Source organism: Budorcas taxicolor, chromosome 7 (genome assembly GCF_023091745.1).
Source record: "Budorcas taxicolor isolate Tak-1 chromosome 7, Takin1.1, whole genome shotgun sequence".
Classification (NCBI taxonomy): domain Eukaryota; kingdom Metazoa; phylum Chordata; class Mammalia; order Artiodactyla; family Bovidae; genus Budorcas; species Budorcas taxicolor.
The window spans coordinates 13,759,056-13,831,144 of record NC_068916.1 but is presented as its reverse complement, the minus strand read 5'-3'; the positions used below and the strand labels follow the sequence as shown (position 1 = coordinate 13,831,144).

The 72,089-nt window shown below is 40.5% G+C and overlaps 4 protein-coding genes and 1 pseudogene across 4 annotated transcripts; 4 read left to right on the top strand and 1 right to left on the bottom strand.

Moving 5' to 3' along the window:
- Positions 1-27,692: 27,692 nt before the first annotated feature.
- LOC128051561 (olfactory receptor 7G1-like) lies at positions 27,693-28,631 on the top strand. The gene has a single exon (XM_052644189.1). It carries the CDS (start codon positions 27,693-27,695, stop codon positions 28,629-28,631), a length of 939 nt encoding a protein of 312 aa, XP_052500149.1.
- Positions 28,632-37,702: 9,071 nt separating this feature from the next.
- On the top strand, positions 37,703-38,629 carry LOC128050495 (olfactory receptor 7G2-like; annotated as a pseudogene).
- A 5,492-nt stretch (positions 38,630-44,121) lies between these two features.
- Positions 44,122-50,843, top strand: LOC128050494 (olfactory receptor 7G1-like). The gene is made up of 2 exons (XM_052642751.1): positions 44,122-44,513; positions 50,297-50,843. The coding sequence occupies exons 1-2, from the start codon at positions 44,122-44,124 to the stop codon at positions 50,841-50,843; spliced, it is 939 nt and encodes a 312-aa protein (XP_052498711.1).
- Positions 50,844-57,801: 6,958 nt separating this feature from the next.
- On the top strand, positions 57,802-58,751 carry LOC128051567 (olfactory receptor 7G1-like). Its single transcript, XM_052644194.1, is given in 2 exon segments — positions 57,802-58,585; positions 58,588-58,751. Coding segments are annotated over 2 exon segments (939 nt in total). The 5' UTR covers positions 57,802-57,810.
- Positions 58,752-67,002: 8,251 nt separating this feature from the next.
- Positions 67,003-67,920, bottom strand: LOC128051563 (olfactory receptor 7G2-like). The gene has a single exon (XM_052644191.1). The coding sequence runs from the start codon at positions 67,918-67,920 to the stop codon at positions 67,003-67,005; it is 918 nt and encodes a 305-aa protein (XP_052500151.1).
- Positions 67,921-72,089: the final 4,169 nt, after the last annotated feature.

Here is a 72,089-nt window from a genome sequence, read left to right as displayed (position 1 = left end):
GACTCATGCTGATCAGCTCCATAACCAAGATAAGACTAATACAGTGGTTGATGATACAGTCCCTTTAACTGAACCACGGTGGACATATCAAACAGGCGATGCTGACATCCGGTACCTACATCATATGATAACTTGTTTATTAGAAAAAAATACTAAAAAGCTCTCACATTCGTATTAACTACGATAATATCAGAGAAATGACTCAAGAAAAAGATTAAAATCCTGCCCTTTTACTTTCACGGCTTACTGAGGCAGTCCAAAAACACACTAATCTAGATATTTCCACCCCTGCTGGACTTCTGTACCTACATGTCCAGTTCATAAGCCAGTCAGCCCCTGATATTCACTGAAAACTACGCCAGCTAGAAAAGGGCCCTGAGACCCCCCAAAGAGACCTTCTAGAAATAGCCTTCAAGATGGTCAGTTATAGAGAGAAAGAGGTTAAGAGAAAAAAAAAGACCGTGAGAGAAAAGCTAAATATGCCTTTTTGGCAGCAACAATCAAGATCAGCCCGGCCGAAGTCATCCCAGACTGGAACTTAAGACTCCCTCCCAGACCCTGCTTCTGATGCAACCAGTCAGGACACTGGACAAAAACATGCCCGAACCCGCAGCTCCCCAAAAAACATGCCTAACCTGTAGTCAGTGGGGACACTGAGAGGTAGACTGAGAGGTCCACACCTCCCAGACCTGGAGAGTGAAATGTCCACAGGGACGCCCTGGCACCCCTGGAGACATCCCCACTTCTCCCCAAAACCCCAGCCCAACCCTGCGAGAGTTGTTCCAATGACAGGGCCCGGGTTCCAGCCCCCCAGTCTGTGTCCCAGACATGAGCTTGGAACTTAGGGTAGACAGGGTAGTGGCCAAAAAAAGACTTACTTTATAGTAGACACTGGAGCCGCTTTCTCTCTCTTAACTTCCTACTCTGGCCCAACTCAAGACTCAGAACTCACAATCAAGGGGGTCTCTGGAGTTCCCTTAAGGCCAAAAATCAGCCCTCCATTACTGTCAATTTAAAAAATCGACCCTTATACACTCATTCCTCATAATGCCTCAGTGCCCGATGACACTCCTAGGGAGAGATTTGTTATCCTAATTGGAAGTCTTTATTAACCTTCCCCCCACCCCCCCACCTCGATACAGTCTCTACATTCTGCATGCAGATGACATCTAGACCATTCCTATCCCTCACTCCTGACCTTCCCTTGGATCTACCAGCCTTAGACCCCCAAGTCTGGGACACTGATCACCCATCCATAGCCAAACATCATCTCCCAGTCCACATTACCCTAAAAGACCCCTCAGCTATAATCACCCAACAACAGTACTCTCTCAACCCGGAGGCCCACAAGAGACTTAAGCCTATCAGAAACTGCCTTCTTCAAGCCTCTATCTTAATTCCTACCCATTCACCACACAACATGCCTATTCTGGCAGTAAAGAAGAGACGAAACTCTTGGAGACTGGTCCAGGATCTGCAAAAAATCAATGATGCCATCACGCCAACATTCCCAGTAGTCCCTAACCCTTACACCCTTCTGTTTGCCACACCCCCTGACTGCAACCCGCTTCATGGTATTGGATCTCAAAGACGCCTTTTCCACCATCCCCCTCCACCCCATCTCCCAACCCCTTTTCGCTTTCACCTGGCAAGACCCCAAGACTCTTGTTTCCCAACAATTAACATAAACAGTTCTCCCCCAAGGGTTCAGAGACAGCCCCCGCTTTTTTGGACAGGCTTTACAAAAGGACTTGCAGACACTTGACCTAGCCCCAAGTCATCTCCTCCAATATGTAGATGACTTCCTCCTTGGTAGCCCAACCCAAAAACTCTGTCTCCAACATACTGCCAAACTCCCCGGGGCCCTGGGATCCTGCGGTTATCCGGTGTCCCAATCCAAGGCCCAAGTAGTACAGACAAACATCACCTACCTGGGGCTCTCCATATCCCACCAACAAAGAACTATTCCGCCAGATAGAATCCAGGCCTTAATTAACTGTCCACTTCCAAAAACAAAAAGGGAGCGCCTGTCTATCCTCGGCCTCCTAAACTTTTTCCATATCTGGATCCCTAACTTCCCCCTCATTACAAAGCTGCTCTATGAGGCAACTAAAGGATGTCCGGATGAGCCCCTCTTTAACCCTTCCTCGCTGGCCAATCCTATTCGCCAGCTCACCCAGAGCCTCCTCCGAGTGCCAACTCCACCTGCCAGATCACACCAGACCATTCTTTCTCTTTGCCCATTCCAACCAAGGACAGGCCCCGGGACTTCTGTGTCAGCGGGCTGGAGACACCTGGGCTCCCATAGCCTCTCTATCAAAAGAGCTTGACACGGTGACCAAGGGGTGGCCTCCTTGTATACAGGCCATGGCTGCTATTGCAGCCCTCGTACCCGAAGCAAATAAACTCTCCAGACATGCCCCTTTAACAGTCTGTTCTCCACACACCTTCTGAGACTTACTATCACATCGGGCTTTCCTCTCCTTTTCCCCTTCCAGGGTACAGATCCTATCGCCTTTCTCCTCGACCCTTGGCTCTCTTTCTTCCCCTGCTCTCCCCTTAAGCCCACCAGCTTATTACCCACATCTACTACAACAGACCCTCTCCTACATAGCTGCAACCACCTCTTAATACCTGAAGCCCAAAAACTAACCCAAAACGCTCCTCTAAATATATACTCACCTCATTCCTTCGAAGATTTACTCTCTCATTGGGCTTTCCTTTCTCTGCCCCCTGCTTGACTACAAATCCTCCACACACACCTCCTCAGCCCATCCCTTTCTTTTATGCCTTGTAAACCTCTTAATCCTGCTAGCTTACTCCCTACACCAGATCCAGAAACAAAACACCTATTTCATGACTGTGTTCAGACCTTAGTTATGACACTTAATCCCTTTAAACATATAACTGGTCAACCCCTTATTGACCCCAAAGTCCCATCCTGGTTCACAGATGACACTGCCCAAAAACTAGCCCCATTTGGGGCTCGATACGCTATAGTTCAGGGACAGCCCAACAAAGTCATCCCCCCTCACCTCATCAAGTCGGCCACACTCCCAACTCACTCATCCTCACAAAAGGCTGAACTGATAACTCTTACACAAACTTTGACCCTAGCCAAAGACCAAAAGATAAACATTTACACTGACTCCAAATATGTCTATAACATAGTACATTCTAACATTATAATCTGGAGGGAGACAAAATTCCTCACTTAAGCAAACACATGTATTCTCAATGCTTCTTTTATTTCTAAACTCCTCCATGCAGCTCAGCTCCCAAAACAAGCTGCTGTAATACTTTGCCAGAGACATCAGCAACATAGTCCTATCTCCTTTTATAACAATATAACAAGTCACAAAACAGAACAACAAGCCACCTCTAGTCCTGTCTTTACTAGATCCCAAATTGATGAGCCTGACATCCACACGTTACTTTCATATTTACATTCGCTTTTCCACCCCTCTGCAAAAGTACTTAAGGCTTTCTTTCAGAACTTTATTAAACTAAGGACGATGTGACTTATTTAAATAATCAGACCCAAACTTGTACCATTTGTCAGCAGACAAATCCTAACATTCACCCCTCTCCTTCCCCCACCCACCACATTCACAGACATCTTCCCACACAAGACTCACAGATAGATTTCACCCACATGCCGCCTGTAAAAAGGGTTAAATTTTGCCTAGTCTTTGTAGATACGTTTTCTAGACAGATTGAAACTTTCCTGACTACTAACAAACGAGCCCCTACTGTGGCTCAGCTTATTCTCTCTGAAATCCTCTTAAGGTTTGGAATGCATTCGTCCCTCCAGTCTGACAATGGGCCCGAGTTCACATCCCAAATCACCCAAAATATTGCACGAGCCCTTCTAGATCCTTGCAGGTTTCACATTCCTTATCATCCCCGGTCTTCCAAAAAGATTGAGAGAGCCAACCAAATCCTAAAAGAAACCCTGACCAAATTAATGATCGAACTTTATCAAGACTGAAATAAACTCCTCCCTTTAGCCCTCTTAAAGGTCCGGGCCTTACCAAAAAAAAAAAAAAAAACCACCTTAAATATCAGTCCATTTGAGGTCATGTATGGGAGACCCATAGTACCTTTAAATCTTACCCCTTCCAAGACAGTCCCAAACTGCTTTTCCACCTTCCTTTTCCTTTACTTGCCCAGATACAAGATGCCCTTTGACAACATATAGATAACTTACTGCCTCGACTGTTATGCCCAGAGTCCGAGTCCCCAAAACTGAGAGAAGAAGACATCCACAGCATAACTTACTCCCTCGACCACACCCCAATCGTCCATACCCATCCCTTAAAATGGGAGACAAAGTCTGTATGAAAGTTCAGTCCCACTCAGATCTAACCCCAAAATGGCAAAGACCCTACACGGTAATTCTCCTGACCCCTACCACTGCAACATTAAAAGAAATCACCCCTTGGATACACATCACCCAGTTAAAAAAGGTTATACAGCCCAATGATAAAAATGCTTATCAAGTTTCTCACATAGGCCCTACAACTCTAAAGTTCTCACTGTTTCCACTGGCCCCAACTGGCGATGGATGAGCCTGTCGGTTTCATGGCTACAATTATTCCTGGAACAACTTCTGACAGATATCTGGTTCTCAAGTCCTCAAAGATCCACACTCAAACACATTGAAGATTACATCTCCACCCTGTGACTACAAAAACCCTTTTATAACGTTTACCCCTTCTCAGACCATTCATTTCTATCATCCTCCTACTCACCTTTGGACCTTGTTTGTTTAATCTTTTCCAGAGATTCCTCCAAGACCGAATCCGAGCCATTTCCCGAAACCAAGTCAAGACTATTCTTTTGCTTGAGACCCTAACGGCTAAAATAAAAAATCAACACTACGAGCCTTAGACTTCCTTCCTCCCAGACCACAAATCCCTGACCCTCATTTATCGGCACAAAGAAGCCCTAAACATTAAGGGCACTCACCTCTCTTTTTTTTTTTTCCTCTATATTTCTTAGGGTCTGGAAAGAAGGAAAGCTATGTGGCTTAAAATAGCCTGGAGTTAAAACTCCCCTCCAGGTCCTCCCCACCATTCTATGCAAAACAAAGAACTCTCTCACCCAAAAAAATGGACATTTAAGGTTGATTACGCTCAGCTCCCAGCTGGTTCAGCCTCTGGCAGATTTCCAAAATTCCATGCCCCAGCCACTTAAGAGATAACTACTCCGAAAAACCTTGGGAAAGAACAGGCCCCCTTAGACAGTAACTTTCCACATACGTGCCTATATGTACTTCAGTTCAGTTCAGTCGCTCAGTTGTGTCCAACTCTTTGCGACGCCATGAATCGCAGCACACCAGGCCTCCCTGTCCATCACCAACTCCCGGAGTTCACTCAGACTCACATCCATCGAGTCAGTGATGCCATCCAGCCATCTCATCCTCTGTCGTCCCCTTCTCCTCCTGCCCCCAATCCCTCCCAGCATCAGTCTTTCCCAATGAGTCAACTCTTCGCATGAGGTGGCCAAAGTACTGAAGCTTCAGCTTCAGTATCATTCCCTCCAAAGAAATCCCAGGGATGATCCCCTTCAGAATGGACTGGTTGGATCTCCTTGCAGTCCAAGGGACTCTCAAGAGTCTTCTCCAACACCACAGATCAAAAGCATCAATTCTTCGGTGCTCAGCCTTCTTCACAGTCCAACTCTCACATCCATACATGACTTACTCTTTTCTCAGATAAGTGCAGCAGCTAACTAATCTGACTGTGTCCCCTTCTCACCTCATTAAAGGTGATCTGTTCCGGTAAAGTGCCAGTCTCATTCTTTTTCTGAACCTCGCCTTCTCTAACTCCCTTACCTTACACCTGTTATATCCTAAGAAATTCATTTGCAGAATGAATGGAAATCCAAAAGTTTGTCTTAGTCCACATGATAAGATTGGCTTCTTTCCTTTCTTTCTTTTTAAATGTTTATTTTTGGCTGTGCTAGGTCTTGGTTGCTGTGGACAGGCTTTCTTCAGCTGCAATAGGCAGGGGCTACCATCTAGTTGCAGAAGACAATTTCTCATTGTGGTGGCTTCTCTTGTTCCAGAGCACAGGCTCGAGGATATGCAGGCTTCAGTGGCTGCTGCACATGGGCTCAGTAGTTGTGTCACGGGCACATGGGATCCTCCCAGACCAGGGATCAAACCTGTGTCCCCTGCATTGGCAAGCAGACTCTTGTCCACTACATCCCCAGGAAAGTCTTCCTTCTTTCTTTCATTCTCTCTCTCTTTCTCTTCCTCTCTCTCTTTTTAATTTTTGTGAGTGACCTTTTTTTTTTAAATAATTGAATGTTGTAGATTCTATTAAATGGGAACTGATGAGTCCCTTAGAAAGTGACACAGAGGCATACAAGCACTGTTTCATCTTTTGTCTAGTCCAGCAAGACATTGCTGGAAGGAATGAAAAAACAATCAGGAAAATGCCCAGTGCGTGGAAGTTTTATTGCCCCCACTCTGCTTCTGAGAACTAAGGAAGGGTCTGTCAGTATCCAACTGAGATTTTTGTTCTTGTAGCCTATGCTGTGTAAGGAAGGAAAGGCTCTGAGGAACCTAAAATAGGCAAGTCTCAGTTGTTTCCCTATAGGCAGTCAGAATCCACTAACATTAAAAAAAAAAAAAAAAAGTAAAATGTTGTCTCTGGCTTCCCTGGTGGCTCACTGGTAAAGAATCTGCCTGCAACACTGGAGACATTTGATCCCTGAGTCGGGAAGATCCCCTGGAGGATGAAATGGCAACCCATTCCAGTATTCTTGCCTGGAGAATCCCATGGACAGTGGAGCCTGGTGGCTACAGTCCATAGGGTTGGAAAAGTCAGACAAGACTGAGCAACTAAACAACACCAAAATGTTCTCTCAGGATCTAGGGAAAGCTAAACCTCAGATCACCGGTTATTTTAGTTAAGTAACTGGTACTTAGCCTTAAGGATAATATTAATAATAAAACTACCTAAAATTTACTTTGCTTTAACTGTAATGCCTCCATCACACATCCAGGCATGTGTCAGAATACATTTTCTTTCATTGTTTGTCAACACAGTTGTATCAACTGGATATCAATTTAGATGGCAACACTGAGGATCAGAGATGTTAAAGACTTGCTCAGTGTTGTTCAGATAATAAATAGACAAGATTCAAACTTAGATTGTGGGTCTCTGAGGTCCATGCTCTAAGCTTATTTACTGTTCCCCACACTTCAGAGAGTTTAGCACAGGATCAGAAGTCTCTTCCAAGCTTTCTAAAGTACACATTTCTTGTTTCCTGTCTCAGAATACAAACCAACACCCTGATGCCATACTCTCTTAGAGAGCAAGAAAGTATAAATTACAAGAATAAAAGAGCAAGTGGACAGGGAAGCAAAACCCAAGAACAGGGACAAGAGAGAGAACTGCCTTGAATTGCATGAGCTCATCCTTCCTGGAATCCCCACTTCCACCTTCCTTCCAGTAGTTGTTAAGCAGGTACCACCACTGTGCTTTCCACTGTGTCTACCATGAACCCCTAAAGCCTAGTGAGCAGGACATCTCTGCCTGGGATGAAAAGGAAGAGAGTTTGCTTTTTATTCTTTTTGTTTATAGTGGCTAAGAAAAGCATCTTAAAGATGTCTCAAATCCTAAAACGTTTCAAAAAGTTGATTTCTCATCAAATCCAACCCTCTTAAGAACAACTGATAAATTTAGGACAAATGTCAGGTATCAAACTCTAAGCTGGCCTTCTTATGCCAGCTTAGGAGTTTTTCAAGTCCGTATTTCTTTATAGAGAGTTTGCATTTCTCCTATGTTCAGTCCTGAATGCAGGCTGTATTAGCAGAGGAGGATATTTTCTAGGTGCCTTACGTAATTCAAATCTGACTTTACCCCCATTTCCACTCCAAGGCCTGATAAAAATTTCATACAAATATTGTGTTCCTATCCTCAACTGTAAAGTGATGCTCATGCACGTTGTGGGAGAGGAAATGCAGATAAAAAGGAAACAAGCAATAGAAAAGTTTAGCTTGGCTCCTGGCAGTTGGAATCCAAAGTAAAGGTTTGTGATACTATGGTTCTTGATATCATTTTCATCACTATCATCTCCATGATCATCTGGAGTGCTTAAGCACAGTTTAGAGGGACCTATTTCTTTGTCAGGTAGAAAAGATGAGAATGGAAGGACAGTAAGTGTGGGATGAAATAGAATTTTAAATAAACAATATAGTAGAGCAATTGTCCTTCAATTAAAAAAATAGAAATTAAAAAAAAAAGAATTTAAAATAAGAGTTCCATGGTCCCTAACACTCACAACAAATCAGCTTCATAAGCCTTTGACCTTATCTATGTATTCTGGTTCCCTCCCACTGGCTATCTCAACCGTCCCACTGCCTTGACGGTGATCAAACATGGCTCCTCCATCCTTCCCGCATTCAGTGTCTCCCACTGCGCTTGGCACTCTCTGGGCTGTGCTATGTCTCTGCTGGACCGGGACTGAAGATTACAGATTGGCTGCCCCTCTCCTACCTGCTGTTGGATGGGGGCTGAGGCTGTGTCCTCAGGACTGGCAGCAAGGCAGGCTCAGGAATGGAACTCCTGGGGCAGACCACAACTCTGGGAAGCTGAGATACACAGGTATGGGACTCACTGGAATAGAGCTGGCTATTTGAAGGGCTGGGAAGCACAGGCTAATTATTTACAGTGGTGCAGCCTCGAGGTCTCCATGCACATAGCAGATAATTAGACAAATTGGTCCATGGTCTCTCAAACTCTAAGGATTTGCTAATTTAATGGAGGATGAAAATTTCAAAAGTAAGTATTAGTAAGGATCTAGATCCTTCCTCTTTTCACAAGGAGACTGACCTCTCTCCTTATCTCTGATGTCCAAGTTGTTTATCAAAAATTTCAAAATTTCCCTTTTAAATATATATAATTTTCAGATTCTTTTTCATTACAGATTTTTATAAGACATTGAATATAGCTCCTATGCTATACAATAGGCTCTTGTTTATTTCACATACAATTGTGTGTATATGTTAATCCCAAACTTCCAATGTATCTCTCCCCTTCCTTACCCATTTAGTAACCATCACTTTGTTTTCTGTGTCTGTGAGTGTGTTTCGGTTTAGTAAGTAAATTCATTTGCATCATTTTTTTAGATCTTGCACATAAGTGATGTCATATGATACTTGTCTTTCTCTAACTAGCATACTTTATTTAGCATGATAATCTCTAGGTTCATCCGTGTTACTGTGAATGACATTATCGCATCCTTTTCTTTGACTGAGTAATATTCCATTGTACATATGTACACGTGTTCTTTTCCATTCATCTATTGATCAGTATTTAGGTTGTTTCCATGTTTTGACTAATGTAAATAGTGCTGCAATGAATATTGGAGTGGATGTATCTTTGGAACAATGATTTTCTCTGAATACAGGCCCAGAAGTAGAATAGTTGAATCACACATTAGCTCTATTTTTAGATTTTCTAAAAGAAAATTTTGGAGTATAATTGATTTATAATACTGTGTTCATTTCTGCTGTACAGCAAAGTGAATCAGTTATGCATATGCATATATCCACTTTTGGAAAGATTTTTATCTATTTCCAAAGCAGGAATAGAGAAGCAAGTGGACACAGGGCGGGGGAGGAGGGAGGGACAAACTGGGAGGTTGGAACTGACATATATACACTATCATGTGTAAAATAGATAGTAAGTGGGAACCTGCTATAAAGTGCAGGAAGCTCAGCTTGGTGTGATGACCTATATGGGTGGGATGGGGGTGGATGGCAGGGAGATCCAAGAGGGAGGTGATATATGTGTATATATATGGCTGATTTACTTCATTGCACAGCAGAAACACAACATTGTAAAGCAATTATACCTCAATAAAAATAAAATTGATTCCAAAATGTTATTGTTATTTTCTTATACCATGTTAAAAACAGCTTTTAAAAATATTTATTTTTGACTGTGTTGGGTCTTCTTTGCTGTGTGGGCTTTCCTCCTGCTGCAGCAAGCAGGAGCTACTCTCTGGTTGTGGTGCACAGGCTTCCATTTCTGTGGCTTCTCTCATTGCAGAGCACGGGCTCAGCGTGCCTGGACTTCAGTAGTAGTTGCAGCACGCAGGCTCAGTAGTTGCAGTATGTGAGCTCTCGAGTCTGCTAGCTTCAATAATTGTGGCACACAGGCTCAATACCTGTGGTTCATGGCCCCTAGAGCACGCAGGCTTCAGTAGCTGCAGTTCACAGGCTCTAGCTTATGGGCTCAGTAGTTGTGGCTCATGGGCTTAATTGTTCTGCAGCACATGGAATCTTCCCAGAACAGGGATCGAACCTGTGTCCCTTGCACTGGCACGCGGATCTCATCCACTGTGCTACTAGGGAAGTCCTCTACTTCTGTTTTGTAAATAAGTTCACTTGTACCCATTTTTTTTTTTTTAGATTCCACATATAAGAGTTATCACATAATATGTGTTTTTCTGTGTCTGATTTACTGCACTCAATATGACAAACTCTAGATCCATCCATGTTATTTCAAATGGCTTTATATTGTTCTTTTTTATGGCTGAGTAACATTCCAATGTATATTTGTTCCACGTCTTTATCCATTCCTCTGTTGATGGACAGTTAGGTTACTTCCATGTCCTGGAAGCTGTGCTTCCCTTGTAGCTCAGTCAGTAAAGAATCTGCCTGCAGTGCAGGAGACCTGGGTTTGATCCCTGGGTTGGGAAGGTCCCCTGGAGAAGGAAATGGCAATCCACTCCAGTAATCTGGAAAATTCTATGGACAGAGGAGCCTGGTGGGCTATAGCCCGTGAGGTCGCAAGAGTCAGACACAACTTAGTAACAAAACCACCACCACCATATCCTATCATAAATAGTTCTGCAATGGATATTGGGGTGCTTATATCTTTTTGAATTATGATTTATCAGGGAATATGCCCAGAAGTAAGATTGCTGAGTCATACGGTAGTTCGTGTTTAAAAGACCCTTTATACTCTTCTCCATAGTGGCTGTATCAATTTACATTCCCACAAATAGTGCATGAGGCTTCCTTTATCTCCACACCCTCTCTGTCATTTATTGTTCATAGATTTTGTTGATGATGGCCATTCTGGCCTGTGTGAAGAGATAACTCATTGTAGTTTTGACTTGCTTCCTCTAATAATTAGTGATGATAATCATCTTTTCATGTGCATTTCGATCATTGAGCTGTTGTTATATTTGGGAAATTAATCCCTTGTCTGTTGCTTCATTTGCAAATATTTTCTCCCATTCTGTCTTATTGTTTTGTTTATGATTTCCTTTGATATGAAAAATCCTTTGAATTTAATTAGATCCCACTTATTTACTTTTTTTATTTGCATTACTCTAGGAGGCAGATGGCGAAGGCAATGGCACCCCACTCCAGTACTCTTGCCTGGAAAATCCCATGGATGGAGAAGCCTGGTGGACTGCAGTCCATGGGGTCGCGAAGAGTTGGACACGACTGAGCGACTTCACTTTCACTTTTCACTTTCATGCATCGGAGAAGGCAATGGCAACCCACTCCAGTGTTCTTGCCTAGAGAATCCCAGGAACAGGGGAGCCTGGTGGGTTGCCATCTATGGGGTCGCACAGAGTCGGACACGACGGAAACGACTTAGCAGCAGCAGCAGCAGCAGCAGGAGGCAGATGAAAAAAGATCTTGCTGCAATTTCTGTCAAAGGATGTTCTGCCTATATTTTCCCCTAAAGAATTTTATTCCTGCCTTACATTTAGGTCTTTAATCTGTTTTAGTGTATTCCTGTGTATGATGTTAGGAAGTGTCTTAATTTCATTCTTTTACATGTAGCTGTCCAGTTTTCCCAGAACCACTCATTGAAGAGACTTTCCTTCATTGTATATTCTTGCCTCCTTTGTCATAGATTAGGTGACCACAGAGGGTGCGGGTTTATCTCTGGGTTTTCTATCTTGTTCCCTTGATTTATAGTTCTATTTTTGTGCCAGTAACATACTGTCTTAATTACTGTAGCTTTATAGTATAGTATAGTCTGAAGTCAGAGATCCCAATTCTTCCAGCTCCATTTTTCTTGCAAATTGCTTTAGCTATTCAGGGTCATTTGTGTTTCCATAAAAATTGCAAAATTATTTGTTCTATTTCTATGAAAAGTACCATTGATAATTTGATAAGAATTGCATTGAAACTATAGATTGCTTTGAGTAGTATAGTCATTTTCACAATATTGACTCAAGCCACACAACACAGCCAAAAAGAGCAAAAAAAGATGTGGGGAGGGGACACAAACAGACAAAACCTAAGATAAATAGCAGACGAAAACAAATAAGCAGCAGCAAAAGAGTTTAAAAAAAGAAAAAGAAAACAAATGGGCGAGCAAAGCCCAAGACAAATGGTAAAAGCAAAACTAAATAAACAAAAACAAAACCATATGACCCAGCAATGCCACAACTATGCGTATACCCTGCTGCTGCTGCTAAGTCACTTCAGTCATGTCCGACTCTGTGCAACCCCATGGACTGCAGCCTGCCAGGCTCCTCTGCCCATGGGATTCTCCTGGCAAGAGTACTGGAGTGGGTTGCTATTTCCTTCTCCAGCATATACCCTGAGGAAACCAGAATTGGAAAAGACACATATACCCCAGTGTTCACTGCAACACTATTTACAACAGCTAGGACATGGAAGTAACCTAGAAGTCCATCAGCAGATGAATGAATAAGGAAGTTGTGGTACATATACACAATTGAATATTACTAAGCTATAAAAAAGAATGCATTTGAGTCAGTTCTAATGAGGTGGATGAACCTAGGGCCTATTTTACAGAGTGAAGTAAATCATAAAGAGAAAGACAAATATTGTATATTAACACATATTATGGAATCTAGAAGGATGGTACCAATGATCTTACATGCAAGGCAGCAAAGGAGATACAGACAGAAAAAACAAACTTTTGGACTCAGTGGGAGAAAGAGAGAGTAGGGTGATTTAAGAGAATAGCATTGAAACATATAAATTGCCATATGTAAAATGGTCAGTGGGAGTTTCGTGTATGATGCAGGGCATCCTAAGCTGGTGCTCTGTGACAACCTGGAGGGATGGGGTGGGGAGGGAGGTGGGAGAGAGCTTCAGGATGGAAGGGGCACATGTGTGCTTATGGCCAATTCATATTGATATACGGCAAAAACCATCTTTAATATTGTAAAGTAATTATTCTTCAGTTAAAATAAATAAATCTATTTTAAAAACAAAGAAGCAAAGACTATATTGATTAACATAATTAATTAATAACATTAATTAATAAAAACAATGAAAATGGAAAAAAACAAGAGAACAACCAAAGAACCCCAAAACAAAAAAGGGAAAAAACAACAAAGAAAAGGAAAATAGACAAAATTAAAAATATTTTTTAATTTTTTTAATTAAATAAGTAAAAATAAAACAATAGGAAAAACATAGAACAACGCAAAATAATAATATTTTCCTGGCATCTCAGCTGTCAGTGTCTTTGCCTGTACCAGGAATCACAGCCAACCTCTGCCTCCCCTGGAGGCACCTCTAAGCAGGTCTCTAACACCTCTAAGTAGGTCTCTGGACCCGCTGTGTGCACTGTGGGGGCAGCTCAGACTCTGACCTGGGCCAGCTCCCACATGTACTTGCCCCCAGATCCACAGCTGCTACCACTACACAGGCCTCAGTTGCAAGAACACTCATAGTCTATTCAGACTTTTCATCGATGATCATAGGAATCTAATCTGCAAAGGCAAGGAAAGATTTTTGTTCCTCTTTCTTAGCTGCCACACCCCTGGGGCTCAGCTGTGGTTTTAGCCCCACTTCTGTGTGTTTTCTCCTGAGGCTGCCCTGGAGCTTGAATCTGCCTATGAGGACAGGGCATGGTGGTGGCAGCACAGCTGCCAGGCTTGTGGGAACCCCAGCTACAAGTGCATGGGGAAGCCGGCAGCCACAGGCAGGAAAGATTCAGCCCTAGTGGGAGCCTTTACTAGCACCTGGTGGCCGGCATGATAGAGTCCCCCAGCCCTGGTCAGAAAACATGCCTTTTAACTCAATTTTTAAAAGATTAAGCCTCAGGAAAATTAATCTATAATTTTTTTCAAATTTAGACAGAGTAGAGAAATTACCAAGAAAAATCCATGAAATTCTGTTTTAAAAACCAGAATACGAAGTTTTTCTTAGAGGAGCAGCAAATCACTATTAAAATAGAATATGGCAGACACTATTAGAATATTATTGCAGAATAATATTATCCTTATTAAGTAGTAAGGATAATATTATTCTTATTAAAATAGACTAATGTGTTGATATTATGATCTTTTCCCAACTAAATTGAGATACAATTGACCAATAATGGGCTTCCCTGGTGGCTCAGATGGTAAAGAATCTTCCTGCAATGCAGGAGACCTGGGTTCAATTCCTGGGTTGGAAAGATGCCCTGGAGAAGGAAATTGCAACCAACCCCACTATTCTTGATTCTTGTCTGGAGAATCCCATGGACAGAGGAGCCTGGTGGGCTATAGTCCTTGGGGTCGCAAAAAGTCGTACACCACTAACACTTTCGCCTACACTTTGACCAGTGATACTGTATAAGTTTAAGGTTCAGAATGTGATGATTTGATACAGTAAGAAACTTTCAGTTATAAAATACAGTACGGTTAACTAAAGTCATAATGCCGTACATTAGATCCCTGGAACTTATCATCTTATAACTGAAAGTTTGTATGCTTTGACCAGCAACTCTCTATTTCTCCAACCCTATAGCCTCTGGTAGCCACCATTCTACTCTCTGTTTCTGTGAACTGAGTTTTTTAGATTCCACATGTAAATGAGATCATGCAATACTTGTCTTTCTTTGACTTATGGAAAATATGCATACTACTGCCTTTCACTGACATTGTATTTTATCAAAACAATTAAAATGAAGAACCATAATTTAATTCAAAGTCTGCCTAAAGTGAAGCAAAAGGTACATGTAATCTATTGTGGAGAAATTGGAAAAGATGGTTATGAGTCTAAAAAAAGGAGTATGAACTCTCTCTCACTGAGAATAGTCAAAACTGATTCTAGAAAATACAACAGTCTACTGTGCAAAACATATAAAACAGAAATTAAGGTAAACATTCAATGACTCTTAAGGTGAAATACCCTCAAGTGCTTGAATTTTACATTTAACCATAAATACATTATTTGTACCCAATAGATAAACTATGTTTCACACCTAAAATTGGAATCAAGTTTTCTAATATCAGCTAGAGCTATTTCTGCTTGTAACTTTAAAAAAGTCTGGAATTAATTAGAAAAGAAGTGTGTATATATGTGTGCAAGATATATGGAAAGGAGTTGAGATCGAACAGGTGGAGAGAGCTGGCAGATAACACCTGGTCTAACAGCGTCAGGGAATAGTCATCATTCATTCTTCTCCTCTATAATCTTGGTCTTTAAGGGTTTGCACAGCCCAGGGATAAGAATGACACTAAAAATATTTGTCTAATGAGAAGTGCTGGATATTGCTTCCCCAGGGACATAGCTCTTGTAAGCAGTCAGCCTGTGAAACCTCATTCAACAACCGTTGATGACTCAGGAAAGGCACACCTGAGCCTTCTCCTAGAGATGATCCTTCTTGACCAAAAGTCCATTGTTTCACTTGTTCTCCCTGCCCTTCTTGACGACAGAACTGTCTCCAATATCCAGGTGTCCTGTCAAGCATCATTCTACAATGATGCCAGCCAGGTAACTCAAAGTTCCTTCTCTAATCTTTTTGTAATGAGATCAGGTATTCTATGAAAAATTCATCTACAGGAAGCAACGAGCAGAGCACATGCATGAAATGACCAGAACCAAATCCTATGAGACTCCAGCCGGTCTCCTTGTTGACAAGTTCTCATGTGTATATCAATGCCCACGCAGTTCTCAGTCTTCTGGGTTATTTTCTCTAAAAAAGTTTCACTATCTTCCTGAGCAGAAATCTGCCCCTTCTGAAACAAGGTAGTTCAGTTCAGTTCAGTCGCTCAGTTGTGTCAACTCCTTGCGACCCCATGAACTGCTGCATACCAGGCCTCCCTCCCATCACCAACTCCCGGAGTTCACCCAAACCCATGTCCATCAAGTCGGTGATACCATCCAACCATCTTATCCTCTGTCATCCCCTTCTCCTCCTGCCCTCAATCAGGGTCTTTTCAAATGAGTCAGCTCTCCACATCAGGTGGCCAAAGTATTGGAGTTTCAGCTTCAACATCAGTCCCTCCAATGAACACCCAGGACTGATCTCCTTTAGGATGGACTGGTTGGATCTCCTTGCAGTCCAAGGGACTCTCAAGAGTCTTCTCCAACACCACAGTTCAAAAGCATCAATTCTTCAGCACTCAGCTTTCTTTATAGTCCAACTCTCACATCCATACATGGCCACTGGAAAAACCATAGCCTCGACTAGACAGACTTTTGTTGGCAAAGTAATGTCTCTGCTTTTTAATATGCTGTCTAGGTTGGTCATAACTTTTCTTCCAAGGAGTAAGGGTCTTTCAGTTCATGGCCGCAATCACCATCTGCAGTGATTTTGGAGCCCAGAAAAATAAAGTTTGTCATTGTTTCCACTGTTTCCCCATTTATTTGCCATGAAGTAATGGGACCAGATGCCATGATCTTCATTTTCTGAATGTTGAGCTTTAAGTCAACTTTTTCACTCTCCTCTTTCACTTTCATCACTGGAATAATAAATGTGACCTTTCAGTCAATGACTTCATAATGAATTAGATTCAGTTCAGTTCAGTTCAGTTCAGTTGCTCAGTCGTGTCCGACTTTTTGCAACCCCATGAATCACAGCACGCCAGGCCTCCCTGTCCATCACCATCTCCTGGAGTTCACTCAAACTCTTGTCCATTGAGTCGGTGATGCCATCGAGCCATCTCATCCTCTGTCATCCCCTTTTCCACCTGCCCCCAATCCCTCCCAGCATCAGAGTCTTTTCCAATGAGTCAACTCTTTGCATGAGGTGGCCAAAGTACTGGAGTTTCAGCTTCAGCATCATTCCTTCCAAAGAACACCCAGGGCTGATCACCTTTAGAATGGACTGGTTGGATCTCCTTGCAGTCCAAGGGACTCTCAAGAGTCTTCTCCAACACCACAGTTCAAAAGCATCAATTCTTCAGCACTCAGCTTTCTTCACAGTCCAACTCTCGCATCCATACATGACCTCTGGAAAAACCATAGCCTTGACTAGACGGACCTTAGTCGGCAAAGTAATGTCTGCTTTTCAATATGCTATCTAGGTTGGCCATAACTTTTCTTCCAAGGAGTAAGTGTCTTTTCATTTCATGGCTGCAATCACCATCTGCAGTGATTTTGGAGCCCAAAAAGATAAAGCCTGACACTGTATCCACATCTATTTGCCATGAAGTGATGGGACCAGATGCCATGATCTTCATTTTCTGAATGTTGAGCTTTAAGCCAACTTTTTCACTCTCCACTTTCACTTTCATCAAGAGGCTTTTTAGCTCCTCTTCACTTTCTGCCATAAGGGTGGTGTCATCTGCATATCTGAGGTGATTGATATTTCTCCCGGCAATCTTGATTCCAGCCTGTGCTTCTTCCAGCCCAGCATTTCTCACTGGTAAACCATAACTTTCTGCAGACATTAGGTACCTACCACACTCAATTTCATTACCTATGAAATTAGCAAAATTAGAGGATATCAGTAGTTTGGGATGATGGGGAGATATTTGAACTTCATTAGTGAGGAAATCTTCAGTTCCAATAACGAAAAGAATCTCTAACTCTAATATACTCAAACAATAAAGAGAGTTATCTTTCACTTCAAGGACTTCAGAGGAAAGAGATATATAAAAAGAGGGAGCAGGGATTCATTCAACCATTCACGTTTTGTCTTGTCCTGGGACTAGTTCTCCTCAGTGGTGGCACCAGATGGAGATGTCATATATGGACATGATTTTCAAAAACAGAACCATAACTATCCTTCTTTGAAGCAGATGATTAGAGACCTGGGTTCTATTCCTGGGTTGGGAAGATCCCCTGGAGGAGGGCATGGCAACCTACTCCAGTATTCTTGCCTGGAGAATCCCCATGGACAGAGGAGCCCGGTGGGCTACAGTCCCTGGGGAGGCAAAGAGTCGGACACAACTGAGCAGTTAAGCACAGCACAGCACGATGTGCTTCTTTGATGTGCCTTCTTGATGATCCGTACCCTGGCTTGCAGAATTTTCAGCATTCCTTTACTAGCGTGTGAAATGAGTGCCATTGTGCAGTAGTTTGAGCATTCTTTGGCATTGCCTTTCTTTGGGATTGGAATGAAAACGGACCTTTTCCAGTCCTGTGGCCACTGCAGTTTTCCAAATTTGCTGGCATATTGAGTGCAGCACTTTCACAGCATCATCTCTCAGGATTTGAAATAGCTCAACTAGAATTCCATCACCTCCACTAGCTTTGTTCAGAGTGATGCTTCCTAAGGCCCACCTGACTTCGCATTCCAGGATGTCTGGCTCTAGTCCAGTGATGACACCATCATGCTTATCTGGGTCATGAAGATCTTCTTTGTATAGTTCTGTGTATTTTTGCCACCTCTTAATACTTATGCTTCTGTTAGGTCCATACCATCTCTGTCCTTTAATGTGTTCATCTTTGCATGAAATATTCTCTTGGTATCTCTAATTTTCTTGAAGAGATCTCTAGTCTTTCCCATTCTATTGTTTTCCTCTATTTCTTTGCTTTGATCCCTGAGGAAGGCTTTCTTATCTCTCCTTGCTGTTCTTTGGAACACTGCATTCAGATGCTAATCCTACTTTTAATATTTGAGGAAATGTCATACTGTCTTCAATAGTAGCCATACTGTTTTACATTACCAACATCCCACATGGGTTCAAATTTCTCTATATCATTGCCAACACTTGTTCTCGTCCTCTTCTTCTTCTTCTTCTTTTTTTTTTTTTTTTTTTTTGCCAAGCAGCTTGCAGGATCTTAGCTGCCCAACCAGAGACTGAACTCAGGCCCATGGCAGTGAAAACATGGAATCCTAATCACTGCATTGACAGAGAGTTCCTTTTTTCTTCTCCTCTCTGCTTCTTCTTCCTCCCCTCCCCTTCCTTCTCCTCATTCTTCTTTTTAGTAGTAATGATAATTCTGCTTATCAGGTGGTATCTCACTGTGGTTTTGTTTTGCACTTTCAAGATGGGGAAACAGTGTCAGATTTTATTTTGGGGGGCTCCAAAATCACTGCAGATGGTGACTGCAACCATGAAATTAAAAGACGCTTACTCCTTGGAAAAAAAGTTATGACCAACCTAGATAGCATATTGAAAAGCAGAGACATTACTTTGCCAACGAAGGTCCATCTAGTCAAAGCTATGGTTTTTCCAGTGGTCATGTATGGATGCGAAAGTTGGACTGTGAAGAAAGCTGAGTGCCGAAGAATTGATGCTTTTGAACTGTGGTGTTGGAATTTAGAAAGGTGGTAACGATAACCCTGTATGCAATACAGCAAAAGAGACACAGGGGTTGGAGAAGACTCTTGAGAGTCTCTTGGACTGAAGGAGATCCAAGCAGTCCATTCTAAAGGAGATCAGTCCTGGGTGTTCTTTGGAAGGAATGATGCTGAAGCTGAAACTCCAGTACTTTGGCCACCTCATGCAAAGAGTTGACTCATTGGAAAAGACTCTGATGCTGGGAGGGATTGGGGGCAGGTGGAAAAGGGAATGACAGAGGATGAGATGGCTGTATGGCATCACCGACTCGATGGACAAGAGTTTGAGTGAACTCCAGGAGATGGTGATGGACAGGGAGGCCTGGCGTGCTGCGATTCATGGGGTCGCAAAGAGTCGGACACGACTGAGCGACTGAACTGAACTGAACTGAATGACTAGTGATGTTGAACATCTTTTCATGTGCTCATGGCCATTTGTATATCTTCTCTGGAGAAAATCTGTTCAAGTCCTTTTCCCATTATTTAGTCATGCTTTTGTTTATATTTTTATTGTTGAGCTGTAGGTGTTCATTGTAATTGTAGGATATTAAGCCATTATCATCTAATTACAAACTGGCTGAATTAATCACTTTTTTCATCATTGTAATGCATTTATTTTATTTAAGAGATGATTGAGATGATCGAGATTAAGAGATGATTATTTAAGAGATGATTAACAATAATTGCTATTGTCATTTCTACTGTTATTGTATAGATACACTAATTTCTATTCGCAGCACTATTTATTGAAAGGTCAGATCCTTTCTCTGCAATGCCACATTGTTTTTAAGAAAGTGTCCAATGCCTTCCCTGTCCTCAGTAAAATTTTAATACAAGTAGGAATTAAATTGGTCCTCTTTTTCTATCTGTTTCAGAACCATGCCATTTTAGTTACTATTACTCCATATCTTGATATTTGGTAAGGCAAGTACTTCACTTTTTTTCCCATATGCTAGTAAATCGAATATTCTTTCTCTATTGCTTTTTCATATAAAATTTCATGTAAATTTTCATAATTTCAGCCTCTCCAATAATAACAAAATTTCAGGATTTACTTTAAATCTATAAGGAAATTTGAGGAAAGTTGATACGTCTATGTTGTGTATAGCTATCCAAAATTAGAATATTCTTTCCATTTTTTAGGTTTACTTTATTATCCTTCTACAAAACGTTACAGACTTTTCTATAATATGCTTTCACATGTTTTTTTAGAATATTTCCATGTATTTATCTAATGTTTTTTCAAAGATATCTTTTAGAAATCATGCTTTCTAAATAAATTTTACTTTGTAAAACATGTGATTAGTATTTGTATAGTTATTTTGATTCCAGCAAACTTCCTACATTCTATTGTTCTTTCTAATAAATTACCTATAGGTTTTTTTACATTCTCTACTTAGATGCTAGTATTATTTGCTAATGGTTACATGTTTATTTGTCCTCAATAACTCAAACCTACACTATGTTTTTTTGAATGAAAGTGGCATTTTTTGGCACCTGTTCTTGATTTTCAAGGGAATGTTTCAGAGATTCAGAGAACAAACTGGTGGTTTTCAGAAAAGAAGGGATATGGAATTGGGCAAAAAAGATGAAAGGGATTAAGCAGTACAAACTTCCAGTTATAAAATATGTCACAGGGATGTCATATACAGCATGGAGAAAATAGTCAATAATATTGTAATAACTTGTTACAGATAATAACTAAAACTTATCATGGTGGTCATTTCATAAGGTACAAAAATATTGAATCACTATGTTTTGGAAACTAATGCTGCATTGTATGTCAGTTATAATCAAATAAAACAATAGTAAAGGAAATGTTTTGACTATTTTACCATAAAGTATTTCACTTACTGTTGATTATCTGAAATACCCTTTTCTGAGTTAAGGCCATTTCTTCTATATTAGTTTCACTATTTTTTTATGAGCATGGAGGGAAATTTCATTTAAATGTTTTTTCTCCATTTATAGAAAATAATTCTATGTCTTTCTAAGTGTGTCAAATCATATTCAAGAATTCTAATACACATATTTTTTCACTTATTCATTCATTCCTTCATCAAATGTTAATTTAGAACACACTGTTGCCAGACCCTTTTGTCATGCTGATGTAGAACAGTGCACAAACAGTTGGAAGCCCAGTGCTTAGAGAGTGTTCATCCATGAGGGGAGGTGAAATTAATAAAAGAAAGCCTCACTAAAACAGAATCAGGAGTCCAGAAAGGTGAGTTCTCACGCAATACCACTCATGGACCATTACCCAAAGGTCTGTCAACTACAGACCCTAGCAGGATAATCATCAGCAGTAAAGAATCAACAATCACTGACCCCAAAAGAAAAGATGTACCTTGGATCTCCCACAAGGAACTGACTACCCCATCAACTCAGTGAATGAGATGCTGTCATCACCCTGAAATTTTGCTTTTCTCCAGTGGACTTTTCATTCAAAACAATTGCTCCCAACGTCTTCCTTTTTGTCTGTAAAACAAACTTTTTTCCTTTGTTTGTTGATCTTGCCTGTTGCTTTTGCTAGAACATATTTGCCATAATTGCAATGCTCTGCTATTCTCAAACAAACTACTTTTTGCTGATAAATAACTCTTTTAAACTCAAAAGAGGAAACAGGTGACATACGAGAGATATTGTGGAGGACAATGTGATATATTGATCTTATCATCTTTTAGGAAGGAAGTAATCATTGCTCCAGTGGCAGAGTGTGCTGCTGGCAAACAGCCCTTCACTGTCAACTCCCTTTGGGGCAAACTTCAGAAGAAAGCCACTGCATCCAAAGTCATTCCCTTTTCCAGGGTTGCATCTAATAGCTGACTGCTGCTGCTGCTAAGTCGCTTCAGTGGTGTCCAACTCTGTGCGACCCCATAGACAGCAGCCCACTAGGCTCCTCTGTCCCTGGGATTCTCCAGGCACTGGGATGAACCAGAGGGATGGTACAGGGAGGGAGGTGGGAGGGGGGTTCAGGATGGGGAACACGTGTACACCCATGGCAGATTCATGTTGATGTATGGCAAAACCAATACAATATTGTAAAGTGATTAGTCTCCAATTAAAATAAATAATTTTAAAAAAAAACCAACAGGAAAAAAAAGAATACTGGAGTGGGTTGCCATTTCCTTCTCCAATGCATGAAAGTGAAAAGTGAAAGTGAAGTCGCTCAGTCATGCCCGACTCTTAGCGACCCCATGGACTGCAGCCTACCAGGCTCCTCTGTCCATGGGATTTTCCAGGCAAGAGTACTGGAGTGGGTTGCCATTGCCTTCTCCAATAGCTGACTAGTAAGTTATTAAAGGTATTTAAAGTCCTTGCTCTCTTGCATCAACTTGGAGTAGCTCTGAAGGGATAGTCCAGGCTTAATCTTCCTGTAGGGTCTCTGGAGCCTGACTCTCGGACTCCATTGCACCTCACTCACTTTCTCTGCCTACTCTGATTTTCTTCCCTTCTCTTCCACAAGGGTTATATCTAGGAGCCACCCCCCGCCCCCCACAAACTCCTGCATGCTAATCCCTTCTCTGTGTCTACCTCTCAGTAACCTAATTCAATGCGATAAGAAAAATATCAACTGACAGATGGTGAAAGGTGCTATGGAGAATAGACACTTGGAAGGAAAGTTATGACAAACCTAGACAGCATACTAAAAAGTAGAGACATCATTTTTGTGACAAAGGAGCATATAGTCAAAGCTATGGTCTTCCCAGTAGTCTTGTATGGATGTGAGAATTGGACCATAAAGAAGGTTGAGTGCTGAAGAATTGATACTTTCAAATTATGGCATTGGAGGACTCTTGAGAGTCCCTTGGACTGCAAGGAGATCCAACCCATCAATCCTAAAGGAAATCAACGCTAAATATTCATTGGAAGGAGTGATGCTGAACCTGAATCTCCAATACTTTGGCCACCTGATGGGAAGAGCCTACTCATTGGAAAAGACCCTGGTGCTGGGAAAGACTAAAGGCAAAAGGAAAAGGGTGGTGGGACAGAAGATGAGACGGTTAGATAGCATCACTGACTGGACATGAATTTGAGCAAACTCCAGGAGGTGGTGAAGGACAGGCAAGCCTGGTGTGCTTCAATCCATGGGGCTGCAAAGAGTCAGACACAACTTAGCGACTGCACAGCAATGAATAATGGTAAAAAGACAAGAATAAGTAAATGTGTGCAATTTTACACAGAAGGGCAAGAAAGCTTGCTGAGAAATTGGCATTTTAATAAAGGCTTGAAAGAGACATGGGAGAAAACATGTCTTTGTGGAGCAAAAATCAGCCTTGTGTTCTTGGAGGAAAATTGGATTTTTCAGAATGCACTACCCATCTTTATTCTTTGTTAGATTTAATTTTGAAAAAAAAAAAACGTGTTAGTAATTTTGCAGGAGTAAGAATGCCTTGTGATTTTCCATTCTTCTAAATTTGTGTGCTTCAGGTATCCAGGTGGTTTTAGCCTTATGAAATGAGATACAGGGTATCTTTTTCTCTATTTTCTAAACTCATACCTTTATTCTATTTTATTTTATTTTTTGTTGGGTGCAGTCTTTCTCTAGTTACAGTGAGCAGGGGCTAGTTTTGGTCGCAGTGCGTGGAGCGCTCATTGCCATAACGTCTCTCATCGTGGAGCGCAAGCTCTAGGTGCACAGGCTGCAGGAGTTGCAGCACTTAGGCTCAGTAGCTGTGGCTCATGGGCTTAGTTCTCTGTGACGTGTGCAATCTTTCCAGACCAGGGATCGAATTCTATGTCCTCTGCATTGGCAAGGGGGATTCTTATCCAATGGACCACCAGGAAAGTCCTTACCTATATTCTGAATATTACCTCTTCCTTGATTGCTTAGAAGAACTTGCCTCAATTCTGTTCACTTAAGGTTGTATTTCCTCATTAGTTATGCTATTGCACAATTTAATCAGCACAGTGCTTCCTTATAATCATTTTCCATTTTTATTCCCATAATTGATATCTAGTTTCATACGTGGTTGGAAAAGATGCTTGGTATAGTTTCTACTTTCTTAAATTTGTTGAGACATGTTTTGTGACCTGGCTGGTGATATATCCTGAAGAATGTTCTATGTGCCCTTGAAAAGAATGTGTGTTATATCACTATGTATAAAATAGACAAACAATATAGACCCACTATATAGCACAGGGAACTCCACTCAGTATTCTGTAATAACTTGTATGGGAAAAGATCTGATAAAGAATGGATATATATGTATATGTATAAATAAATCAGTTTGCAATACGCCTGAAGCTAACACATTGTAAAACAACTATATCCCAATATAAAATAAAATAAGTTTTTTTAAGAATGTGTATTCTGTTGTTTTTGGATAGAATATCATATAGACCCATATTGATTGCCACTAGTCTAATGTGTCATTTAAGACCACTATTTCCTAATTGCTTTTTCTGTGTGGATAATCTGTCCATTGATGTATGTGAAGTATTAAAGTCATCTACTATTATTATTTTATTGTGAAATTCTCCCTTTATCTGTTATTGTTTGCTTTATATATTTAGATTCTTAATTATTAGGTGCATATATGTTAATGAGTATTATATCCTCTTCTTTACTGATTTTTTGTCTTTATAATGTCCTTATTTGTCTTTTATTATAGACTTACTTTAGTCCACTTTGTCTGATATGAATATTGCTATACTAGCTTTCTTTCAATTCTATTTTTATGAATATCTTTTCCATTCCCTCACTTTCAGTCTGTGTTCTTTAGCTCTGAAGTAAGTCTCTTGTAAGCAACATATAGGTGGATCTTGTTATGTTATCCAGTAAGCCACCCTGTGTCTTTTGATTGGTGTATTTAGTTCATTGACATTTAAAGCTATTGATAGGTATGTGGCTATTGTTTAGTAGCTAAGTCATGTCTGAGTCTTTTATAACCACATGGATGATAGCCTGTCAGGCTCCTCTGTTCAGGGGATTTCCCAGGCAAGAATACTGGAGTGGGTTGCCATTCCTCCTCCAGGGGATGTTCCTAAGCTACTTGGGAACCCCTTTGATATGGATGTACTTATTGCCATTTTGTTACTTGCTTTCTGGTTGTTTTTGTAGTTCTCTATTCTTTTCATATTCTCTAAGTTTCTTCCCTTTTGGGGTGATGTTTTCATTTAGTGATATGCTTGTGTTCCTGTCTATTTTTGGGTATCAATAATCCAGCCACCAAGCCATCACGTAGCTTGGTTCAGTTCTGTCTGGGAGGCTTCTTTTGAAACTTTCTGTTGCTCTAAGCTCACAGTCATGGTTTCAAACAGTGTCCATAACTCTTATGTTCACTCTCATTTCTCAATAACAAATCTCCACTTCTGCTTTAGTTTCTATAAATTTTATATCTCTTTTGTTTTTCTGTTATTTTACGTGTTTGAAGGAAGTGAGGTTAAAGTAGTAAGGGATGAAGTTACAACAATATCTTGTTTCCTGTTGGTTTTACTATATCCAGAAAATTGTAGGTTAACACATTTCATACAGTTGCAGTGAACAATAGAGGAAATAAATTGATGTGTGCATGTTAAGTTGCTTCACTCATGTCTGATTCTTTTCAACCCTATGGACTGTAGTTTGCAGGCTCCTCTGTCCATGGGATTCCCTAAGCAAGAATACTGGAATGGTTTGCCATGCCCTTCTCCAGGGGATCTTTATGACCCAGGGATTGAACCCATGTCTCCTATGTCTCCTGCATTGGCAGGCAGTTTCACAAGCACATGAAAATATTGAATTCTTTAAAGATGAAAGATAGTTTAATTAATATTAATATGGAATAACAACCCCACTTATTACATAATGGGTAAAATCTGACTAAATGAACTGAGAGTATGCTTGCATACTAGTGTTTTGCCTTGATCTTGTAACCTCTTACAATTCTATGAAAAACTTAGAAATGGACACGACCAGAAAAGTAGACAGTGTACAGTTGGCCTCAGAGTCAGGAAAGCAGCCATCCTGAATTTTCCCATGTAGAATCTTCTTAAGTATTTGCACTCTCATGGGATCACAGCAACATTAAATTGCTTGGTTAACAAGGAGCTTTGGAAATTGAATCTCTAGGGTTCAAGACTGCAATCTATCTGCTATCACTTCTATCCACAGTCCTTTCCTTGGATATAAGCAGCAAACCGACTCCTACCATAGATGACCCTTCCTGCCCAGGAGCTGGTGACTCACTCAGACCCTTTTCTTCCTAAGGACAGATCTTTGGTTTGGTGTATCACAGATGTCAGACATCATTCCACTGCGATGCCAGCCAGGTAACCTAATGATCCTTAGTGAATGTTTGGAAATGAGGACAGGTGTTTGGGTACAAGTTTATCCTGAAAAAGCTATAAAAAGAGTAAATACCCCAGATTTCCCTGGTGGCTCAGATGGTAAAGCGTTTGTCTACAATGCCAGGGACCTGGGTTCGATCCCTAGGAAGGGAATATCCCCTGGAGAAGGAAATGGCAGCCCACTCCAGTACTATTGCCTGGAAAATCCAATGGACAGAGGAGCATGGTAGGCTACAGTCCATAGGGTCGCAGAGAGTTGAACACGACTGAGCAACTCCACTTTCCACTTTCCACCCCAGATGATTAGAACCAAGTCACTTTTCATAACTTATATCATCTTCACACTTCTTTTTTATTTTGTACCAATAATTAAGCATCTCTGATTTATGAATACCAATAAATATTTTTAAAAACCAACCAAGGGGTGGGTAACCTTTTCTGGAACTGTTTATGCTCTGCTGTCATCAGCTTTGGATATTTTTATTGTTATTCAATCACTTAGTCATGTCTAACTCTGCAACCCCATGGACTGCATCATGACAGTTTCCTCATCCTCCACTATCTCCTGAAGTTTGCTCAAATTCATGTCCACTGAGTCAGTGATGCTATCTAACCATCTCATCCTCTGCCACCCTCTTCTCCTTTAGCCTTCAACCTTTCCCAGCATCAGGTTCTTTTCCAATGAGTCAGCTCTTTGCATCACGTGGCCAAAGCACTGGAGCTTCAGCATCAGTCCTTCCAGTGAATATTCAGGATTGATTTCCTTTAGGATTTTTTTTTACATAACACATAAATATGCATGCAGAAGGCTTTCCTTCCCCTCCCCACTCCTTTAGTCTCTTTCCATTCCCAAGATGGTTTATGCTTCCTGTGACACCACTGCTGCTTCCCTAGTGATGACACATTTTATTGTCTTGTCACCACACCTTATTCATCAGATTCATCAACATCATGGAACCCAGAAACCAAACAGCTGTTTCTGAATTTCTTCTCATGAGACTGACAGAGAATGAAAACTTGAAGACCATCTTATTCAACCTGTTCCTGTCCATGTACCTGGTCACTGTCCTGGGAAATCTGCTCATCATCCTGGCTGTCATCTCTGACTCCCACCTCCACACACCCATGTACTTCTTTCTCTCCCATCTGTCCTTTACAGACATTGGTTTAAGCACAACCATGATCCCAAAGATCCTGGTGAACATGCAAGCACAGAGTCCAAGCATCACTTACACGGGTTGCCTCACTCAGATCTGCTTTGTTCTGATTTTGGTTTGTTGGGAAAGTTTCCTCCTTGGAGCCATGGCCTATGACCGCTATGTGGCTATTTGTCACCCACTGAGGTACACAGTCATCATGAACCCCCACCTCTGTGTTATGCTGACTCTACTCTCCTTGTTCATTAGCATTGGGAATGCCCTGCTCCACACTCTGATGGTGCTGCCACTATCCTTCTGCAAGGAACTGGAAATCTCCCTCTTCTTCTGTGAAGTTGTTCAGGTCATCAAGCTTGCCTGCTCTGATACTCTCTTTAATAATACTCTTCTTTATTTTGCAATTAGCCTATTAGGTGGCATTCCTGTTTTTGGAATCATTTTCTCTTATACTCAAATAGTCTCCTCTATTTTGAGAAAGTCATCAGTGGGTGGAAAGTATAAAACCTTTTCTACCTGTGGGTCTCACCTCTCAGTTGTGTCCTTATTCTATGGGACAGGTTTTGGAGTGTACATTTGTTCTGCAGTTCCTGACTCTTCCAGGAAGACTGCAGTGGCTTCATTGATGTACACCGTTGTCACTCCCACGATGAACCCCTTCATCTACAGCCTGAGGAACAGAGACATGAAGGGAGCTTTCAGGAAACTCTTCAGTAGAGTACCTTCTATTCTATGATTGTGTCATCGTCTAGGTCTCTGATGTTTAACATAAACTTTCCATTCTCTAACAAAAGGTTTTGGTTACAGCCAGTAGAAGCTGAATCTGAGGCAGAGGTTCATAGTATAGTAATTTTGTGGGGAATGTTCCCAGCACGAGGGAAGTGGGAAAAGGTGGGTAGGTCAAGGAAAGAATTTAAACAAGTCTGTGGTCATGCAGAAATAGATTCTGCCTGATTCCTTGGATGACACCATGTAAATTGTACCCCAGGGTAAAGCATATTTACAAGACATTGTGGTTGATCTTTCACACCTCAGTTCAGGAATCTTTAAGACCAGTCACTGGTAAATTGGACATATGTTAGGAAACATTAGCATCTGTAACACTATTTCATTATCCATAAAATTTTGTGATTAGATTGTCTCGGCAGTTTGAAATGATTGTGGAATATTTGAAATTGATCAGTGAGGAAAATTTTCTTTCTAATAAAAGAAAGAAATCCTGACTCTTAATATGCTCAAACGATAAAGATAATTATCTTTCATCACAAGGATTTCAGAGGCAGGAAATGCGCAGGATCAGGAAATTAGAGGTTCATTCATTCCTCCATGAAGAAGCTTCATATTAGGCTGATACCCCTCATGGACTCAGATGGCTGAAATAGATGCAGGTGTATCTAGACATGATTACTGGAGACAAATAAAACTGACTGTCCTTCAGTGAGTCTGTTGTTAATTGAAGTTCTATTTATAATAGATATTTCCATGGCTTCACCCATAAGGTATTACCTTCAAACTTATCACTGAGAAATGGATCATGTGTCACCTACTTAATCCAATCCCTGGTATTTGAAATTGATTATTCTTGAGCCTTATGCTTGCCATTTGTAGTCTAATTACTGCTGGAAAGTTAATCTCTGTAAGAACAATAAACACTTAGGACAATGCCTCAATAAAATTTAATTAGTGTTATTGTGTTTCATAAGTTTCCTATACACTTGAGTCCTTGTATTTTTTCCATTGCTTCAGCAATTTGATTTTTTAAAATTTTTACTTTTTATTGTGGACCACTTTTAAAGTCTTTACTGAATCCATTACAATATTGCTTCTGTTTATGTTTTGGGTATTTTGGCCACAATGCATTTGGGATCTTATCCCCCCAGGCAAGTATTGACTCTCCATCACCTGCATAATTCTTAACCACTGGGCTTCCAGGGAAGTCTTTGATTTGTTTTCTTTTATTCTTATATTTATCAGGTTTTCCCTGATAAAATATTTGAGTAATATAATAAAATCATTGTTTTGTAGGCAGGGAAAATGTTTTTAATCTTCCTCTGGCATCTTATTTGCTTTGAAACTTTTTCATTGGCTTCTTCCTAAGAATGTATGTTTTCACTTCTCTTTTAGTCATCTTTTTATTTTTAGTTTTTTTTATTTTAATTTTTTAATTTTTAAATTGAAAGATAATTGCTTTACAGAATTTTGTTGTTTTCTGTCAAACATCAATAAGAATCAATCATAGGTATACATATTTCCCCTCCTTCTCAAATCTCCCTCCCATCTCCCTACCCATCCCACATCTCTAAATTGTTACATAGCCCCTGTTTGAGTTATTGCTGTGTTTCTTACACATTCTGGTAGAGTCAACACGGAGGAACATCATTGAATAAATTTAACTGTGTCACGGATGTCTTAGTGTATTGGGTTTAGTCTTAGGGCTTTCATGGAAAACTTTTTCATGTGTCTCTATGAGGAAAGTTACTCTATGAAGAACTACTTGCCTTTGACAAAGAGATGTTGAGAGTAAGACAAGAGAGGAGAAAAGGGAAATAGAGAAGATCAGTGAGATCACCTTCCCAGAAGGATAAAAATTTGAGGCCATCAGTCAGAACCACATGTGGGTGAGGGGACAGAAACAGTGGAACTATCAAGGGAGAGTCCAGGGAGTGGTGAAGAACTTTAAAAAGGTGAAGATTGTGTTCACTGTAGGTTGTGCTTAGTTGCGTCTGACTCTTTGTAACCCTTCCGATTGCGGTGCACTAGTCTCCTCTGTCCTTGGGATTTTTCAGGCGAGAATACTGGAGTGGGTTGCCATTCCTCCTCCAGGAGAATCTTCCCGACCCAGGAATCAAGGCTGTGTTTCCTCAGTCTTCTGCGCTGCAGGCAGATATCCTTACCCATTGAGCCAGTGGGGAAGGCAGAGGAGCAGTTTTACTTTCAGCACCACATCTAGGGAACAGCTCCCGCTCGGCACTCTTGTTATCTCCAGACTTCATTGAGGTCCGCACAAGTGAAATGAAGGGAAGTGGCTCAGTCGCGTCCGACTCTTTGAGACCCCGTGGACTGTAGCCTACCGGGCTCCTCCATCCACGGGATTTTCCAGGCAAGAATACTGCAGTGGGTTGCCATTTCCTTCTCCAGGGGAGCTTCCCGACCCAGGGATCGAACCCGGGTCTCCCGCACTATAGGCAGACGCTTTACCGCCTGAGCCACAAGGGAAGCAGAACAACTGCAGATTTGAATAACCTTAGAGGAAATGGCAACTGAGCGACTTCACTTTGACTTTTCACTTTCATGCATTGGAGAAGGAAATGGCAACCCACTCCAGTGTTCTTGTCTAGAGAATCCCAGGGACGGGGGAGCCTGGTGGGTTGCCGTCTATGGGGTCGCACAGAGTCGGACACGACTGAAGCGACTTAGCAGCAGCAGACCTTAGTTCAGACTTAGTTCATACCTTAGTTCCTTGATCTTTAGCAAGAACTGTGGATTTTGAGCCTCAGGGGAATGGGGCATATGAAGGATGAGAGAATTTATAATAAACACTTCGTGAGACTATGATGACCTGAGATGTAGAACTTTCGTATGAGGACATGGGGAAATATATTATCATTACATTTAGAATTAGGAATATGGAAGGATCTTTCCTCAGTCTTACTCATTAAAGTAGCATAGGCAAAGTGGAGCTTAAAGTCTATGTGTAGCTCTGCGAGAATGGTTACATAATAGCCATGCATGTACCCACCCTATCCTGGAGTTAAATAAATAAAACAATCCCTTAATTATAGAATGCAATTTTTCTCCCACCTACATCGCACTCTCCCCTCCCAGCGACAAACGAAATCTTGACTTTTTAATTCTTTTTCTTTCATTTGATCTTCCGTTAGGTTGACTCCTATGAATGTGCCATTATTTGATCATGTTTGCACCATAAAACTGACAATAGGATGAACTATCACTGTCTTATCACCTCTGTATGTATTCCTTTGCAATTTATAACTTAATGACTCATTAAAATTTAATTGTTATGTTTTAATCTTTTATCTTGATTTTTTTTCTCATTGTTGCACTTGGGAGATTTCATTGTTATCTTGGAGTGTATCAGTAAATAATTAATTTGCAATATTCTGTATATTTACATTGTGTTTGGAGACTTCAAAATAGGTATTTTTTATTATATTGATGGAAATTTTGTAGCTAATTTTATGCTGTTATGAGTAAATCTGAGTATTCTTTTCTATTTCTCATGGCAGCATGAGGGGAGCCATATAGTCATCAATGCCTTTTCATTTATAGTAACAATGTAAAAATTATTTCATCAACAGACATACCTCTTATTATTACATAACTGAGAGGCTTTTGATGCATTAATTTTCTTTCAAATATCTAATTGTGATAGACCTACTGAGTTGTTCATAATTTTCTCATTAATTCACATGAGCTTTTTTTTTTTACACAATCAAGGTGTTAGTGTTAGTTATACAAAATCAACCCTGACTATTCATTGGAAGGACTGATGCTAAAGCTGAAGCTCCAATGCTTTGGCCACCTGATGCGAAGAGCCAGCTCATCAGAAAAGACCCCTGATCCTGGTAAAGACTGAAAGCAAAAGGAGAAAAATGAGGCAGAAGTTGAGATTGTTAGATAGCCACACCAACTCAATGGACATGAACTTGGGCAAACTCCAGGAGATAGTGGAAGACAGAGGAGCCTGGCGTGCTGCAGTCCTTGGGGTCGCAAAGGGTCGAACGTAACTTAGCAGCTGAACAACAAAAACCATACCCACTGCAAAATTATTTCTTAAGTGTATGACTTCTTTTTGGATATCCTGTACAGTTTTGTTTTGTATGAACACAAGTGCTTCGTTTTAGTTACATAGTTAATAGCTGTTAATACTTTACATAATGGCATTACCTAACCGGTCTTATTTATGAAAACAACAGCTGGTAAAGAATCTGCCTGCAATGCAGGAGACCCCTGTTCGATTCATGGGTCAGTAAGATCCCCTGGAGAAGGGATAGGCTACCCATTCCAGTATTCTTGGGCTTCCCTGGTGGCTCAGCTGGTAAAGAATCCACCTGCAATGCAGGAGACTTGGGTTCAAATGAAAACAACAGTACTACAGTCTGAAGAATTCCCAGTATTGGCTTTTACATTTGAAATATTAATTTAGTTTTCCCTTTGATGTTAAGCAGGATCCAAACTCATTTTTATGTACCTGTATAAATTGCCCACTTATGTATAGATTTCTTTATGAATTCTATTTTCCAGTCACTAGGTCTTCTCTTTACCCCTGAGCCAATATAAAACATTTTAATTATTCTAGCTCACTAGACTACTAAAAATAAATTTAGTGTGGTAACAGAGAAGCTTTGGACTCTGTTGATTACAATCACAAGGTACATTGTGTCAAGGTAACTTGAGTGCTTCTCTGATAACTTATGATGCAGTGTAAAAACACTGGTAATCAAGGACCAGAATTTCAATGAGTGGTGCATTATAATGAGGTCAGAATATTTAATCTACTACTTTGAAATTGGAAAAATTGATACTGAAATTCTATAAAAGGAATTGAAAATGCCTATTACATTCTCAGTCTATTTTTCAAATTTTAGTAAAATATATAACATAAAATTTCCAATCTTAATGATTTTTAAGTGTGCAGTTTTGTGGCATAATTGCATTCACCATGTTATGCTGTCAGCACCAAGATTTGTTTCCACGTGTTTTTCATCACCTCAAACTCTCCCCGACCTCAGTCCCTGGCAAACCGTAGTCTAATTTCTGTTTCTATAAGTGTTTCTACTCTAGCCATTGCATATAAATGGAATGATACAATAAATGTCTTTTTGAAAACTATTTTTTTAAAGTCTTTATTGGATTTGTTACAATATTGCTTCTCTTTTTTTAATGTTTTGGTTTTTTGGCTGTGAAGAATGTAGAATCTTAGCTTCCCAACCAGGGATTGAACCCATAACTACTGAACCATAAGGGAAGTCTGTCTTTTTCAATTTCTTACTGTGAAGTTTTTCAAACATACAGAAAAGTTGAAAAAATGATATAATGAACACCAATTTGCCCATCACCTACATTGAATAATGTTTTGCGATATTTGCTTTATTGATCTATGTACAGTATTTTTTCTTTTTTGTTGTGTTTAAATACACATAACATAAAATTTACCACCTGAACCATTTCTCACAGTTTAGTAGTGTTAAGCGTAAGAACATTTTAGTCTTGCAAATCAGAAACTCTATACTCTTAAAACAAGAATTCTCCTTTTCTGCCTCTTCGCAGACCTAGATAACTACTGTTCTATTTTCTACTTCTATGAATTTCAATACTTCAGATGGTTCATATAAATGAAATCTGTCTTTTTGTGACTGACTTGTTCCACTTAGCCTAATATTCTCAATTCTCATCCATATTGTTGCATATGGCAAAATTTCTTCCCTTTCCAAGACTGAATAATTTTCCACTGTCTGTATATAGCACATTTTGTTTATCCATTCATCCATTGGGTCGCTCCCACCTCCTGATTATTATAAATTGTGTGACTATGAATGCTCAGCTGGTAAAGAATCTGATTGCAATGCAGGAGACCCCGGTTCAATTCCTGGGTTGGAAAAATCCACTGGAGAATGGACAGGCTATCCACTCCAGTATTCTTGGGCTTCCCTGATGGTAAAGCTGGTATAGCTGGTAAAGCTGTAAAAGAATCTGCTTGCAATATGGGAGACCTGAGTTTGATCCGTGGGTTGAGAAGATCCCCTGGAGAAGGAAACAGCTACCCATTCCAGTATCCTGGCCTGGAGAATTCCACGGACAGTACAGTACAGGGGGTTGCAAAGAGCCGGACACAACTGAGCCACTTTCACTTTCATTAACAAGCTCAGTTCGGTTCAGTCACTCAGTCCTGTCTGACTCTTTTCGGGTGTATGTGTGAGTTAAGGTTTATTTGGGACAAAAGGAGAAGTATAGCCCCAAAGGCAGCATTTCAGATAGCTGAGAAACTGCTCCAAAGAGGTAGAGGGGAAGGTCAGTGTTACATATGATTTTAGAGAAGAGGGTACATGCAGTCAGGCCTACGTTCTGGCAGAGGCTTGCGGCTAGTCTCACGTGTGACTTTACAACCCCATGGACTGCAGCACTCCAGGCTTCCCTGTCCACCACCAACTGCCAGAGTTTGCTCAAACTCATGTCCAAAGTTGTGGAAATATCTCTTAGAATCTTAATTTGAAATTTTTAAAGAATCATTATTTTTTAAGTCTTTATTGAATTTGTTACAGTATTGCTTCTGTTTTATGTTTTGGCTTTTTTTGGCTATGAGGCGTGTTGGATCTCCATGAGAGATGGAGACCATGGGGAGCAAAGATTCCGGCCCCCCATGCCTTGCAGTCAAAAAAACAAAAACATAAAGACAGAAGCAATATTGTATCAATAGCAAATTTCCACCTGGGCCCTTGGCAGCTAAAATTTTAAATATTTATATCATTTGTATTTTTCTGTTATTTTATGTGTTTGAAGCAAATGATGTTAAGAAGGTAAGGAATGACATTACCAATGCCATCTTTTCTCTTGTTAGTTTTAATATAGCAAGAAAATTGTAGGTTAGCATAGGCCATATTGTAGCAGTGATAAATCCATAGATACCTGAAAATATTGAATTCCTTAAAGATGAAAAATAGTTTAATCAATATTAATGTGGAGTACCACCTCCACCTATTAGATAATGGATAAATATAAATAAATGTACTCAGATTATACTTGCCCACTATTGTTTTACCATGACTTTTTAACTGCTTATGAGCCTATGAAAAATTGAGGAATGGACATGAGCAGGTACAGATGTTGAAAAGTGGGTAGTCTGTACTTAGCCTGAATTTCTCCAGTGTAGAGTCTTTTTATTTACTTGTTTGTTTGCTTATGATTTCACGGAGTCTTCATTGCTGCACACAGTCTTTCTCTAGCGGTGAGCAGGAGCTCTTCTTTGTTGCAGCGCGCAGGCTTCTCATTGCGGTGGCTTCTCTTGCTGCAGACAGTCTCTAGGCACATGGGCTTCAGTAGTTGTGGCTCATGGGCTCTAGAGCACAGGTTCAGCAGTTACGGTGCATGGACTTAGTTGCTCAGTGGCATGTGGGACTGTACCAGATCAGAGATCTAACCTGAGTCCCCCACGTTGGCAGACAGATTATCCATCATACCACCAGGGAAGTCCCAGTGTCGAGTCTTGACCTACAGATTTGCACTGTCCTGGGATCACAATGACAGTAAATTGACTGGTTAATGAGGAGCTTTGGAAATTGAATCTCCGGAGTTCCAGACTGCAATCTGCCTGTGACCATCTCAATCGACAGTTCTCTCTCAGAAAAGAAACAGCACACCTGAGACTCCTCATAACAGATCCCTCTTGTCCAGGAGCTGGTGACTCACTCAGACCTTCTGTTCTTTCTAAGGACAGCTCTTCTGTACCAGACACGTGAAGCATCGTTCCACTGTGATGTCAGCCAGGTAACCTAACCTCCCTCTGTCCATGTTTGGAAATCATAGCCAGCATTTGCAATAGGTTCATCCAGGAGAAGCTGTGAAGAGCGTGCATATATTAGATGATCACAACTAAGTTATCCATGGGTCTCCTGCTGAACTGTGTCATCGTCTTCAATATTTCCTTGTACTTTGCATGAGTACTCAAAAACCTTTCATTTATTAATATTTTACTGACTCTCTGCTATGACAAGGACCATTTCTTCCTGAGTAGATAGTTGCTCATTCTCAATCAGGGTGATTGAAGAATTGTCTGACATTTCTCTGTGTTTCTTGAACATGAGAAGTGTGCAAAAAAGTTGATAAATTTCACCTTATCATCCCATTCCTGGTCCTTGACACACCTAGGAATTATCTCTGTTGTTTAAGTCTGAGGTCACTGGGGATTCAGACAGAATCTTCAAATGCCTCCCTAGTCTGTTTCTTCTTATAAAATTACCAAATGTTTTAAATAATCAGAGTAGCATAGATATCAATAGAATGTTGTTGCTCAGTTGCTTGGAGAAGGCAATGGCATCCCACTCCAGTACTCTCGCCTGGAAAATTCCATGGGCAGAGGAGCCTGGTAGGCTGCAGTCCATGGGGTCGTGAAGAGTCAGACATGACTGAGCGACTTCACTTTCACTTTTCACTTTTCACTTTCATGCATTGGAGAAGGAAATGGCAACCCACTCCAGTGTTTTTGCCTGGAGAATCCCAGGGACGGCGGAGCCTGGTGGGCTGCCGTCTATGAGGTCTACCATCTCTGGGGTCTACCGTCTATGGGGTCTCACAGAGTCAAACATGACTGAAGCGACTTAGCAGCAGCAGACTTAGCAGCAGCAGCTCAGTTGCTAAGTTGGGTAACTCTTTTGCAACCCCATGGACTATAGCCCACCAGACTCCTCTGTCCATGTGATTTCCCAGGCAAGAATACTGGAGTGGGTTGCCATTTCCTTCTCCAGGGAATCTTCCCAAAGCAGGGATAGAACTTGTGTCTCCTGCGAGCCACTACAAAAATCCCATAGATAGACTAGTACAAGTTTAAAAAAACAGTCCCCTCTTAACCGTTTCCAGGTTTAATTTTGATTATTGACTGTTATATCAGCTTTAGGTTCTTTTTACAGTAACAGAAAATTTTGCATCAGAAGACTTTCCTTTTTTACCACCCTCCATTAGTCCCCTTCCCTTCCCAGGGTGGTTTCTTCCTCTTGTGAAAGACCTGCTGCTTGTCTAGGGATGATATATTTCATTTTCTATTTCATCTTTTTCATCAGATTTACCAATAACATGGAGCTCAGAAACAAGATGGGTGTTTCATGATTTCTTCTCATGGAAGTGACAGAGGATCCAAAACTGCAGTCTCTTGTCTTCAGCCTGTTCCTGTCCATGTACCTGGTCACTGTGCTGGGAAACCTGCTCATCATCCTGCTGGCCATCAACTATGACCCCCACTTTCACACCCCCATGTACTTCTTCCTCTCCAACCTATCCTTTACTGACATCTGTTTAAGCACAACCACAATCCCAAAGATGCTGATGAACATCCGCACACAGAACCAAAGCATTGCTTATGCAGGCTGCCTCATGCAGGTCCACTTTGTCCTGATGTTGGCAAGTTTGGATAGTTGTATTCTTTCAGCAATGGCCTACGATCTCTATGTGGCCGTTTGTCATCCACTGAGGTACACTGTCATCGTGTACTCTCGTCTCTGTTGCTTGTTGATTCTTCTTTCTCTGTTTACTATCATTGTGGATGCCCTGCTCCACAGTCTGATGCTCTTGCAGCTGTCCTTCTGTACAGATCTTGAAATCCTCCTCTTATTCTGTGAAGTTGTTCAGGTCATCAAGCTTTCATGTTCTGATACCCTCATCAACAATATCCTGATATATTTTGCATCTAGCATATTAGGTGGTATTCCTGTGTGTGGAATCATTTTCTCTTATATTCAGATAGTGTCCTCTGTGTTGAGAATAGCATCAGCAAGTGGAAAGTATAAAGTTTTTTCCACCTGTGGGTCTCACCTCTCAATTGTGTTCGTATTTTATTGGACAGCTTTTGGTGTGTACATTAGCTCTGCTTTTACTAATTCTCCCAGAAACAGTGTGGTGCTTTCAATGAGGTACACTGTGGTCCCTCAAATGATGAACCCCTTCATCTATAGCCTGAAAAACAGGAATGTGAAAGGTGCCTTGAAGAAACTTGTCAGTATCTAGGACATCTTTTCTTCTGGGATATCTCATTTGCTTTGCACTGGGGTTTCTGGAATGAGTTAAAGTGATAGAAAATCTGGGCAAACCAGAATATTTGCCTGGTTCTTCCACCACCAAATTCTTTGAAAATAACTATGTAACATAATGAAAAGTTCATTTTAACTTTGGGTTTTGATTGCTATGAGAGCCTTAGCTTGACTATATGGAGTATGACTGCTTCTAAGAAGTTCACCCTTATAAGCACTACTTAGGACAATGCCTGGTGCCTAGTAAGTACACAATAAAGTTAACTAGTATCACTGTGTTCCATACTTGCCTATATTCACCTGTTTTGTAAACTTAATGTTCTCACATATTTTTATCACTTGCCTCAGCAACAAGATTAGATTAGTTTTCTTTCATGTTATGTTTATCAGCTGCTTTTTCTAGTCTGCATAATGAAATAATATAAGTTGTGTTCAGGTAGTCAGGGTAATTACTGATAATCTTCTAGCATCTTATTTGCTTTGAGTTTTCTCATTGGCCTATTTATAAGAATGTGTCTGAGTTTTCAGTTCTCTCCTCAGTCGTCTTATATTGTTGTACTTGTACATGTCACTGGTGGAGTCTGAAATAAATTAAAAAAAACACATTAAAATGAATTGTATCATTGATGTCATAGAGGACTAGGTGCAATCTTGGGGATCTTAATGCAAAACTTTTTTTTTTCGATTTCAATTATATTTGTTTATTTTTTACCGCAAAGGGTCTTCTTTGCTTTGCACAGGCTTGCTCTGGTTGCAGCCAGCGGGGGCTGCTTTTCATTGTGATGCTAGGACTTCTTATTGTGGTGGTTTCTCTTGCTGAGGAGCATAGGTTCTAGGCTTCAGGAGTAGCAGCATATGGGCTCAGTAGTTTTGGCTTTCTGGCCCTAAAGCACAGGCTCATTAGTTGTGATACATGACCTCAGTAGTGTGGTACACAGGCTTAGTAGCTCCATGGCACATGGAACCTTCCCGGACCAGATATCGAACCCATGTCCTCTGCATTGTCAAGAGGACTCTTTTTTAAATTAATTTATTTTTAACTGAAGGATAATTGCTTTATAGAATTTTGTTGTTTTCTGCCAAACCTCAACATGAATCAGCCATAGGTATACATATATCCCGCCCTCTTGAACTTCCCTCTCATCTCCCTCCCCATCCCACCCCTCTAGGTTGATACAGAGCCCAGCAGGGGGATTCTTATCCACTGTACCATCAGGGAAGTCCAATGCAAGGCATTTTAATGTATCTTTATGAGGAAATTTATTCTATGGAGAACTACATTCTTTTGAAATGGAGATGTTGAGTTAAAGACAAAAGGGGGGGAAAGGGGGGAATTTGATAAGGACAGGGACATTACTTTTCCTACGAGCATAAAAAAGAAGGGCCATAAGTTAGAATTATCTCTGTGAGGATGCAGGTGAAACAATGGAGATCTCAAAGGAGAGCTGAAGGAGTGACTGTGGAACCTTCTGTTCTTGTCCTCATTGGTGGTTGAGGGGTTGTTTCGTTTTCAGCACCACATCTGGGGAACAGCTCCCTGGCTGACACGCAAGCAGAGCTTCCCCCACAGAACAGATGCAGAAATAGTTCACCAGGGACTTCCCCGGTGGTCCAACGGTTAAGAATCCACCTGACAATGCAGCCAGACATGGGTTCAATCCCAGGAAAATCCCACATGCTTAGAGGTAACTAAGCCGCTGCACCACACTTATACTGAGCCCATGCCCTAGAACCCACACTCCACAACAGAATCCACGGCAATAAGCAGCCGGTGCACCGCAACTAGAGGGTAGCCCCCGCTCACTGCAGCTAGAGAAAGTCCACGCGCAACAACGAAGACCCAGCACAGCCAAAAATAAATGAACGAAAGTGTGAAAATGTTAGTTGCTCAGTCGTGTCCAACTCTTTGCGACCCCGTAGATTATAGCCTGCCAGGCTCCTCCGTGCATGGGATTTTCAGGCAAGAATACTGGAGTGGGTTGCCATTTCCTTCTCCTGAGGATCTTCCCCACCTAGGGATCGAACCTGGGTCTCCTCATTGCAGGCAGACTGTTTACCATCTTTTAATATAAAAAGAAACAGATCATCTGAGACCTTTGTACTAAGACTTCTCTGACCTCCAGCAAGAACTACGGACTTTGAACCTCTGGAGGAGATTTGTGGAAAACCTGCATTTATTTTTACACCCATAACTCTGTTTGATATTTTTCAAAAAGTATGACCCATATTTATTTAAAAGTTGAAAGAATTTTTAAAACTTTTACATTGAATGAACATTTTCAATAAGCACTATGAAATTCTGATGACCTCTGAAATATAAGATGCTTGACTTCTTCGATATTAAACAACATGGGAGAATGTGTTTAGAATTATGAAGATAGCGGGCCTTCCCCCAACTTCTTAAATATAGTATATGCTAAGTAGTGCATAAGATTTATCTGTAGTTTTGAAAGAATAGATAAGAACATGATATGAACCTATATGTAAGGGTTAAAAATAGAGCAATGTCATTACCTGAAGTGTTTCACAGTCACAACATGCTCTCCTCTTCCAGTACAAACACTAGCCTTAACCTGTACTAACTTTCTTTGAAATTATTCTTTTGGGTTGAATCCTATGAAATTGCCAATAATTTATCATATTTGTCCTATGAAACTGGCAATAGAATTAAATGTATTATCTCCCCAATATTACGTTCCTGCCCAATTTGTAAATTGACTTCTTTTCAAACTTATTGAAAGTTTAATATAATGTATGAGTTTTTTAAATCTTGATTGCTTCTCTCATTATGGCACTTTGAGTTTTAATCAAGTTGTTGGGCATATCAGTAACGAATTTATTTCTAATCCTTTGTATTTTCACATTATGTATGGTGACTTTTCAAAGTAAGCATCCTGCCCAATACTGATGAAGATTTTGTTTGTAATTGTTTTTTTCACATTAAAAATAAACCTGAGTATTCTTGTATATATTTCTTGGTGGAAATGAGACAAGTTTTATGCTTGCAATGAAATTACTGAGTGTAAGTGGGTATGAATGTTCCTTTGAGTTGTACCAAAGAGTTCTCCTAAGTGACTGAAACAAGTATACACACTTTCTGATGAAAGTCTTGGTGCTCTGACTGATAACTGATACACTTTCAAGTAAACTGATAACCTAATGTAAAAATCATTTCATTAATTGATATATCTCTTTTTATTATTTGGTTGAGAGTTTCTTCCACATATTAATTTCTTTTTCTTTAAAATATATGTTTGTGATATCTCAAATGAGTTATCTTTTTTATTATTTTTAAATTTTTATTTATTTATTTGGCTGTACTTGGTCTTAGTTGTGGCATTTGGGATCTTTAGTTGCAGCATTTAGGATCCAGTTCCCTGACCAGGGATCGAACACAGGCCCCCTGCATTGGGAGCTTGGAGTCTTAGCCACAGGACCACCAGAAGTCCGTCTTTTTCTTTTTAATTCATATGAGTTCTTTATATAATTTCAACCCACACTCCCCTAAAATACACCAAAGTGTATGAAACTGTTGTGAAAAGATTAGAAAAGACGGTTGTGAAAGCTAAAAAAAAAAAAAAAAGAAGGGAATATCAGACTTTTATGTATTGACCAGAGACAGTTGTCAGGAAATAAATTATTATCTGCTATAGAAATATACACAGTGAAAATTAAGTTTGAGGAGACATTGCTGCTGCTGCTGCTGCTAAGTCGCTTCAGTCGTGTCTGACACTGTGACCCCATAGACGGCAGCCCACTAGGCTCCTCTGTCCCTGGGATTCTCCAGGCAAGAACACTGGAGTGGGTTGCCATTTCCTTCTCCAATGCATGAAGGTGAAAAGAGAAAGTGAAGTCGCTCAGTCTTGCCCAACTCTTAGCGACCCCATGGACTGCAGCTTACCAGGCTCCTCCGTCCATGGGATTCTCCAGGCAAGAGTACTGGAGTGGGGTGCCATTGCCTTCTCCAGAAGAGACATTAGTAACTGTTAAAGAGAAAAACTCCTGAGAGTTTCCAATTTTAAAGTAACGTTTAAAGATATACTAATTATATGCACATATATAACTGCATTTTCACATATAAACTTGGTATTAGACTTTATGATGTAACTAATTAAGTAGAGATTCCTTTGCTCATATTGCAAAAGAAGAAAACTGGAATCCAGTTAGAGAAAGATGATGTGCTCATATTTAAAGAATTAGAAAAGGAGGTGAGCAGACTCAGATGGAAAAAACTACAGGGTGTACAACTGGTCTCATAGGATCAGGAAAGCAGCTACTCTGATTCCTCCTTTCCAGAGTCTTGGCCTTTACAGATTTGCACTGCCCTGGGATCACAGCGACAATCAAATTGTTTGGCTAATGAGGAGCTTTGGAAATTGAACCTCTAGGGGTACAGAGACAGTATACTGCCTGTGACCACCTCATTCAACAATCTTTTCCGAGAAAAGTTACAGCACACCTAAGCCTATTCCCATCTGTGATCGCTCTTGCCCAGGAGCTCTGGTCTCACTCAATCCTTCTGCCATTCCCAAGGACACATCTCCTATGTGGCAAGTCAAAGAAGACATCAAGCATCATTCCACTGTGATGCCAGCCAGGTATCCTAACGTCTCTCAGTGAATGTTTGGACATGAAGTCAGGTATTATGCAATAGGCTCATCCAAGGGGACCTGTGAGGAGAGTACCTACATCAGACGGTTTAGAACTAAGCCACCCACGGTCCTCCTGTCTGTCAGTCAGCTTCTTCACGTGTTTCTTTGCACTTGGCACCAATGCTAGAGCATCTCTCATTTACTCATATTGTACTCACTCTACTATGACCAGACGCATCTCTTTCTGAGTAGAAATCTGTCTCTTTTAAAACAGGTTGATTGTTATAATTCTCTAACTTTCACTTGCACCTTATCATCCTATTGCTGGTTTGGGACATAGCCGTGTATTACCTCAGTTGCCTGCCTCTGATGTCTCAAGGGATCCAGATAAAATGTTCAAGCAGCCTCTCCCTGTTTCTCTTTATAAAATGACCAGGTTTTAAATAGCTAAAACAATATACACAGTGTAATTTTTTAAATGACACCTGTTAACACTTTCCAGAATTAACATTTGTTGATGCTGCTATATCAGCTTAAAGTTTTTTTAACTGAAAAAAAAGTTTTTAAAGAAACAAAATAATTCACATACACAAGAGGCTTTTTTTTTTTTTTTTTTTTTTTGCCACACCACACAGCATGGGGGATCTTAGCTCCCTTAACAGGGATGGAACCCATGCCCCCTGCATTGGAAGGGCAGAGTCTCAACCACTGGACTGCCAGAGAAGTCCCAGGCACATCTTTTTAATTTCCCTCTTTCAATCTGCTTCCCTTATTCTTTAGATGGTTTTTGCTTCTGGTGACACTCTTCCTTCTAGTCTAGAAAAGACACATTTGATTGTCTTGTCATTGCACCTTTTCCATCAGATTTATCAACAGTATGGAACAGAGGAATAAAACACGTGCTTCCGACTTTCTTCTCATGGAAGTGACAGAGGATCCAGAGCTGCGGTCCTTCCTTTTCAGCCTCTTCTTGTCCATGTATCTTATCACAGTCCTGGGAAATCTGCTCATCATCCTAGCCGTCAGCTCTGACTCCCACCTCCACACCCCCATGTACTTCTTTCTCTCCAATCTGTCTATTAACGACATCTGTTTAAGCACTACCACAATCCCAAAGATGCTAGTGAACATCCAAACACAGAATCAGAGCATCACTTATACAGGCTGCCTCACACAGATCTGCTTTGTCCTGGTGTTTGCTAGTTTGGAAAGTTCTCTCCTTGCAGTAATGGCCTATGACCGGTATGTGGCCATTTGTCACCCACTGAGGTATACTGTCATCATGAGCCCCCGCCTCTGTGGGCTGGTGATATTACTCCCCCTGTTTATTATTATTATGGATGCCCTGCTCCACACTCTGATGCTGTTACAGCTGACCTTCTGCACAGACTTGGAAATCCCCCTCTTCTTCTGTGAAGTTGTTCAGGTCATCAAGCTTGCATGTTCTGATACTCTCATTAACAGTATCCTGATATATTTGGCAACTAGCATATTTGGGGGTATTCCTGTGTGTGGAATCATTTTCTCTTATAGTCAGATAGTGTCCTCTGTCTTGAGAATGCCATCAGCAAGTGGAAAGTATAAAGCTTTTTCCACCTGTGGCTCTCACCTCTCAGTTGTGTCCTTGTTCTATGGGACAGGTTTTGGGGTGTACATTAGTTCTGCTCTTACTAACTCGTCCAGAAACACTGCCGTGCTTTCAATGATGTACACTGTTGTTCCTCAAATGATGAACCCCTTCATTTATAGCCTGAGGAACAGGGACATGAAAGGAGCCTTGAGGAAACTCATCGTTAGGACTCCTTCTTTCCTGTGATTGTCTCTTCCGCTTTGTACTGGCATTTCTAGAATGAACCAGCATCACAAGAATGTCAGGTGAACCAGAAAGCCTGACTCTTGTCCCACCAACTTGTTCTAAACTGACTAGATAACAGAGTGGCTAAGTGAATTTTAACTTGAGGTTGAAACCCAACCTGCTGTTTGCTTGGCTCAGTGATGTTTCACAAATGAGTCCCATTTCCTAATCTTATTTTCCTCCATGCATTCCTTAAGAAGCTAATGGAGGCAGGAGATACACTGATATCGTTGGAACATCAAAAAAAGAAATGTGGAAATTTTGGATATGCCAGGGAGAGGATCAAATAAATTTGTGGACATAAGAGCCTTGAGTTTGCCTGATCTTATGGTTGGGACCAACAAAGGATATAGTGAAAACTATGGTTTTCCAGTAGTCATGTATAGATGTGAGAATTGGACCATAAGGAAGGCTGAATGTCAAAGAATTGATTCTTTCTCACTCCGGTGTTGGAGAGGACTCTTGAGAATCTCTTAAATTGCAAGGAGATCCAACCAATCAATCATAAAGGAAAGAAACCCTGAATATTCATTGGAAGGATTGATACTGAAACCGAAGCTCCAGTACTTTGGCCACCTGATGGGAAGAACCGACTTACTGGAGCTAGGATGTTGGGAAATGTTGAAGGAAAAAAGAAGAGGTCGGCAGAGGATGGAATGGTTAGATGGCATCACTGACTCAATGGACACAAATCTGAGCAAACTTCAGGAGACAGTACAGGACAGAGGAGCTTGGCGTGCATGCTGCCATTCACGGGATCACAAAGAGTCAGACACGACTTAGTGACTGAACCACAGCAGAACCGCATCCCAGGCTCAAGCCTACTGTGAGGCGTGTGGATGTTGGTATGCACTGCATATTTCTTTTAACATGTGATATTGCTTTTGAATATCTTTCTGTAGTTTCTTTTTTTTATGGGGGCAGGGTATGAACACAAGTCCTTATACTTTCCATAATGGTTTGTACTCCCTAGAGTAAAAATGCAAATCACCTTGGAAAATTAACTAGTATTGTTGTGTTCCATAATGTGCTTATATTCTAATTTGTCAACTTACTGGTCTCACATATTTTTACCACTTGCTTTAGCAATTAGGTTAGTTTTGTTTTCTCTCATGTTGTATGTATCAGTTTGCTTTTCTGATGTATCCCATGATAAAATAAACATTATTTATGCAGCAAAAATGAACTCGTTTCCAATATTCTGGACTTGTACGTGTAGGCTGTATCTTTTCAAAATATATGTTCTTTCTGATGCTGGAAGTTTCCTTTCTTTGTAACTAGTGTTCTGGTGTTATAGATAAATCATTTTGAATGGTGTCTTATATGTGTCTGGTATTAATGAGAGTGTTTTGAAAATGGGATGGAAATACTGGGTATTAGATATATCAAGTCTCCTTTGGGTAGTTCCAATAAGTTTTCCTTTGAACAAATAGGCATACACTGGAAGGTACTAGTGATCTATTTCATCACCAATGTTTTCAAGAATACTGACAATCTAATGGGTATAAAACTGATGTCATTAATTCATGTGTGTCTTATTATTAAATGGTGATATTATCTTCATCTACTTCTTTCCTACCTGTTGAATTTTTGCTTGTGGTATTTCTCCTGAGTTCCTTCCCTTTTTCTAATTGATTCATGTGACTTTGTATCACCAGGTTATTATTTTCACCTGAATGCACTGAAATTTTTTTCACATGTGTTTTCTGCTTTTAGATTTTTTTTTTAAGGTTTTTTTTTGAGGGGACAGGGTATGTTCACAAGTGCTTAATTTAATGTAGTGCATTTGTCAATCCCTTCCATAATGGTTTGTGCTCCCAGAGGTTTTTTTTATAAATCCCAGGGTTACTTCAATCTGAGGGATTCATCATTTTGGCTTTTATATTTGAAACAAACCCTTCCTGGAATTTAGTTTTGCCTTGATGTGAGGCAGAGATCCAAATTCATTTTTCTATCCCTGAATAAATTGTCCATTTATGCGTGGTCTTAGGCTGGGCTCTGCATTATCATCAGCAAGTCACGTTTACTCCTGTACCAATGGTATAGGTCTTAATTATTGTAGCAAACCATTCAGCTAAAGAGCTTCCTTGATGGCACTCAGCCATAGATATACATATATCCATTCTTCCCACAACTCCCTTTCCATCTGGGCTGCCACATAACACTGAGCAGAGTTCCCTGTGGTACACAGTAGGACCTTATGAAGTGAAATGAAGTCTCTTAGTCGTGTCCGATGTTGAAATCTGCATCTCCCTTTTTTGAACTTTTTATGTTACACCAGAGAAGAGCTGATTAATGGGCTTCCCAGGTGGCGCAATTGTAAAGAATCTGCCTGCAATGCGAAAGACCCAAGTTCAATCTCTGGGTCAGGAAGATCCCCTGGAGGAGGAAATGGCAACCCACTCCAGTATTCTTGCCTTAATCCCATGGACAGAGGAGCCTGGACTGTAGTCCATGGGATCACAAAGAGTTGAACATGACTGAGCACACACAGAGACAGAAAGTGAAGAAAACTATTAATATATATTGAAGCTATTTTGATAAATTAGAAAAGATGGCCATGATATACTGATTGATCAGAGAGATGGTATTGTCACAGAGAATATATTGCAATGAATAAAATTTGTGTGAAAAATACATGCTCAAGATTAAGATTCAGGAAACATGAAACCCTGAAATTTTTTTGTGTTTTTTTTTTACATTAACAGGTATGCTTTCAAAATGTTACTTGTGTCATACATAGCATATATTTTATAAGTAATTATAATATACAAAACATAATATTATAGCTTATGATATTATAGGGTTATATATAGTATAGATTAGTATAAAATACTAAGCATTATAGAATTATAGCCTTGGTCTTTAAGGATTGGCACAGTCCTGGGATCACAGTGATAATAAAATTGCTTGACTAATGAGGAGCTTTGGAAATTGAACCTCTAGGGAGTACAGAGATTGTGATCTGCCTGTGACCGTCCCATTCAACAGTCCTTGCCCTGAAAAGCAGTAACACACTTGAGCCTTCTTCCATAGATGACCCTTCTTGCCTTGGAGCCTGGTGGCTCACTCAGTTCCTCTGCCCCTCCTGAATACAGATCTGTATGGAACACTCAGCAGAAATGTTGACCATCATTCCACTGTGATGCCACTCAGGTAACCTAATGTCCCTCAGTAAGCTTTGGAAATGAGGACAGGTGTCTCGCTATACTTATCCAGAGGAAGCCATGAGGAAAGAATATACATCAGAAGATTAGAAATAAGCTACTCCAGGCCTCCTGCCTGTCTTTCATCTTCTCAAGTTTCCTTGTACTTTGCACCAGTATTCAAATGCCTCTCATTGACTAATATTGTATTCACTCTCTACTATAACCAAGACCATTTGTCTTGAGTTGAAATCTGCATCTCCCTTTTCTGAACTTTTTACTTTACACTGGAGTAGAGCAGGTTAATAGGCTTCCCAGGTGGCACAGTGGTAAAGAATCCACCTGCAATGCAGCAGATGCAAGAGACATGGTTTCCATCTCTGGGTCAAGAAGACATCCGGGAGAATGAAAAGGCAACCCACTCCAGTATTCTTGCCTGAAAAATCCCATGGAGAGAGGAGCCTGGCAGGCTAGAGTCCATGGAGTCACAAGAGAGTTGGACACAACTGAGCATGGCCACACACACATACACACAACGTTGTCACCGTTTAAGGTGGACAGCAAAGGCACTCAGCCATAGATATACATATATCCATTCTCCCACAACTCCCTTCCCATCTAGGCTGCCACATAACACTGAGCAGAGTTCCCTGTGGTACACAGTAGGACCTTATGGTTATTTACAAAACAGAAACAGATTCACAGACTTAGAGAACACACTTATGGTTGCTAAGGCAGGAAGAATGAGAGGAAGGGACCATTAGGGAGTTTGGAATCAATATGTACATACACTATATTTCAAATCTGCATTTCTTAAAACTGGATAACCTTTAAAATTTTTCCAACATTCACTCGCAATCTTGTGGTGGTATGGGGTGGGTGGACAGGAAGTTCGATAAAGTTCATCTTATCTTCGCATTCAATTCTTGACAATTTGTTATTGCTGTTCAGTCGCTAAGTCGTGTCCAACTCTTTGCTACACTATGGACTGCAGCATGCCAGGCTTCCCTGTCCTTCACTGTCTCCCGAGGTTTGCTCAAATTCATGTCCATTGAGTCAGTGATAGTATCCAATCAACTTATCCTCTGTTGCCCAATTCTCCTCCCGTCCTCAATCTTTCCCAGCATCAGAGTCTTTTCCAAGGAGTCGACTCTTCACATCAGGTGGCTAAAATGTTGGAGCTTCAGCTTCAGCATCAATCCTTCCAATGAATATTCATGGTTGATTCCCTTTAGGATTGACTGATTTGATCTCCTTGCTGTCCAAAGGAGATCAAGGTTAGTGACATACCGATGTATTATTTCAGTTTCCTGGCTCTGAGGTCTCTGGGGATCTAGACAGAATATTCAGCTGCCTCCTTAGTCTCTCTTTAGAAAATTACCCAGTGTCTCAAATAATCTAAATAGTATAGTTAGTGTATTATAAAAAGTGACTACCCCTTAAGCCCCTATGGGAATTAACAATGGATGATATCTGCTGTATCAGGTTCAGTTTTTTAAAAAAACAGAATCATATGTGTACAGAAGGAATGTTTCTTATTCTTCTCTGTCTCCATCTCATCCCAAGATAGTGTTTGCCTTTTGTGATTCTCCTGCTAGGGCAGAAAACTCACATTTGATGTTGTCAGTTTCCATCCTTCTCACCAGATTTTTCCATAACATGGGACCCAGAAACAAAACAGGACTTTTAGAATTCCTTCTTATGGAAGTGACAAAGGATCTGGACCTGCAGCCACTCCACTTCATTCTGTTCCTGTTCATATACCTAGTCACCATTCTGGGAAACCTGCTCATCATCATGGCTGTCATCTCTGACTCCCACCTCCACACCCCCATGTACCTCTTTCTCTATAACTTGTCCTTTACTGACATTTGTTTAAGCACAACCACGATCCCAAAGATGCTGGTGAACATCCAAACACAGAATCAGAGCATCACTTATACAAGCTGCCTCATCCAGCTCTGCTTCGTCCTAATCTTTGTTGGTTTGGAAAATAGTCTTCTTGCAGTAATGGCCTATGACCGGTATGTGGCCATTTGTCACCCACTAAGGTATACTGTCATCATGAGCCCCTGCCTCTGTGGCCAGCTGATTCTATTCTCCTTGTTTATTAGCATCATGGATGCCCTGCTCCACAGTCTGATGGTGTTGCAGCTGACCTTTTGCACAGACCTGGAAATCCCCCTCTTCTTCTGTGAAGTTGTTCAAGTCATCAAGCTTGCATGTTCTGATACCCTCATTAACAATACCCTGATATATTTGGCAACTAGCATATTTGGGGGTGTTCCTGTCTGTGGAATCATTTTCTCTTATAGTCAGATAGTGTCCTCTGTCTTGAGAATGCCATCAGCAAGTGGAAAGTATAAAGCTTTTTCCACCTGTGGCTCTCACCTCTCAGTTGTGTCCTTGTTCTATGGGACAGGTTTTGGGGTGTACATTAGTTCTGCTCTTACTAACTCGTCCAGAAACACTGCCGTGCTTTCAATGATGTACACTGTTGTTCCTCAAATGATGAACCCCTTCATTTATAGCCTGAGGAACAGGGACATGAAAGGAGCCTTGAGGAAACTCATCGTTAGGACTCCTTCTTTCCTGTGATTGTCTCTTCTGCTTTGTACTGGCATTTCTAGAATGAACCAGCATCACAAGAATGTCAGGTGAACCAGAAAGCCTGACTCTTGTCCCACCAACTTATTCTAAACTGACTAGATAACATAGTGACTAAGTGAATTTTGACTTGAGGTTGAAACCCAACTTGCTGTTTGCTTGGCTCAGTGATGTTTCACAAATGAGTCCCATTTCCTAATCTTGTTTTCCTGCATGCATTCCTTAAGAAGATAACAGAGGCAGGAGATACACTGATATCGTTGGAACATCAAAAGAAGAAATGTGGCAATTTTGGATATGTCAGGACATAAGAGCCTTGAGTTTGCCTGATCTCTTCGTTGGTTCTGAGAAAGATCTATATAGTCAAATCTATGCTTTTTCACCAACTCAGTGGACATGAGTTTGAGCAAACTCTAGGCGATATGAAGGACAGGGAAGCCTGGCTTGCTGCAGTCCATGGTGTCTCAAAGAGTCAGACAAGATTTAATGACTGAACAATAACAAGTGGTTTTTCCAATAGTCATGTACAGATATGAGACTTGAACCATAAAGAAGGCTGACACCAAAGAATTGATGCTTTCAAACTGTGGTGCTAGAGAAGACTCTTCAGAGTTCCTTGGACTGCAAGGAGATCAAAGCAGTCAATCCTAAAGGAAATCAACCCTGAATATTCATTGGAGGGACTGATGCTGAAGCTGAAGCTCCAATGCTTTGGCCACCAGATGGGAAGAGCTGATTCACTGGAGTTGGGATGCTGGGAAAGATTGAAGACAAAAGGAGAAGGGGTCAGCAGAGGATGAAATAGTTAGATAGGATCACTGACTTAATGGACACAAATTTGAGCAAACTTCAGGAGACAGTAAAGGCCAGAGGAGCCTGATGTGCTGCAGTTCATGGGGTCACAAAGAGTCGGACACAACTTAGTGACTGAACAATGACAGAATTGCATCCCATGGTCAAGCCTGCTGTGAAACATGTGGAGAGCTGTTCTTGCAAATTCCAACTCAGTCATTCCTGATACCCACCACAGATAAACTGTGTATGTACATAGCAACACCAGCATCCACCACAACTCAGTTTTCTGACCTCTGTAACTGCTATATTGTTGCTGTCTCAGTGGTTTGGGCTGATTACAAGACATTCAATTTTGATCAGTGAGGAAGCTTTCATCTTTACTGAGATAAAGTAACCCTGATTCGAATGTGCCAAAACAATGTTCTCGTACATTATGAAGGCTTCAGATCTGGGGAATGTAGAGAAAAGCTGTTTACTCCTCCAGGTGGTGTCTTTAACCTGGGAGCAGTTGTTTCCCTTGTGAGCCAAGACGGCTGCAGCACATGCAGGCATCATATCACAAAATGTTTACTGGAAACAGAAAGCTGACTCAATCCTATAGGTCTTAATATTTAATAATGCATGGAGCCATCTGCAACATACACCCTTCATTCTCTTCACCATGAATAGGATCAAATGTCCCATCTGAAGCTCATCCTCAAGGTGGAGAAAATGCTTATTTTGAGAGCCTAAGCCTGACCATATGCAGTGCAATTCTTCCTTTGAATTCCATCCCCAGAAGCAATAAAACACCTCAGACAACTTCTGACATGTACTAAAGGACTCAGTAAGATTAACTAGCATCATTGGGTTCCATGATGTGCTTATGTTCATAATTTGTAAACTTACTGTTCTCACATACTTTTACTACTTTCTTTAGCAATTAGGTTAGTTTTCCTTCATGTTGTATTATCAGCTTGTTTTTCTAATCTGTGTCATTTAATAAAATAAATAGTATTTATGCAGCAGAAATGAACTCATTTCCAATACTCTGGACTTGTAAGTCATATGTGGTAGCTCTTCAAAATATATGTTCTTTCTGATACTGCTGGAAATTTTCTTTCCTTGTGACTAGTTTTCTGGTGTTATAAATAAATCATTTTGAATAGTGCCTTATATGTGTCTGGTGTAAATAAGAGTGTTGTGTAATGGGGATGGAAATATTGGGTATTAGAGATACCAAGTCTCTTTTGTGTGGTTACAATAAGTCTTCTTTTGAACAAATTTGTACATATATTGGAAAGCTGTCAGACACGACAGAGGCGGACACAACTGAGCAACTGAACTGAACTGAACTGGAAAGTTGCTGTTCAGCCTCCCAGTCATGTCCGACTCTTCATGACCCCAAGGACTGCAGTATGACAGGCCTCCCTGTCCCTCATCATCTCCCAGAGTTTGCCCAAGTTCATTGTATCAGTGATGACATCCAGTCATCTCATCTCTACACTCTCTTCTCATTCTGCCTTCAATCTTTCCCAGCATCTGGATCTTTTCCAATGAGTTGGCTGTTTGCATCAGGTGACCAAAATATTGGAGCTTCAGCTTCAGCAACAGTCCTTTCAATGAATATTCAGGGTTGATTTCCTTTAAGATTGACATTGGAAACTACTGATGATCTATATCATCACCAACAAATTTTCAAGAATACTGACAGTCTAATGGGTATGAAAATGATTTAATAATTCATGTATATCTTATTATTAAATGATTGATAGAATTTTCAGATACTTATTTCCTTTCTGTTAAGTTTCTGTTTGTGGTGTTTCTCCTGAGTTGCTTATCTCTTTCTAATTGATTCACGTGGCTTTGTATCACCAGGTTATTATTTTCGGTTATATGCACTGCAAATTTCTTTTTGCATGTGTTTATTACTCTTGGATATTTTTTTAAAGCTTTTGGGGAGTGATGGGATGAACACAAGTGCTTAGTTTTAATGCAGTGCACTTGTCAATACTTTCCACAATGGTTTGTGCTCCCTAGACATTTTTTAATAAAATCCAAGGTTACTTCAATTTGAGGGATTCACCATTTTAGCTTTTACATTTGAAACAATACTCTTTCTAGAATTTAGTTTTGCCTTGATGGGAGGTAAGGATCCAAATTCATTTATATGTCCCTGAATAAACTGTTCATTTATGTTCTGGTCTTTTTCTGGGCTCTATATTATCATCAACAAGTCTTATATTTACACCTGTACCAGTTTAATAGGTCTTAATTATTGTAGCACACCATTCAGCTAAAGGGCTTCCTCCATAGCTCAGCAGTAAAGATTCCACATGCTATGCAGGAGACATAGGAGATGAGGGTACAGTCTCAGGGTCAGGAAGATCCCCTGGAGGAAATGACAACCCACTCTAGTATTCTTGCCTTGATAATTCCATGGACAGAGCAGCCTGCCAGGCTACAGTCCAAGGGGTCACAGAGAGTTGGACATGACTGAGCACACATAGAGACAGAAAGCGAAGAAAACTATTAATATATATTGAAGCCATTTTGATAAATTAGAAAAAGTGGCTGTGATATAGTGATTGATCAGAGACAGGATTGTCACAGAGAATATATTGCAATTCAACTGTGTACAATATACACAATTGTGTATAAGATTAAGATTATGATCAGAACCATTTAATGACCCTTGGAGAGATAAACCCTGAAATCTTTGCGTTGTTTTTTACACTAACAACTACGCTTTAAAATATGCTATTTGTGTAATATATAGCATATATTTTATAATTAATTATAATATATAAAATATAATAAAATAACTTATTATAAGATTTTATATATGTAGTATAGTATAGCATTATAGAATTGCATCCTTGGTCTCTAAGGATTTGCACAGTCCTGGGATCACAGCGATAATACAATTGCTTGACTAATGAGGAGCTTTGGAAATTGAACCTCTAGGGAGTACAGAGATTGTGATCTGCCTGTGACCGTCCCATTCAACAGTCCTTTCCCTGAAAAGCAGTAACACACCTGAGCCTCCTTCCATAGATGATCCCTCTTGCCCAGGAGCCTGGTGGCTCCCTCAATTCCTCTACCTCTCCTGAATACAGATGGAACACTCAGCAGAAATGTCAACCATCATTCCACTGTGATGCCCCCCAGGTAACATGATGTCCCTCAGTAAGGTTTGGAAATGAGGACAGGTGTCTCACTGTAGGTTTATTTGTGATGAGAGAACATGCATCAGATTATTAGAACAAAGCTATCCAGAAGGTTCCTGCCTGACTGTCCATCATCTTCATCTCATGTTTCCTTATACTTTGCACCAGTATTCAAACGCCTTTCACTTACTAGTATTGTATTCACGCTCTCCCACAATCAAGACTGTTTCCTCTTGAGTTGAAATCTGCAACTCTTATTTTACCTTTTTATTTTATATTGGAGTATAGCTGATTAACACTGTTGTGATAGTTTCAGGTGGACAGCAAATGGACTCAACCATACATATGCATGTATCCATTCTCCCCCCCAAACTCCCCTCCCATCCAGGCTGCCACATAACATTGAGCAGAGTTCCCTTTGCTGTACAGTAGGACCTCGTTCTTGTTCAGTCACTCAGTCACGTCTGACTCTGTGCAACTCCATGGACTGAGCATGCCAGGCTTTCCTGTCCTTCACCATCTCTTGGAATTCATGTCCATTGAGTCCATGATGCCATCCAACCATCTCATCCTCTGTCGTCCCCTTGTCCTCCTGCTTTCAATCTTTCCCAGCATCAGGGTCTTCTCCAATGAGTCACTTCAAATCAGGTGGCCAAAGTATTGGAGTTTCAGCTTCAGCATCAGTTCTTTCAATGAATATTCAGGACTCATTTCCTTTAGGATAGACTGTTTTGATCTCCTTGCAGTCCAAGGGACTCTCAAGAGTCTTCTCCAACATCACAGTTCAAAAGCATCAATTCTTCGATGTTCAGCTTTCTTTATAGGCTAACTCTCACATCCATACATGACTACTGGAAAAACCATAGCCTTGACTAGATGGACCTTTCTCGGCAAAGTAATGTCTCTGCTTTTTAATATGCTGTTTAGGTTTGGCATAGCTTTTCTTCCAAGGAGCATGTCTTAATTTCATGGCTGCAGTCACCATCTGCAGTGATTTTGGAGCCCAAGAAAACAGTCTGTCCTGTTTCCATTATTTCCCCATCTATTTGCCATGAAGTGATAGGACCAGATACCATGATGTTAGTTTTTTGAATATGGAGTTTTAAGCCAGCTTTTTCACTCTCCTCTATGACATTTATCAAGAGGCTCTTTAGTTCCTCTTTGCTTTCTGCCATAAAAGTGGTGTCATCTGCATATCTGAGGTTATTGATATTACTCCTGGCAATCTTGATTCCAGCCTGTGCTTCATCCAGCCTGGCATTTCACATGAAGTACTCTGCATACAAGTTAAATGAGCAGGGTAATGATATACAGCCTTGATATACTCCTTTGCCAATTTGGAATCAGTCTGTTGTTCCATGTCCGATTCTAACTGCTGCTTATTGACCTGCATACAGGTTTCACAAGAGGCAGATAAAATGGTCTGTCACAGTCAGAGGCTTTAGCATAGTCAATGAAGCAGAAGTAGATGCTTTTCTGGAATTCTCTTGCTTTTTCTATGATCCAACAGATGTTGGCAATTTGATCTCTGGTTCCTCTGCCTTTTTTAAATCCAGCTTCAACATCTGGAAGTTCTTGCAGTAGTCTGAACATTCTTTAGCAATGCCCTTCTTTGGGATTGGCATGAAGACTGAACTTTTCCAGTCTTGTGGCCACCACTAAGTTTTCCAAATTTGCTGGCATATTGAGTGCATCACTATAACAGCATCATCTTCTAGGATTTGAAATAGTTCAGCTGGAATTCCATCACCTCCACTAGCTTTTGTTCATAGTGATGCTTCCTAAGGACCACTTGACTTCACACTCAAGGATGTCTGGCTCTAGGTGAGTGATCACGCCATTGAGGTTATCTTGGTAAATTAAGATTTTTTTTTGCATAGCTCTTCTCTGTATTTTTGCCACCTCTTCTTAATATCTTCAGATGGGTTGTGGTGGAGAGTTCTGACAAAACACGGTGCCATGGAGAAAGGAATGGCAAATCACTTCAGCATTCTTGCCTTGAAAATCCCATGAAGAGTATGAAAAGGACGTTGTTGGTTATTTGCAAAACAGAAATAGACTCACAGACTTAGAGAACAAACTTCTGGTTGCCAGTGGGGAAGAATGGAAGGAAGAGTCCCAGTTTGGGATTGATACGTACACATTGCTATATTTGAAATCTGCGTCTCTTAAAACAGGATGACTGTTATAAAATTGTCTGACGTTTGCTTGTGATCTTTTGGTGGTGGGTAGTGGGTGGACAGGAAGTCTGGTGAAGTTCACCTTATTTTCCCACTCCTTGTTCTTGACATGTGTGCTTAGCCGCTCACCTATGTATTATTCCAGTTGCTTGGCTCTGGGGTCTCTGGGGATCGAAGCACAATGTTCAGTTGCCTCCTTAGTCTGCTTCTCTCTATGAAATTACCAAGTAGTGTAGTATAAATGATACAATTGCTTTCCTGGTGCTTCAATGGTAAAGAACCTTTCTGCCTACTCGGGAGACATGGGTTTGATCCCTGATCCAGGAAGATCCCACACACTGTGGAGCTACTAAGGTTCATGGACCACAACTATTGAGCCTGTGCCCCAGAGCCCTCGAGCCGCAACTACTGAGCCCACACACCATAGACTCATGCTCTGCGAAAAGATAAGCCACGGCAGTGAGAAGCCTGTGTGCCACAGCTAGGGAGTAGACCCTGCCGCAACTAGAGAAGAGCCCAGGCAGCAAGGAAGACCCAGCATGGCCAAAAATAAACAGAAATAAAATTATGTCTAAAATACAGTATGAATAGTGTAATATAAAAAAATGACTACCCATTAAGCCCTTATGGGAATTAACAATGGATGACATTCTGCTTATCAGCCTCAGTTTTTTAAGAAAGTATCAGAATAATATGCATACAGAAGACACATTTCTTGTTCTTCTGTTTGTCTCCATCTCATCCCATGATAATGTTTTGCTTCCTGCTGGTGCGTAAAACCCACATTTGATTGTGTTGTCAGTTTCCATCTTTCTTAGCAGATTTGTCCACAACATGGGACCCAGAAACAAAACAGGAGTTTCAGAATTCCTTCTTATGGAAGTGACAAAGGATCTGGACCTGCAGCCACTCCACTTCATTCTGTTCCTGTTCATATACCTAGTCACCATTCTGGGAAACCTGCTCATCATCATGGCTGTCGTCTCTGACTCCCACCTCCACACCCCCATGTACCTCTTTCTCTACAACCTGTCCTTTACTGACATCTGTTTAAGCACGACCACGATCCCAAAGATGCTGGTGAACATCCAAACACAGAATCAGAGCATCACTTATACAAGCTGCCTCAGCCAGCTCTGCTTTGTCCTGGTGTTTGCTAGTTTGGAAAGTTTTCTCCTTGCTAGTTTGGAAAGTTTTCTCCTTGCAGTAACGGCCTATGACCGATATGTGGCCATTTGTCACCCACTGAGGTACATGGCCATCATGAACTTTCGCCTTTGTGGTCGGCTGAGTCTATTCTCCTTGTTTATTAGCATCGTGGATGCCCTGCTCCACAGCCTGATGGTGCTGCAGCTGACGTTTTGCACAGACCTGGAAATCCCCCTCTTCTTCTGTGAAGTTGTTCAGGTCATCAAGCTTGCATGCTCTGATACCCTCATCAACAATATCCTGATATATTTGGCAACTAGCATATTTGGAGGTGTTCCTGTGTGTGGAATCATATTCTCCTATACTCAAATTGTCTCCTCAGTTTTGAGAATGCCATCAGTGGGTGGAAAGTACAAAGCTTTTTCCACCTGTGTTTCTCACCTCTCAGTTGTGTCCTTATTTTAGCCAGGCAGACTGCAGTGGCTTCAGTGGCTTCAGTGATTTATACAGTTGTCCCTCAAATGATGAACCCTTTCATCTATAGTTTGAGGAACAGGGACATGAAGGAAACTTTGAGAAAACTCATCAGTAAGATACCACTGCCTTTTCAGGACTGTGTTATTTAATTGCCACACACTTGTGTGTTTTCTAGATGTTATTCTCTTATATAGAGCTTCCCTGGTGGTTCAGACAGTAAACAAGCTGCCTTCAGTGCAGGAGATAGGGTTCGATCCCTGAGCTGGGAAGATCCCCTGGATCCCCAAGATCCCCATGGCAACACACTTCAGTATTCTTGGCTGGAGAATCCCATGGATGGAGGAGACTGGTGGGCTTTAGTCCCTGGGGCCACAAAGAGTCACATACAACTGAAGCACTTCAGCATGTGCACACACATTCTATTATGTATTTCCAGATTCATACCACTGTAGTCAGAAATAATACTGTATGATTTCAATATTTTCACATTTATTGATACTTGCTTTGTGGCCTAAGATGTAAACCATCTAGGGAGTGTTCTATGTGCACTGGAGAGGATTGTTCTTTCTGCTTTTGTTGTGTGTAGTGTTTATATAGGGCTTTCCTGGTGTCTCAGACAGTAAAGAATCTGCCTGTGATGGGGCAGACCTGGGTTCAATCCCTGGGTTGGGAACATCCCCTGGAAAAGGGCATGGCATCCCACTCTAGTGTTCTCGCCTGGAGAGGCCCCAAGGACAAAGGAGCCTGGCAGGCTACAGTCCCTGTGTTTGCAGAGTCGGACCCAACTGAGCAACTAAGCACACAACACAGTGTTTGTGTCTCTTGGGTTTTGTTAGTTTATAGTGATTTTTAAGCCTTCTGTGTCGTTTTTTATTGTTGTTGTTGTTTATCCAGAGTTACTATCCTTTGCTGAAAATTTGCATTAAAATCTGTAAGTGTTAGCATAGAAATTTGGATTTCTCACTTCACTCCTGTCAAGTTTGCTTCACATATTTTGAGGCAGTACTGTTTGGTGTATATATGTCTCTAATTGTTCTAGAATCTTGATTATTAACCATTTTATCTCTATCTGACTGTCTACCTATTTCTATCTATCTATCTTTGTCTAGTTTAACAGTTTTGACTTAAAGCCTACATTACTACTATATTAACTCTCTTTTGGTAATGATTTCCCGAAGTTTTTCCATTCTTCCGTTTGCAATCTGTTTGTGTCTGTGGATCTCCAGTGAGTCTCTTATAAATCACACATATTCACATCAGGTTTCTTTTATCTTTTTCCCAATCTCTGTCCTTCAGATTAGACCATTTAATTCACTTATTTAAAGTATCTACTGACAAGGAGATACGTAATTCTCCACCTAAAATTTACTTTCTGAATAAACCATGTTTCTCTCCAAATATGTACCCAGGAGTGGAACTCCTGGATCATATAGTAATATAATATGTGTATGCACGCTTGCTGAGTAACTTCAGTCATGTCTGACTCCCTGAAACCCTATGGACTGTAGCCAGCCAAGTTCTCTGTCCATGGGGTTCTCGAGGCACGAATACTGGAGCAGGTTGCCATTTCCTCCTCCAGATCTTCCCCACCCAGGGTTTAAACCCGCCTCTCCTGTGCCTCCCGCACTGGCAGGTGAATTCTTTACTGCTAGCGCCACCTAGGAAGTCCCAGCTACGGTCCATGGGGTCACGACTTGGCAACTAAACAAAACAAAGGCTCAAGCATTCCTTTCATTTTCTTTTTACCTGTGCATAAGAAAATAAAATCACCTAGAAATAAAATAAGCGGGTAAATCATCAGAAGACATAATTATCAAATGAGAATTTCCCTGGAGATCAAAAGGTAAAAAAATGGATATGGTGAATGCAGAAGCGAAACAGTTCTCTTCTTAAAGTAACAAAACATTTTGCATAGAGACAATATTCCATTTTTATTTTCCTGCATTCCTGCCCTTCCATTCTCGGAGGCAACTACAGTCTTAACTTTAGTGTGTCTCTTGGCATTGTGTTAAGCTGTTTTTATACACATGTATGAGTATGTGTGTGCATGTGTGGTTATTTGCATGTGTATGTGTGTGTCCCAATGCAAATGCCCCTTGCTTCTAGAAGAAATAAACTGTGATATTGCGAGACAGGAGAATAGCGTAGGGAAGTGACATTAGTGAATCAGAATGAAATGTACTAAAATGTGTTCCCTCTTTCTGTTTCTATACATAAGCAAGATATAGTGGTCACTTCAGAACATTAATTCCTCCCTGAAATTAGAAGTTATCATCTCAGGATTGTTCTCTATATCTCTCCTCTTCTTGTTCCATCCCTCACTATCCTTATAATAAACTGTGTTATTTTGTCCAGTCATGATTATGCCATAAACAAATTACTACAGCGAGATTAAGATGTCTCAGATGTCAAGCATTTGCTTGGTGATATTGTCTATTTATTTAAGTTTCCTGTGACACAGGAGCATTCATAAGGAAATGAAGATTCAAAAAACCAGTTAATCCTGAGTATTTTTATGCTAGGTGAAAAAAGAGAAGAAAAAGACAATCATGTGCTTAACAGCTGTGAATGTCCAGGAAAAATAGATGTGCTGACAACTGCACTGGGCCTCTTGCTTGTGTCAGTCAGTCAGTCAGTTCAGTCGCTCAGTCGTGTCCGACTCTTTGCGACCCCATGAATCGCAGCACGCCAGGCCTCCCTGTCCATCACCATCTCCCGGAGTTCACTCAGACTCACGTCCATGGAGTCCGTGATGCCATCCAGCCATCTCGTCCTCTGTCGTCCCCTTCTCCTCCTGCATCGGAGTCTTTTCCAGTGAGTCAGGTCTTCCCATGAGGTGGCCAAAGTACTGGAGTTTCAGCTTCATTCCTTCCAAAGAAATCCCAGGGCTGATCTCCTTCAGAATGGACTGGATGGATCTCCTTGCAGTCCAAGGGACTCTGAAGAGTCTTCTCCAACACCACAGTTCAAAAGCATCAATTCTTCGGAGCTCAGCTTTCTTCACAGTCCAACTCTTCCTTAAATAAAGGAACCACCCCCCAAAAATCAATGATGTCAAAGATCATTTGGCACAGACTTATGGTAATCTTTTTTGTGGTAGTAGCTCAGTCATGTCTGACTCTCTGCAACCCCATGGGCTGTAGCCCACCAGTCTCCTCTGTCCATAGAGTTCTCCAGGCAAGAATATCGGAGTGGGTAGCCATTCCCATCTCCAGAGGACCTTCCCGACCCAGGGGTTAAAGCCAGGTCTAAGTATATAGCAATTAAGATAAATAACCCAACTGTTTCAACACAAATAATAAAAACTCAAAAGAGAAAAATAGTATGGTTTTCAAGGTAGCTACAGCATGAGAAAAGTTAAATGAGTGATTTTTATTTTTTACACAATTTTTGAAGGTTATACACTATTTGCAGTTGTTACAAAATGCTGACTATAATCTACATGTTGCAAAATACACCCCTGTAGTCTATATTATACCCGATAGTTTGAGCCACCTACTCCCCCCACCTCTCTATTGCCCCTCCCTCCCTCCCCGCTGGTAACCACTAATTTGTTCTCTGTATCTGAGAGTCTGCTTCTTTTTAGTTACATTAACTTGTCTGTTGTATTTTTTTGTATTACATGCCAGTGATACCATACAGTATCTGTCATTCTCTGTCTGACTTATTTCCTTCAGTATGACAAGCTCTGGGCTTCCCTGGTGGCTCAGTGGTAAAGAAACCGCCTGCCAATGCAGGAGACCTGGGTTCGATGCCTGGGTTGGGAAGATCCCCTGGAGGAGGGCGTGACAACCCACTCCAGTATTCTTGCCTGGAGAATCCCACGAACAGGGAAGCCTGATGGTCCATGGGGTCCCAAGAATCGGACACAACTTAGTGACTAAACAACAACAACAATAATGACAATTCAAGGTAATGACAATCTCTAGGTCCATCCATGTTGCTGTAAATGGCATTATTTCATTCCTCTTTTAAATTTTATTTTTAAATTTATTATTTTTTGTTATATTTATTTATTTTCTAATTGAAGGATATTTTTTTACAGAAATGTGTTGGTTTCTGTCAAACATTAACATGAATCAGCCATAGGTATACAATTGGGGGAAATTGCTTTACAATGTTGTATTGGTTTTCTGCTGTACAACAATGCAAATCGGCCATAATTATACAAATGTCCCCTTCCTCCTGAGCCTCTCTCCCTTCCTACCAACCCACCTCTCTAGGTCATCATAGAGCACCACGCTGGGCTCCGGGTTATATAGCAACTTCTCACTGGATGTCTGCGTTACACATGGCAGTGTATATATGTTGATGATGCTTTCTCCATTTGTCCCACTCTTTTCTTCCCCTACTGTGTCCACAAGTATATATTCATTTATTTGGCTACATCAGGTCTCAGCTGTGGCACATGGGATCTTCACCATGTCATACTTATTCCCAGGGCAAGTGCTGCAGCGCAGTTAGGCTCAGCGCTGTCTGAGTCAAAGTCTTAGCCTGGAGGATTAATGTTGCTATGGTTACTTGTGCTGACTCCATGTTCATGGTGCAGAATTTCCCATTAATGAAGAAACTATGCCTAGGTCCACTCATGTCTAAACATTAGTATACTAATAAGCTGTTCACACCTTGGAGACTTTCTCAAAACCATCGATTCTCAAGAAAAATGCAAAAATGTAATAAAGCAACCAGAATTTAGGGAATCAACTCTTGCCTGTTTTGGGCAATCAATAAGCACATTCTCAGGGGTCTTAACACAGGAAGTAGAAGTGTCATTGAATTGATCCTGGCACATAAACTAGGGACTCCTGCAGGTGCCAGTACCCAAGCCACCCAGTCGGTAATGGGGCCCAACAGAAAAAGAGGAAGAGGATCTGACTATCATGATTGATTTTCAATATTTATTTTCCTGACATTACCTGCTAATTCTACAACTGAGACAGATGTACCAAAACATAAAAGTAATAGAGAACAGATCAAGTTACGAGTATCAGGGGATTAATTATTTCTAAATATGTCATAAAACCAGAGAAGGAAATGGCAACCCATGCTGGTATTCTTGCCTGGAGAATCCCATGGACAGCAGAGCCTGGTGGGCTATAGTCCACGGGGTCACAAAGAGTTGGGCACAACTGAAGCAACTTAGCATATGTCATAAAAACTTGGAAATAAAGGATGGGATGGGTCCCGTTGGGCTACCTACCTAGAGAATAAAGGAAAGGAAAAATAGGTCTAGAATTAATAACCTATTCATGGAGATTAATTACTACTGTTCATTTAAAATCTGAAGTAGTATGATGTCTTTTCTCATTAGCTTTCAAGTAAAAATGTGACTGACAGCTGAACAGGGAAGAGTCTGCATGTATTTATTTCATACACTGTTTTGTGTGTGGTAGGGAAGGTAAGAGATTCGACATAAGGTCTCATTTTCTCATCCAGTTGTGAGCATCTTAAATAGCAAGTCTTTTATACCAGGGGCTAAGATCCCTGCTAAGTAATTAGCATCGACTAAAATGTTTAAAATCCCACAACTACAAAAGCGTTTGAAGTATCCAAGTGAACTTTGTTCAATTTCCTTTTTTCTTCTTAAGGCTAACAACAATCTTTTCCTCTTTTTTTAATTTTTTTTTATCTTTTCCTCTTTTACAAAGATTTTTTTTTTCATTTTTGGCTGCTCTGGGTCTCCTTTGCTGCAGATGGATTTTCTCTAGTTGCAGTGAGCAGGGACTGCTATCCTTGACAGTCTTTTCCAATGAGTCAGCTCTTCACATCAGATGGTCAACATACTGAAGCTTCAGCTTCAGCATTAGTCCTTCCAATGAATATTCAAGGTTGATTTCCAATAGGATTGACTGGTTTGATTTCCTTGTTGTCCAAGGAACACTCAAGAATCTTCTCCAGTACCACAATTCGAAAATATCAATTCTCTGACACTCAGCCTTCTTTATGGTGCAACTCTAGAGTTGTTGAATGTTTTCTGTTTCTTAATTTCTCACCTCAGTTTTACAGAGCAGAATCTGATTTTCCTCTGTGATCAATCATTACTGTGGTCAATATACGCAGACTTCCTACTCCCTTTTTAGACTTTCATTATCACCTTTTTTCAATTTTCACATAATAGATTCAAGATATATTTTCTCCACATTGGAGAACTTTGGATTGAATTATGTCCTTCATATTCAATTTTATTGTGATAAAAAAAGACAATGCCCATGCACTAGTGTGCAGCTTTGTCCATTATTTAGTAGATTTCATGAGATTTCATCCATAATTGAAGATATAAATAATGATCCATGTTTTTAATATTCACTTAAAAACATTTTCTTTAAGAACGTCAATATTTTCATGTGGTCATCAATTTACTTTACATTTTAATGCTTTCAATAGGAATTGTCTTAGTTTATATTTTTCAAGATATATTTTCTGAAAACAAACTAATGGTGAGGGACTTCCTTGGTGGTCCAGTGGTTAAGACTTCACTTTCCACTGCAAGGGGTGTGGGTTCAATCCCTGTGTGGAGAGCTAAGATTCCACAGGCTTTGCAGCCAAAAACCCAAAACATTAAGCAGAAGGAATATTGTAATAAATTCAATAAATACTTTAAATTCATCCACATCAAAAAATCTTTACAAAATAAACTAATGACAGGATGGCATTGTAATATCACTGTTCACCATCTTAATAGCAATAAATTTTGAACATATGAATATTGTGTAAAATATGCAAAGATTCATCTGGGGCTCACAGAAAGATAAAGCTTTTCATGTTCCATGTTTCACCAAAAGACTGGAAACATTAAAGGACAGGCAAGGTGGAGCCAAGTGGCTCTGCTGATTTATCTCCATAAGTAAGTCAATACTTACTCTTTCAGGTAATATGGATTAAAAAATAAAACTTGACCCCTTTCTTACACCACTCACAAAAGTCAACTCAGACTAGATTAAAATTTTTTAATGTACCACCTGAAATGTAAAACTCCTGAAGAAAATACAGAGGTTAAGCGCTTTGATACTGATTTTGGCAATGAATGTTTGGATTTGACACCAAAAGCAAAGGCACCACAACAAAAATAAAAAAGTAAGTGGCCCAGTGGTTAAGACTTTGCCTTCCAATGCAGGGGATTCAGGTTCAATCCCTGGTCAGAGAGCTAAGCTCCCACATGCCTCACAGCCAGAAGACCAGAACATAAAACAGAAATAATATTATAACAAATTCAATAAAGACTTTTAAAATGATGCACAGTAAAAAAAAAAAAAAAATACTTTAAGAAATAAACAAACAAGGAAGCTACCAGAAACTAAAAGCTTTTGCATACGAAAGGAAACAAACAAAGTGAAGTGAAAGTGAAGTCGCTCATTCGTGTCTGACTCTTTGCCACCCATGGACTGTAGCCCACCAAGCTCCTCCATCCGTGGGATTCTCCAGGAAAGAATACTGGAGTGGGTTGCCATTTTCTTCTCCAAAACCAACAAAAAAGGACCTTTATTTGACAAATTCCTTCTTTTCTCCCAAATTCATGTTGACTGATTGTCTCACCCTGAGAAGCTAAGAGGACACTATGTTTTCCTCTCCACCTCTTTTTAAAAATACATACTGGGACTTCCCTGGTGGTCCAGCGGTTAAGAATCCACCTTCCAATTTATGGGACACAGGTTCAGTTCTTGCTGGGAGAACCAAGATCCCACATGTAGTAGGGCAACTGGCTCCATGCTCCACAACCAGAGAAAGCCTATAGGCCATAATGCAGACCCAGTGCCACCAAAATAAAATAAATAAGTAAATAAAAAATATATATTCATTTGAGTTGTTTAATGTGACAATTTAAATTATCCTTATTTTTAATTTAAGGGTAATTGCATTACAATATTGGTTTCATTTCTGCCATATATCAATGTTATAATTTCATTAGGTATATATATCAAATTGTCATGTTAATTTCCACTGGCTATGTAAAACAGGTAATCAGTGGAAAGTAACATGATCATTTGATATATAAACCTAATGAAATTACTACTGCCGCCAGAATAATGATCATATCCATCCCTTCACATAATTACAATATTTTGTAATTAGTGTCCTCTTTCTATCCCAACCATTCTCCTAAAAGCATTACCCTCAGTATCACTATAGAAAGAAGGCCTAATTCAGGTTCTAATGTGATAGAACCTGACCAAAAAGTCATAATCAAAAAGTTCACACACATTTTAAACATCTCAGTATTAGAGAAGAGCAAAGTCAGTTTTCAAGCCTACAATGAACTGTATTAGTTATTTTGGAATTTCATCACCACAGCACTTTGAAGTAAGAGTCAGGCATTTGGTCCAATCTACTCTTCTTGTTTGTTGACTCATACTGGAGCCCAGGTACAAGGTAGGTGACACAACTACAAGAAGGAGACGTTCCTCAGGTAAGTTTGCACAAGGCTTGCTTCACATCTTTGTTCCTCAGGCTGTAGATAAAGGGGTTTAACATTGGAGGGACCACCGTGTACATCAAAGAGGCTATTGCTGTCTCCTTGGAAGAGTGTGTAAGCACAGAACTAATGTACACACCAAAAGCTGTCCCGTAAAATAAGGAAACCACAGAGAGATGAGATCCACAGGTGGAAAAGGCTCTATATTTCCCACCAGCTGAGGGCATTCTCAGAACAGAGGAGACAATTTGAGTGTAAGAGAAGATAACGCCAAGGAGAGGAACACCACCCAATATGCTAGTCACTAAATATACCAGGATGTTATTGATGAGGGTATCAGAACATGCCAGCTTGATGACCTGATCCAATTCACAGAAGAAATGGGGGATTTCCAGCTCTGTGCAGAAGGACAGTCGTAATACCATCAGAGTGTGGAGCAGGGCGTCTGCACTGCTAATGACCAGGGAGAGTAGAATCAACAGGCCACAGAGGCAGGGGTTCATGATGACGACGTACCTCAGTGGGTGGCAGATGGCCACATAGCGGTCATAGGCCATCGCTGCAAGGAGAAAGTTTTCCAAGCCTGCAAATAACAGGACGAAACAAACCTGGGTGAGGCAGCCTGTGTAACTGATGGATTTGCTCCGCCTTTCAATGTTCACAAGCATCTTGGGGACTGTGGTGGTGCTGAAACAGAGGTCAGTGAAGGACAGGTTGGAGAGGAAGAAGTACATGGGGGTGTGCAGGTGGGAGTCAGAGCCGATGGCCAGCATGATGAGCAGGTTGCCAAGCACAGTGACCAGGTACATGGTCAGGAATAGACCGAAGAGGAGGGGCTGCTGTTCTGGATCTTCTGAGAGACCAAGGAGGAGAAATTCTGCTACATCTGTTTGGTTTTTGGTTTCCATGTTGTGGCTGAGTCTGATGAGATTAAAAAAAAAAATACATGTGAAAACAGAAACAGACTCATAGACCTAGAAATCAAATTTATGATTGCTGGGGGGAAGGAATAGTTAAGGACTTTGGGACTGACAGGTACACACTGCTCTATTTAAAGTGGATAACCAAGGACCTACTTTATAGCACAAGGAACTCTGCTCAATGTTATGTGGCAGCCTGGATGGGAGGGGAGTTTGGGGGAAAATGGATACATGTATATGTATGGCTGAGTATCTTCACTGTTCACCTGAAACTATCACAACAGTGTTTGTTAATCGGCTATACTCCAATTAAAAAAATTTTTTTTTTAAAAAAGAACAAATACATGTGATAGGACACATAATTGATGTACAAGAACCCATTCTTTTAAAACACTGTAACATCTATATTGTAAGTTGAACTGAAAATATTTTTCATCTTTTTCTTTACCTTCTGTCCTTCTTTTAGTCTTACTTTCTCAACCTCTTTTCTTTCTGTCCTCTGTACTCACTCTAAACTAATTTATTCTTTCCCACATTGTACCAACTAATAGAAATTAAATGCAGAACAATGTATAGCTTATTCCTTGAGAGTTCTCCAAAGCTTCCAACCAGCAAGCAGGGAAAACAAAACCAAGCATAAGGAAAGGGGATGGAGGGATAAATTGGGAGATTGGGACTGACATATCCACATTGTTGTTCAGTCGTAAGTCATGTCCAACTCTTTGTGACCCCATGGACCCTCCAGGCTTATCTGTTCATGAGGTTCTCCAGGCAAGAATACTGGAGTGGGTTGCTGTTTCCTTCTCCAGGAATATACACATTACTATATATAAACTAGCATCTATTTTATAGATAGATAAATAATATCTATTTATACATAAAAATAGATAACTAATAAGGACCTACTGTATAGCACAGGGAACTCTACTCAATACTCTGTAATGACATATATGGGAAAAGAATCTTTAAAAAAAAAAAAGAGTGGATAGGGACTCCCCTTGATGGTCCAGTGGTGAAGAATCCACCTTCCAATGCATGGGACACAGATTCAGACCCTTGTTGGGGAACTAAGATCTCACATGCCCCTGGATTACTAAGCCCCCAAGACAAAACTACTGAGCCCATGCCCCACAGTTACTGAGTCCTCACTACGTGGAGCCCTCACCACGTAACTAAAGCCTGCATGCTGTAACTAAGGCCTGGTGCAGCCAAAAATAATAAGTAAATAAACATTTTTTAAAAGAGTGAATATATGTATAACTAATTTACTTTGCTGCACACCTCCTGAAACTAACACAACATTGTAAATCAACTATACCCCAATACAAATTTTAAAAATAAAATAGTGAAGTGAAAATTGCTCAGTTGTGTCCAGCTCTTTGCAATCCCTTGGACTATACAGTCCATGGCATTCTTCAGGCCAGGACACTGGAGTGGTTAGCCTTTCTCTTCTCCAGCAGATCTTCCCAACACAGGGATTGAACCCAGGTCTCCCACACTGCAGGCAGATTCTTTACAAGCTGAGCCACCCGGAAAGCCCCAAAATGAAATAACACACACACACACAAACCATAAGCATACTAAACATGGGCTTTAGAGCAGAATTTTTCAAACTGTTTCTTGCATCAAAATCCACTGGAGTGCCTGTCCAAACCCATATTGCTGGCCCTACACTCAGAATATGAGTCTCAGAAGATTGGGCATGGGACCCAAAATTTGCCTTTCTAACAAATTCCCAAATGTTGTTGTTGCTGGATTAGGTTTTACTTTGAAGACCAATCTTCTGGAGCCCAGATCAATGTGGAACTAGAAAATCAACTCGTTCACGTGGTGGTGCAGACCCAGCGCATTTAATGGGGAAAACAATGGCGTGACTCATCTGTGTTCTCTCGGTGCTCTGGGAGTTCGTGTCCAAAACTCAGTTCAACCACTCCCTTTTCAATGGTCATCAAATTCTATCCTTTCTTCTCCCTTTCCATTTCTGCCCCATTGAATTCTTATCACAAAACTGCGCTATAAGCATTGTAGTTCATAATGGCATTAACAGGTATCACTGAAGTAAATGTATTATTAGCTGCTCACACTACCACCAGCACAGTGTTCTAGTGCGAGGCATACTTTTCAGCACTTTTCTCCTTCTCATGAATTCTTTCTGCAAATATGTTTGATAAAGAGTTTATATTAAAAAATTTAAAGCACTCTTACAACTCAATAATAAAAGACAAGTAACTCAAATTTTTTAAATGGACAAGATTCTTAATAGATGTTTCTCAAAAAAGATACATGAATGGTCAAAAAAAATCACATAAAAATGTGCTGAGTATCATTAGTAATTAGGAAAATGCAAAAGAAAGCTTCAGTGAGATCCCGCTACAACACCCACTAGATAGACTATAATAATAGTAAAGCAGACACTACTAAGTGGAGAAACTAGAGCTGCTGGGAATATAAAATAGTACAGCCACAAGAAATTTCTTAAAAACTTAAGAACAAATGCTATATGACTTAGCGGTCTCATGCTTAGGCATTTACCCAAGAGAAATGCAAACATGTGTTCCCATAGACATTTACATATACGAATGCTCATAACATCATTCACAGTAGTGAAAAGTGGAAGGAATCCAAGTGCCCATTAACCAAAGAATGGAGGGGAAAAAAGTATTTCCATACAATGGAATATCATTAACAATGGAATACCATGAAGAAATTAAAGGGGACAAATTGCTGATACATGTTACGAATGAACTAGAACCTTTTATACTAAGTGAAAGAAGATAAAGACAAAAAACTACATATTATGTGATTCCATTTATATGAAATGTCTCCATAAGGCAAGTTTATAGAAACAGAAAGCAGAAACGTATTGGTCAAACTGTAAGGGTGGGAGTGAAGATTAACTGTGAAAGGTAATGAGGGAGCTTTTTCAAAGTGATGGAAACGTTCTAAACCTGGATTATGCTGATAATCGCACAACTCTATAAATATACTAAAATCATGGACTCATACATTTACAATGGGTGATGTTGTACTATGTAAATTATCCTTCAATAAAGTTGGTAAGGGGACTTCCCAGGAGGCGCTAGTGGCAAAGAATCCACCTGCCAGTGCAAGAGATGTGGGTTTGATCCGTAGGTCTGAAAGATCCCCTGGAATAGGAAATGGAAACCTGCTCCAGTATTCTTGCCTCAAAAGTTCCATGGACAGAGGAGCCTGGTGGGCTACAGTCCATGGGGTCACAAAGAGTCTGGCGTGACTGAGAGACTAAGCACAAAGTTGGTAAACATTTAAAAAACAAAAAGATACAAATCAATACCAAATATTGGCAAGGACGTACTATGGCAAATCTCATACACTGTCAACATGTCATTCTAACTAATTTTATTCTCTGTTGATCTATAAGTCAGGTTCTTTTAACATCCTCCTGTTTGTCTATGACCCCATGGGAAGATAAAGATAAGGTAAGATGAAGGTATGAATGCAAAATACTTGGCACTCCAGCAAGAGCTGGTGAAATGACTCACACTCAGATTTCCAGACTTTAGAATTGAACTGCTGCCACTAGGTGATGCAAACGTCGGGGAGTACAGATTTATGTATCAGAAAGGGTTGACCAAATTCCATCACTTGCCTTTGAAAATGTCCACCTAATAAATCCTTACCCTGATTGTGAAACTCTTCTAACGTGTGACCACAAGGGGGGTATCTAGATGTGACAGCAACAGAAAAGAGTCCACACTCAGAACCTGAGATCAAGGTTAGAATATGATACTTGAGGACTTTGCGGGTCCAGTGGTTAAGAATCCACCTGCCAGTGCAGGGGACTCGGGTATGATCCTGGTCTGGGAAGATCCCGCATACTGCAGAGCAACTAAGCCTGCGCACAACTGCTGAGCCCATGCTCTATGTGCCCTGCAACAAGACAAGCCAGCAACAATGAGAAGCCTGTGCACAGCAATGGAGAGTAGCCCCCACTTGTTGCAACTAGAGAAAGCCTGTGTATAGCAACAAAGACCCAGTGTAGCCAAAAACAAATAAATATTTTTTAAAAAAGAATATGCTACCTGAAAACATAAGGTATTATGTGAATGAGACTCTCTTTTCTCCCAAGAGTATTTAACACACAATATGATGAGACTACTCATATATTCCAAAAAAGA

Excerpts from the sequence above, each read along its gene's own strand:
- LOC128051561 (XM_052644189.1), top strand. The coding sequence starts at position 27,693 with ATGGAACCCAGAAACCAAACAGCTGTTTCTGAATTTCTTCTCATGAGA.
- LOC128050494 (XM_052642751.1), top strand. The coding sequence starts at position 44,122 with ATGGAACAGAGGAATAAAACACGTGCTTCCGACTTTCTTCTCATGGAA. Across the intron at positions 44,514-50,296 it reads GCCATTTGTCACCCACTGAG|GTATACTGTCATCATGAGCC; the intron begins GTATACTGTCAT and ends TCACCCACTAAG.
- LOC128051563 (XM_052644191.1), bottom strand. The coding sequence starts at position 67,920 with ATGGAAACCAAAAACCAAACAGATGTAGCAGAATTTCTCCTCCTTGGT.